The following is a 72089-nucleotide window of genomic DNA, read 5'->3' as shown; positions in this document are numbered from 1 at the left end:
GGATAGGGGGTAGATAGGGAGAAGGGAGTGAGAAGGGGTAGGTAGGACAAAAGGGAGTGAGAAGGGGTAGATAGGGCAATCATACTCCTATCATGCCAAGTCTGCGAGTACATCCTGGAATCTGGGTATGCCTGGGCATGATAGAAATGTGATTGCTGTTAACAATCATATATATATATATATATATATATTAATATTGTTATTTAATTGTTTTGTCCTATTTTGGTGTGTTACTTACTTCAAATAAAAGTGTTAGATTTTTTTTTATGGTGTCGGGGGGCCATATTCGGTTTCGGCCAGGTAAATGCTGCATTTTCGGTTTCAGTCCAGAATTCGTTTTGGTGCATCCCTACTACTAATTAAGTGGTAGGCCTACACCACATCAATGTTTGGCTTAGTATATAGTGATAGGAGTTATGCTGCACTATTGTCAATGTCTGGCTCAATGTATAGTGATAGGGATTACGCTGTACCACCGTCAATGTGTGCCTCAGTATATAGTGATAGGTGTTATGTTGTACCACCGTCATTGTCTGCCTCAGTATATAGTGATAGGTGTTATGTTGTACCACCGTCATTGTCTGCCTCAGTATATAGTGGTAGGTGTTATGCTGTACAACCGTCAATGTCTGCCTCAGTATATAGTGGTAGGTGTTATGCTGTACAACCGTCAATGTCTGCCTCAGTATATAGTGATAGGTGTTATGCTGTACCACCGTCAATGTCTGCCTCAGTATATAATGATAACAGTAAGTGTTATGCTGTACCACCTTCAGTGTCTGCGCCGGTATATAACGGTAGAAGCTATGCAGTTTTAAAGTGTGGGGGGGGCCACATACAGGATCCGCCCCAGGTGCCAAATACTCTAGGTACGCCCCTGCATATACCTTTAGCAAATTATGTTAAGCGTTGTAAACAAATCTGTACATAAGGATTTCAATATGTAGTTACTTTCAATATGTAGTTACTTTCAATATGTAGTTACTCTTTTATGACCAGATGATTTTTAAACCTTCATTTTGATATAATTGGGATCCATATAATTATTTAGATTTTAAGCATGTTTGAGATTGGCCCTCCTCAATTCTTGTTTCTGTAAAATCAAATTGTCATGGCATACATTACTTGTGATGTCCCGATTACTAATTTTTCCGCGCTGCAGAATATGATGGCATTGGGGCTGGGGGTGATAGAGGAAGAGGAACTGAAGAACTTTATTTGGAGTCTTTTGAGATCACAGATTTTGAAGAGAAGTTGCCTACTGCTGCCATATGATTCTAAGGTTGGCGAGTCACGGTCCAACCATAGTTCCCCCTTTGTCTTTACCCGTATTTCATTATTAAATGTATTATTCTTTCTATGTCATGTTCTGTGTTTGTTGAGTTATGCTTTGTATTTGACAAATTAAGAATAAATATGCCCAGAAATTTAATACACCTTCATTTGCTATCCTTGAACCAGAAATGTATGTTTGTGTCTTGCAGTGTACAGACGGGGGTTGTTGTCTTATACTGTGTTAACATACCTTTTCTGTGCATCATTTAGATTACAGACATTTTTGCTTGTAAAACATTTTATGAGATTTTTAGCTATCAAAGTAGACAACAAATGTGTTTCCCTTAAACACAGAGCCCCCCTAATTGCCACAAAAGACAATACAATAAGAAGCAGTGGAAACAAAATCAATCACTGTCATGCCCTGCCGATAAGTGAAGAGGAAGTATAATACCAAGTTATCAACCAGGAGAATGTGAATATCGAGACCTCCTTGTGATAACTGCAAGTTTAAGGTCACATGTATACTGCAAACAAGCAAGCGTTATACAAATTGTTAATCACAATACTAGTAAGATTATTTCGGTTTATCTTTTATCTATTTTCGTGCCAATATTGGACTAACCTGTGTAGTCATGAATTGGGGTCACAGCAGTGGTGATTGATGGCTTACTAATGACTTCAGCAACGAACACATATAATCAGGAGTTCTTTGATACTATTTTACCCATCAGCCAAGTCAATCACATCTACAGGCATCACCACCCTTGATCATTTTCCCACAATGTAAATCTGCCTTCTTAACATAATGAAGAAAATGTGGGTGTTAAATATAAGGAGGGAGCTTTTATAACTCAAAGGATCTTAAATCATATTTGATATTTAACGGAGCAGGAGGAATGGGGTTGAAAAATGAACCTGGGGTAAAGAAATTATTTTACTTTCCCCCACCCTAGAAATATTCTGAGGATGCCCATAATCCTATCGTCACAAAACACAAATGAGAAGATACCAAAGATGTTTTTGCAACTACTTGAGATCTTCTACCATATGGCCAAAAATATGTTTTTTGCTTTCCATCTCTGTATCCAAGGATCAGGGAGACACTTATCATCACTCGTTGAGAGGCATATCATAAAATAAAATCCATAAAGAAATTATATTAGTAAAGGGCTGCACAAAGATGGCCCTCAATGGTCGCAATCAGGCCAGAAATTCTGTGGTATCCTTGCCTGAACATGAGTATTTTAATACAATTTTAATTATGATGGCTACCTCATTTGGGATATCCAAAAAATGTGGCCTGCAAAAACCTCAACAGTGCCTATTTTGTGTGAAACATCCAATTATCCATTAAAGCAAGAGTCCACCGCATGATTGGAGACTTACTGGAAATCATCACAACAGATACTGTTTATCTATATATTTTTTTATTTTTGTTTTAATACATATGTGCAGTTTGTTTTCTTTCAGATCCATATTATTGCCTCTTGTTTACTGTGTGGTGGATCGTCTTCAGCTGCAAACAAACGCATATAGAGGGCCATGCTTACAAGCAATAGCACACTACAATAGCTACCAGGCTTCCTACCGAGCGTGGCTTCCAAAAGGATTTGCTTACAACTTGGTAAAACCCATTAGTGTTTATTTTTAGCGAGATTGTTGAGGAAACATTTCAGCATTATATATTTAACATGGTATTTCTTTTTTCAGTACACATATGCAAAAATTAGCATAACTTTAAATTGCTCTTATTTATAGTTCCATTCTATGATGCATATATATATATATATCAATTACTCATAATAAGAATTGTCTATTAATAATACATTGCTTTGGAATTCATTGGATTGTTTATTGAAGATATAATTGAGGTATTGTTTCTGCATAAATCTTTACAACAGGAATTAATATATATTCAAGGAAAGGTAGGGGGATAAATGACGGAGTTAAACCCAAACACAGACAGCTACGATGATGTGTCTAAAATGTTGCAAGATCTGAACAAGGACCTGAAGAATATGCTGGAGGAAGTGGAAAATATATCAGCTCAAGCAACTTGGATGGCTTTTGATATGGTAGTGATACGCACCAATCCCACCCTGGCTGAATCCATGAAAAGACTAGAAGATGCTTTCATAAAATGCAAGGAAGAGGTGGAGAAAAAATGGCGAGAGATGCTAGATAAACCCAAGAATAACACATAATAGGAATATTACATAATATAGATGTAACCCAGATTCGTGAGATTAGAGAACAGAATTCAAATGCTTATTAAGAATATTATTGAAAAATAACTGAAAAAGAACACAGCCTGTATTGGTGCGTATCCAAACCCAACACCTATTACTTTCATAACTTAAACTAAATAGAAGATTCAACTTCTTTGATGTAATGCCGACATAGAGTACACAATGGTTATAAACCTGAAAAAGAGAGCACATGAGCTAGACACAGAGTGTATACCAATAAGGTAGAAATATGAACAGCTGGCACTTTAATGTTAACCCTTGTTTATTAAAATACTATCCACAAATGTGAACATCTATGGAATAATTAGTCTATATTTAGACCTTAGTTACCAAGTAGCTTTTTTTAAAAAAATCATATGCAGGGCCCAAGTGAAATTGAATGTAACTCCCTGCTTGGTACCTACATTTCTTTTTAAGAAGCCTGTGAAAATGTTGAGCTATATCAATAAACGAATAACAGCATTCATTTCCATAACTCATGTTGCATTTCTGTTCATATAGAGGCACCTAGCGAGAGCTATTCACTTCTGTGGTGCTGAGCTGACTACTTAAAACCCCTAGCAAGATGCATTAAAGTAAAGTGCGCTGAACAGGCTTTGGGAGAATCTTAACAGACATTTACCATTTTCATCCAGAATAGCTGGGATGTATCAGGAGGGATATTATTGATCGTTCAAATATTATTTCATTTCCTAAATAGTTAAGCAGCTTTCAATATGAAACAAGTAGCAGTCTTTCTAATTGTGTTCTATCTAAGAGCTAATAGATGCTTAGGTTTGTTAGGTGAATACAAAACAGGTTGTTGTGTTTAGTTATTTTGTAGGTTTCAAGAATCCTTTATCGATATAATGAAAAGAGTAATTCATGTCTCAGGCATCAGAAGAGTAACTTGGGCATACATACTTGGTTCTGCAAGCAGAGTCAGTAGTGACACCTCCTAGGTGTTCTACTTAGTGGGGAAGGTGGCATAGTCAACGTCACAATACAATGCAGGCAAGGCAATAGAGAGTCAGGCTACCTAGGGGCAGAATGCTAGAAGAGCAGCACAGGTAGGACACAATACTTTGTCAGACATACTGAGAGTCAAAAACAAAGCACAAAGCGCAAACATAGACAGTTGACCATCGTACGTTATGACTGCCTGATATCTACTAGTATACTTACCATATTATAAAGGAAAGTGTGAGTACACTAAATCTTAATAGATAATTATATATTGCATTAATCTGGACTCCTGAACTCCATCTTTGGGCGCTCTGGGTCATTACAGTCGTCTGTATGGACCCAGTTCCTGACACTGCCATATGTTCACCCAGTAGCATAAGCCTTTGGGTAAGAAGCGATCCAAGACTAGTTTGCACAGGTGTTGAACTCTGGTCTTAACCACCTCCTGGCCAGATAAATCAAATCAAACATTTGTCACCTTGGTGCTTTCTGTTCCTGACGTTTCCATTTGTAGAGTCTTTGTGCTTGGATTACTGGTATCACGCCAGTCTGCTTTAGGAAGTTTGCCACAGTCTCTTTCTTTAGATCAAAATAGGCTTTTTGAGCCCACCAAGCAGGAAGAGTGCCGCTTAGCCACCCCATAAAGCTTAAGGCCATTGCGGCCTGGTTGCGGTCCTCTCAAAAGCTATGAGTAAAAGCTTGAGGCATCATCTTTTGCAGATATTGGTTTGCATGGATTAGTTTTCAACCACTGTTCTGTTTATAAGTGACAGCTTTTGAGGGATACTATGCGACCTCCTTCAGGACTATCATGCTCTGTGGCTGTGCCTTCAACACAGCCTCCATTGGACCAGTTAACAGCTGATTGGTGCCCTGTTGTGCCATAGGAACATGCAGGAGGGCCTTTAAAGCATCGATACATGGTTTCAAGGAAATTCAAATCCCATTTTGACCACCAATTGTAGCAAAATGGCCAGAGTTTTCAACAACAAAACATGAAAACACCAGAGAGGATGCAATTTTATGGTGATTTATTGATGATACTGAGTTTTAATAATCTTAAAAACCAACGAAAGCAAAATAAATCCAGTTATAACAATTCCACAGGTTCCACCGACATACTTTGTACACGGTACCTTTTCCATGGTCAGTGGTTGAGGCTTTCTGCCTTGCAATGTTGTTTAATTACACTCACCTTAATGAAACCGTATACAATTTATTAAAACTGTGATAGCGGTAATAAAGAGCACTTCAACATGCCACTCATGTAAAATGCATCTTTACTTGTGCCGTAATATATATATACCGGTACTTGTAAAAAAACCAAAACATGGATATGTAGTTACTAGCACTGAGGTAATTTCCTATAAATTATAAGGTTTTCAGGAACTAAGATATCAATGAGTAAAATATGTTAAAAAACATTGCTATATAGCTAATAGCACTGATATCATTTTGTTGAAATCAAATACGTTTTCCAGGAACTAAAATGTCAAATAGTAAAATCTAACAATAGTAACAGTAATATGTAAAAATCAACAAATAGAGATGTACCTTGAGATTAGAAAGACAAAGGGAGTGTTCAGCATAAGATTACTTTATGATCCGGGGTACACAGCAAAAGCACTTGATGGAAGATGAGTTCAGTGACTGGAGTGACAGAGGTTTCCATTTGATTCCACGTTTACTCGATAAAAGATAGTAAAGTAGAGGTGTGCATTTTATTTTCATTAAGAGTGAACCTGTTGAAATACTTGTCAAAGTTATTGTCTGATCAACGGTAATGAGTAATATGATAGTGTTTTATTAAAAGCAGAATGGTTGTAGCAGCTTTAGCCCAAGAGAACATTATTTTTGTTTTTAGTTGTAGTTGATGCCTTTATTAAGCCAATGGAAAACAATGCAAAGTTAACCTAGACTTTCAGGAAGTCACAGATCTCTTCCTTAAATTCCATCTGAGGTTCCGAAAATGTATGTAACTTCTCATCTTTTTCTCTCTTAGCCCACAGAGGTGTGAACGTCGACTAAAGGTTCATTCAAAGCTGCAAACTAAGACAAATAAGAGAATAGTTTGAAAGGAGCAAGAGTATTGTGTGTTTTAAACAGAGGTCTGCTCAGTAACAAATCTGGGTTTTAAACCTGTAACTTGCCAGCCCTCAGCTAAACATAGCTTTTGGTACAGCTAGTCTTGAGTTGAGTCCTCATTGAGTTCATTAAAGTCTTTAATCAAAGGTAATGCCTTTAAATGTGCCAACATAAAAATTGTGAGTAAATGGCTCTAAGAAGAGAGCTTTTCCCAATAAAATGTATCAACTTCAACTAAAGAATCCATCTTCTCACAGAGCAGTACATTTATGTCACTTTTATTTGTATCAATCTAATCCTCTTCTAAGACCCAAAAGTTATTATGTAACCTTTATCCTGCTTAATTGCTTGGTGTTTTTGTTCTAGACAATTAATTTTATTTTAATTGTGTTTAGGGAAATCCTCAAAAGTAAGTTTCTGAATGCTGTGTGACCTTCCACACTAAAAGATTAAACAACATTACAGTAGATGGGTACATTTTAATATTGCCTCTTTAAATATTACACTGAATACTAGAGACTGAGGTATGCGAGCAATGTCCCCAGAGTCTACCAAACAGATACATTTATAGGTTCACAAAATATTGAAGTGGATCTAATGAAAGCATTTGTAAACTACCTGACAGCGGCAGTTTTGAAGATGTGTTAATATATGAACTTCTTTTCTTTTACACCTGTCACTTTTTTAACGCCTGTTTGATTTCATAGTAGTGACTTTGACATTTACAGGTCTAAGCTGAACAAAAACATTCTTGTGTCTATACATTTTCCTGAATCATCACATGCAAACCCTACCATTCAGGGGCCAGAATTAATAACCCCCCACCTCTAAAAAAAATATCCTATCTGCAATTACTGTATATTTATCCTAAAATACCAGGAGTAATATCCAGAAGTGTGTGATGTAACATTATCCTGTGTGTGATGAAGTGAAGGATAATGTACCACGCTAAGGGCTCTCCTGTAACAATGTCAAAGTTTATAGATGGACCCTTGGCCTGAGCTTGTTCAGATCTGCAGCCTATAGCAGTCACGTGCGCATTCATGACCGCCAGGACTTCTGCACCCTAAAATCCCAGAGCTACAGGAAACCCTTCTCACAAACAGAATTGTAGACGATATTAAGCATCAAGGCAGATTGAAGGGAAGGCCAAGGTCTAGAATACTGATAAAATGGTGATCAAAAGCCACACAGAAAAGATCGACACCTGGGTGGTGATACGTATTTTCAATTTTTTATATAGTGCTTTGGGAACCCAACTGCACACATTAAGAACATCAGGAACTTTAGTAGAATGATGCATCAAAGTGCAATAAGAGGCGCCCAATTCATTCAATTCAATGTAATAGATGCAAAGACACACCTAGGGAGATGTTACTAGACCTTCAAGGTGTTTGGCCCTTTTCTCCAGTCAGTGAGGGGCATGCTGTTCAATTCCATGTCACTGAAAAGACACTTTAATGGGGTCAACAATCATTAGTAGTTACAACGAACCTTGGTTTGAATTCACTAAAGTCTAAAATGTTTTAAAACATTTCTTCTTGCTACAGTAACTAAACTGAAATAGTTATTGGACTAGTTATTGAAGAGAAGTATAAAGAAGGACAACCCCAATGAGGATCTGCAAAAAAGAAAATTGAGTTGGCCTTTTCTAAAGCTTTCTTAAACTCTCCGATTTATCCATTCATTACCCAAGGCAAGCAAAATTTTTTTTTCCAAGAAAAATACACTCTGCTCTGCCCTTCTTAATGTATAGTGGTATCAGGAATCTGAAATGTTAAACTCATCCGCAAACTCTCTTTTGAATGAATTGACCTAATATAGGGAATATTTGATTCATCAATGTTTTGGCACTTTTATTTCCGACTGTATGTTACCTCTCTCACACCCAGAGGTGTTTCTGCTTTTGTTTATAACAATCAGCCCTGCTCTTGGCAGTAAGAGCACCACAGCAAACAAAGTCTCTGAAAAAGGAATACAGAAACACACTTCGGCTTTTCTAATGTGTCATTAAAAGCAAATAAAATCTCTTAGATACATAATAAGCAAGTCATCGTGTATTTTCTGGTGTTACAGTAAAAAAAATGCAGTAAAAAAAATTCTTTGTTTGTTCGTAATGTTGATGAACGCATCACCTGCACGTGGCCACTGAAATTTGTGTAACATTTCATAATTACCTTTCTGACAGAATTTTTACGTTTTCCTTCATAGCATGTTACGTTATTATTCAAAAACAGTTTTGACCGGTTCTGATGTCTTTAGTGCTTAGTTGAGTATTATAAAGCAAATATTGAAAATAAATAGTCATTAGCTATTGAAGTTTGAACAGGTGCTTATTACAGGGAAGGTTCTGCGGTGCTTTCTGGTACACCTATGAAAGAGTTAAACCAAAGCAAACGGCTACCTTCTTCAAACTTACTTTTGCTTTTTGTAAGGATTATAAATTGCAAAATGCAAATACCAGCCACTGACCAGGAGTAAGTCAATGTTTGAAGGACATGAAAGGCACTTTTGAAAACTGTCACATAAAATGACACTTGATGTATGTACATTTTATTTTCAAAGGCAGCTATGCTCAGAAACATGAGCTTTTTGACTGCAACAAGTAAGTACAATAATAAATAATTGTTATGAACATATTCTGGTCCACATTAGCCTATAACTATAAGTGAAGCACTAAAGATTCTTTAAGTGAAACACTATAGATTGTCTTTGTGCCACTCAGTCTGATGGACTATAGCAAGCCAGTGGGCCAGTTGGGTGCTGGTTGAAAGACATTCTGGGCATTGTGGGAAGCAGAATTCAGATTTTTTTCTCCAGATAATCATTATTAATTAATTAATTAATATGCAGCTGGGAGCGTCAGTATCCAATTACTTTAATCTAGAGACACTTGCTGCAAAATTCAAATCCAATACTTGTAATTTTGTATTTTGTACATTTTAAAATGTATATATTGGCGGGATTGGAATTTTTTGCGTTGCTTTTGATTTTATGAGAAACATTTTGGGGAGTGAAGGCTACTTTTTCAGAACATGAACAATGTTTAAAGGGGCTTCATGTGTTGAAAAATTCAGATTTTCTCCTAAAACGTTTCCTTATTCTCTATCTAAGATAACACACATGTGTTAAACCACTAATGTCCCAGATGCTCCATAGCCTTACGGAGATGTGTGGTCATCCTATGTATTTTCACAATCACTGTGATGTGTTTATTAAGAGCAGTTTTGTTGGGTCAATTTAAATATCAAATCAAAGTAAAGACCCAAATTATATATACCACAACAATGTGACTGACAACTAAACCGTACTGAAGAAAACAACACTGGGTAATTAATAATAACTAATTAATTATTGTTGATTCATCATTACCCTCATACCACATTCAAGGAAGAAAAAATTGATCCACAGAGTCCTAAGTACTAGAAAATCTATTATATAAACACAGTTCATATGGCTTCAGTTATTAAATATTAATTTCCTTGCACTACAATAAAATCCCCAGCCAACATGAGACCTGAAGGATTCTGGCTTAATAAAGAGTCAAGAAAACTGTACAACCAGAGGAGGATTTAACTTGACTTGCTTACTTGTCCTAATGCAAAGAGTTTTCATACACCCAAACTTTGTATACCAGTACACACCAGTACACACCAGTACAAAGTCCTGCAAAAGAGCAGAATAAAAGACATGTACAGATCTTAGTGTGCCTTTCCAGTATACTGGGCACTGCAGATCCCCCCTTTGGGACGGTGTGGGGGATCAGTGGGTTCTTGAGAAATAATCAAGACCAGAGACATTCGACTTGGTTGCACAGCTGTTTAGAGGATATAGAAGATACTATTTTACTAGCCTCTATTGATGTTTTGCTCGTAAAAATAAAGTCAGATGGTGTCGATGTATGAATTCGTTTTCTCAAAGTGACCCTTTATGACCTTTATGACCCTTTATGCTTTGGAAACTATGGGTCATCAGAATTCTTATGGTCTATGACCAAGATAAGGAAATAACTAGACTTCCCTCTGAGCTATGTTGATTCTTTTATTTATAACTGCTTGAAGATTGTAATTCAAATATTTCCTGACACCAGCACTCTGCTCAGTCTGGTGTTTCTGTTTTACTAGCGTGCGTTCGTAAATCTTACCTTTTGTGTTGTTTGCTTGAAAAAGATTGTTGTCACATATTCGTGCCTTACAGATCCTCCACCCACTTGTTCAGTACGTACGCAGTTTCTAAGAAGGACAAAAAAATTGGATGAGGCAAGTAAATGACCCTGAGCATACATGGAGTGTTTCAGCCGAGACTCTGATATAGAACCATAAATCAATTACCAGTACAATGGTCATTTGATTCACAAAACTCTGAGTTAGTATAGGTTGCTCCTCTTATGAAAAGTTCAAAAGTGAGGCAAGCTTAACTGAAAGAAAAGCAGTAACTATTCGCAGTTTAAGTTGACGCCTTAATTGGGGCAGCATAGAAACATTTGTAAAGTTACTGTTGATGGTGATATTTCTTGGGCAAATATGGATATTCACAGAAACCCAGCCAAAAAAACGGAGGACGTTCACTTCTGAATGCCACCCATTAATAATAATTGGTTTTACTTCAAGTTACGGAGTACCCCCCCTTTACATATGTTCATAACAATTCTAGAGTTACCACTGAGAAAATACAGAGCTGTATACAGCTTTTATCTCATTTTGTTCCAGTAAACTTCCTTTATCTGCAGACCTAGAGGCTGCCATTATTATCAATCATGATATTTTGGTGACTTTCTATGCTCAAACACCACACTAAGCTGAGTCTTAATGGCAATGCACATCTGGGTGTTTAAGACTGAGACATTCTACTGTAGACCACAAGGCAGTTTAACCGGTTAGTGACCTTAGTACATACAATTACGTCCTATAAAACAGAAAAAGAGGAAAAACTAAGTTCTACGGTTTTTGCACAGGTGGGGACATTTTCCCACCAGTACACAGGAGATTAGTGTGTCTCCTGTGTCAGCAGGATCTAGGATCTTCAAAAAAAAATAAAATATATATATATATATAAAAAAAATAACAATTAAATAAAATGTAAAAATATTAAATAATTAAATGGGCCACAGTGATGTCACTATGAGAGGGATACCGGGGGTGTTTTAAACACCTTCAGAGGAATCACCAGGTAAAAAAAGTCTAAAAATAATAATAAAAAAATATTTAAAAAAATAGGTGCCACTTAAATCTTCCACTAAATATATACATTAAAAAAGTTCAAAATTAATGTAGGATATGAGGCAGTATATTTTCATTAAAAACCTATTCATGTGAGATATTATTCTAGTCATGGGATGTTGCTGGACATAAACTCCAGCAACATCCCTAAACAAAATTGAATTTTTTCTTATTTTTTCGACGTATTCAAAACAGACTATTAAAAAAGAGGTACAAAGAGAAGGTTCTACCTGCCCATGAAAAAAACACAATATAAAATTTTAGAAGGAAAATAATGCAGGTCACTTAGGGGGGCAAACCCATGTGTTGCATGTATCTAGATTTGCTTTATGTGGGTCTTAAATGACAGCCAGAAATGTATAAATTTCACACGTGTTAGCTTTGAGATATTGGAATAAGATAAGAATGTCGCATTGGTTTCTGTGGGCATATATCACAATCGTATCACACATCGGTACTGGCGGTAATACCAGTATGGCAAACTTTGCATCCATCATCATTTTTTGGCGATGATTGCAACAGAATTAGAACCGCAGTGAGCAGAAAAGTACCAAAGAGCATCTATTAGAAAAGAAGTGTTTGCCTTCACCCGACTGCTGTAATGGTGTGTTCTACGGCGTTGTTGATTTTGAGTAGGTGAGTTTCGTACACCTGCGGCTTAGAGCGGCAGATCCTGAGTAAATAGAGAAGTAACAGCGCATTCCTTTAAGGTCTGCTTCATCAGCCCTGTGATCTGCCCATACTGTTATCTCTCCTACTGAAAACATGTCATATCTATCCCAATCCATCAGTTATATCAGTGCCGCCACGGGGTGTGATTTGATTTCACAGCCGAATTTTTATAAATTACAGAATGATTTGAAAATGCAGCTGCAGTGTATTCAGAGAATATGTTGCCCCCATTTCCAGAACAAACGCTGTGACCTCTGTGTAAAACATCTGAAGGAGCAGGACCATGAATGATTGATGAACTTACTCCTTTCAGATTTCTAGACTAATCATATGACAATTAATTGAATGTTTAACGCACAAAAACAGAATGAACAGGTATTATGATCAATAAAGCGTAATTCTATATGCTGTTCTTCCAAAGTGATTCAATACATTATTTTTTTTCATAGGATTCAACCCACCTGCCATGGTCCTCATTATTCTATAGACATAATTCCAGCCTTATTTTATCTCCAGCTCTCTGGACCAATTTTAAAGTCATAAAGTTAAAATTATTTAAGAATACATCAATTAAGCAGTCAGAGTAGAATACATAGCAAATTCTTAGCACCAGAAAAGAAAACACAACTGGGTTATATAAAGACTAATTCGGGGGCAAGCTGTTAGGAGTGGTGCAGTTGCCATAGCAACCAATGAACCTTCCTGCCCCACTTTTCCCATCAGAATTCCTCACTGTCCTCATCCAGCCAGTTTTGAAAATACGCTAAACTCTGCTGGATGGTTACAACAAATCAAATATAACATATGATCTAATATTTAATGTTCTGATTATTTATGAGAACAGCTATGTTGTTTTTTGTTTCCTTATTTTTGTATTTCACTTTTGAGATACTTAAGTAGATTCATTTCAATGTATACATTGCATGCAGAAAAGCTAACCATTGCTTTGATATACAGTGAATTACGCAATTACTAATAGCTCACCATATAAAAATATTTAAAAAATGAATTAAAATAGATTTTAATATTATTTACTTTTTAAACCCTTTATAAGCAGGGTGATGCGCTTTTTTATAGATAGGATAGACTCATACATAATAAATAAAATAAATCACAGTTGTGTGTATAAATTATTTTACTTAAAAAATATTCATTTGGTAAAAGATTTTACAATATCTGTTTTAACATAAGCTGCTGGAGTTACAAAATTGTTATAAAACATAGATCATTTGCAATAAAAATGAGTAAAAAAGAAACTGTTCCATTTAAATTACACAAACGTTTTATATTAGTGTTTAAAAACATTCTAAATACTATGACTGAACAAAATATATTTACAAATGGTATTTACAAACGAACATATAACCCTCAAATCACAATGATATTATTTTAAGCAGCAGTTGACTATTTAATGTACAATTGCTGTGTACATTAGTTCTACTGAGAAACATGGCTTAGTATTTTGAGTGTCCACAGGGTTGGCATCCATTTGGCACTGAGACAATTAAAACAGAAATTGGCAAGTTACAAGTCAGTGCAAAAATGTAATTCTTCCTAAATTCAAATTTGTTCCTTAATGCAGCTGTAGCAAGGGGTACTAAATATAATGGGTGTTATGGATTAATGGACTTCCAGCATTAAAGGAATCCAACACATTATTAAATAATTAAAAGCTCCATAATATAAATACGTTTCTAACACCTTAATATTAGCACTTTAAAACGAAAAATAGTGGTTATGACCTCGTTGGAATAATCTTAGATTTTTTTTAATTAAGACGTTAACTTAACACTGGCGCAGACAGATCCCACTGAGTTTCAGCAGGAGAAAAACTATCTCCTGAAAGTAAGGCTAATTGTAAAAGTGCAACCCCACGGGTGAAATTTATTCTGTGGCTGTGAATACCATATAATCAATTAAAATAATAGAAAAACGGAGTATTGTTTTACTGATACTCCTTATATAAACATGTTTAGAACTTCAAATCACCAAAATAGATTTCCTTCATTTGATTGTTAAAATGCAATGACAATATACTCATCAATAAACACTTTTACTATATAGGAATGTACACCTGGCAGTCGTAGGGTTACTGCAGTCTTACTAGACCCTGAGAGCTGTTTTAGATCCAGTACTACCAGCGGACACGGATACAATGTTATGTAATGGGCAATTCCCAAAGCCCTGTACGGTGTATTAGCAGGAGGTTTTGGCGTCGCACGCCCTCTAGTGGCGAACCGGATAACCGTCATTACGGCAAGAAAGCACCATCATGAGAAAATAATTGGCGATTCCACGAGACTTTGGAAGTGTAGTTAGCTGATTGTGGCTATCCTCAATTGGGAACCCATCTGAACTTGTACCCTCCTCCACTTGTGCGGATTGTGAAGGCATTTCCCTGGGGATAAGCCAGAGTCCGGATGGTGCAGTGATCCTTTATGGAGGTCCTGAAGGAGATATCTTCTTCAATGTCAGTGTGCACCAGATCCACTGAGTTGTGTCCTGTGACTGTCTTTATTCCTTGGAATGCCCCGCACATTTTGATGTTTTGCGTGGGGTTGTCTCCTGATCGATCCATAGGTTCCTCGGATTGAAGTTTGGGACGTTTGGCTTCTGGGTAGCCGCTGCCCATAAGAGCAGCATTGCATTTCTTTGAGATCTCCCTCAAAATCTCATCCACTTGGGTGCAGGCTTGCTCGTTGCTCTGAGGGTAGTATTCCTCTAAGTTTCTCTTCACTGATTGTCTTGTTGTCAGTGTGTCAGATGAAAGCTTCTCATTCCCTCTGGATTTGTGGTACATCAGCTTCTACAAAGAGATCAAAGTAGCAAGATTTTAGAGAACACCTTTCGTGGCCAAAACAGTCTCAAGCATTTAACTAATGCACACTGTAACTAGTTGCTACATTTCTGATTACATAACATCATATAGCATGTCCTGTCTAAAAACACCCTGCATTATATATGATATCATTACAAAAGCAAAGTTATCCAGAAATGGTGGCTCTGGGACACCTAAGAAATCAACTAGCTGAAGGACCAATACTTGCAGGTTTCTCCAACAATTAAGGCCCTGTATATATATATATTGGGAGAGGGGACTTTGGCGCAATATCTCTCATGTAACAATACATAATATAGAGCCGGACAAGGTCTTTCTGCAGCAGGAACTCACTGGTGCTTGAACATCATAATGTGACGTCGTCAAGGAGCCTAAACAAACTAGAACTATCCTGCACGCTTTTCTGCTAACTCCCCCTTTAGTGAATAAACCCCTTTGTCGGTTTCACCCAAGCAGTAAACAGAGTCCATAAAATGCCAGAATTAACTTGATTCTGGGTGTGAATTTTATCTACTGCACTTTCCAAACAATGTCCTGCACCATGCCACCATGTAAACCTCACACGATTGTGCCGAGCCCAAAGCTTAGGGTTATACGTAACTGTGCGCCTCCTATGGGTGTTTTGTAAATCTGCAGCCCTTACAATCCCTCTATTGGTTGCGTACTTACATCAAGCACTGAGGCCAGATGCTTTGCCTGGTTAGCCAGTTCCTTGAGCTGGACGTTTTTTTCCTTCAGGGACTCGATCTCTTCCTGCTTCTCACTCAGGGTTACGTGCAGCTGTGTGGGAAGAGAGGATCCTGGTCAGATTACCAGATCAGATCCCTGCACCTCTAGAACCAGTGTGTACAACAGTCTAGCAAATAATCATGTAATGCTGTGAATCCAAGCTAACAGAATAACACCGTGTGTGTGCCGGATAAAATCCTGATGCAATATGTGTGTAAAGGACACACATTAACTCTTTAATGCCCTTATTGTTCTAGTGTGAAGTATTTAGAACTGTCTTCATTACCTGGTTATTTTCCACCAAGGCATTCCCCAGGGCTTTCTGGTTGTGATCAGCCACGTCTCTCCAGTACTGCTCAGTCGTAGGGATAGGCTGGACGTTGATGGGCAGGAGATGGGCCGGCTGGGGTGCGGGCATGCAAGGGTCAAACACGGACACATCACAAGGTGGAAGCTGGAAGTCTGCAGAGCCCATAGCAGTCTGCATGAGGGAGGACTGGTCTGGGGAGGAAAAATGGCATCAAAATCAACTCCACACCCAAAATCCACCCCACATGCTGCAATTACTAAGCAATTCGCAACAGTATCTGAAACTGTATCGATGCCAAGCAGATCACTGGCCCCCCCCATACAGATACTGTAATCTATACATTGTCTTAAATATAACCATGAAAATGGACACTCCAGCTAACACATGAACTTTAATTCATTATGGTTACTGTAAATTGCTTATTTCTAGGAGAGATACACTAAGATACTACGGTATAATATGGGTTAATCGACAGTTTGTTTTTTCAAAATATCTGGTATTTCAGTGTTCCAAGTTGTTACATTCACTCTTCTTGAAAAAAATGTTTAACAGATTTTTATTAAAAAAACATAAAAATCCTCATAATTATCTCAAGTCATCAATGCACGCATAATCATATATATACATACATACACATATACACATATATAGTACACTCACCGGTGATAAAGTTATCCACAGCATCTCTGAAATCCTGCAGATCGAACTGAGACGCGTCTTGCAGACAATGTCCCTGAAACACACACGTGAGACATATGGATTTAGCTATATGCGACCCCAATGAGACAAACCCCCTCAGAGCATCGCGATGGCATAGATCACATACCTGGAAATCATCGTATCCATAGGTTGTGAAGTGGAGCTGACATGTCTGCACTGCCATGTCCCAGGCGCTCAATACAATCCCAAGGAACGGATCGCGAAGTATTAATGTTAAATAACTAAGAGCTGCTCCTGCCCACGGTGCGACTAACTGATAAGGGCTCTGTGCAACCTGTCAGCCAGGGCTGCCCCTATACATCCTATGCCTACTCCTGATTGGATGACGGTCAGCCAGTCAGCTCTCTCTCACAGCCTTGGGTGACAGATTAACCTGGGCTGCCTTCCCCTGAGTGCCGAGTTTCACCTGAGGGCACCGGGCGGATAACCCGCAGTTTATCACAATGCAAGATAAAGGAGCCCCCCGCTAGCAGTCTGGCGCAAGTCAAATACAATACTTAGGGCACTGAACATGGCTAATTACCCCCACGCTCTACATCACCGTGGGCTGCTGCTTTGTTTTGTTAGGTTGCCAAAGCCCCCAGGCAGCCCCTGCTCCTAGCCCTGATACACACAGCCCGACAAATAACCCGGGCATCTTCAGCCCCACAATACCCGCCATGACCGTTATATACGCCCGACGCCTGGATAATTCCAGAGGCTGCATAATTAGAATGTGCCATAAACTGCCAGTCTTATAGTTTATTAACCAGTAGAATGCCAGAAGCACAGCCAGTTAACTTAAGACTGGCACCCTTCTCTATGGGACAGAGCTGTTTATTTTGTTGTCACTGTGTAATAATTGTATAATATATTTAATGTAAAATATACATATAATGTATTGTGTATAATGTATAGTGTATAATAGTGCAATATATATTTTTAATATATAGTGCAATAAAGCGGCGGATTCGGCTGTTGCGGTGATTGTTTCGTGTCCCCTCCCCGTTCCTTTCTTCTCCGCTTTCTATATATAGTCGTTGGCTCGTAGCCCCGCGGTTGCGGAAGGACGGGCACTTGGGCTGTTTGAAGAAGGCTTATGTTTGGGATTGTTTCTGCCAGAAACACTACAGATAAACTGTCCATCTGACGCAGGCGGAATACAACTCCCATCACTCCCAGCCAGCTTTGCAACACTCTATATTTTGGCATTTAAACGTCCTTAACGTGTTATGGGAAAGTGATGTTTGTCGCTATATATGATCCAAGTGAAATAATATATATGGGGGGGTTCTTATATTTGACTTTCTCCGTTACTTTGTAAATGTATTCATTCTCTATATGTCATTAGGGTACTCTGTACATTTATAATCCATAAGGGCACATATGGGGTGTACCCTTACTGTCAAACTGTCAGGGCGTATTTTAAATAAAGGGGCGATGTTAGACTGCTCCTTGTTTGTAGCCCCAAGAGCTTACACTCTGAACTCAGACTGCCAGGACGGTATAAAGCAGCACCGGCTAAATCTGGACGTCTCTACCCCAACTGATTGGGCAGTTTCTGTAGTAACCCCGGAGCCGTTACCACAACACAGAGCTGAGGCTGAATGCAGCCGGTGCACCTGCCGACGATTTACCACCTGGGTGCATGTACATAGCCTGATGCAGCAGCACACAGGCTGTACACACGGGCTGCCCCCCCCCCCCTAATAAAGCTCTAGCAGGCTTATATTTTAACCCAAATGCACAAGTTGTCACACCTGGCCATATAGTACATACCACTGCACACAGATACATGCAAGCAATGAGCACCCCTCCGTTACACGTATACTACATCCTAGTAGCGGAATCCTCATTAATCGCCAGTGTATTTATGTCTGTAATAATCTGTTCCCCCCATCCTGGATCGGTGATAACATTTCGCAATTTAGTGCATAATGTCCAATCGCAATATAATAATCTTGAGACAAAGAGATGCTCCTGCCTTTTAACCATTTGCATGCTGTTAGGAATGTCAGACTGGGTGCTAGGAATGCAGGAGCGGGGCGTGCTGTTACTTAATGCATATTGTTACATGCCGCTCGCAGCTAGGGGTCGGACTACAAGTAACCGATCAAAGGCTTTGGAGTGTGTCTGGGTTTGCTATTACCTGCTGGGTGAGAGCGCCCCCCGCGGCGTCCTGCTGTATGACAGCGTCACAGTCAGCCAGGTCCTGCCAGTCAATTGTGGAAAGCGCTGCTGGCAGAAAATACTAGCTGTTAACTTTTCTCCATATGATCTACCGCTGTCAGCACAAGCATCAATACACAATTAAGAGATACATAATGGATATATAGATAATAGATAGATAGATAGATAGATAGATAGATAGATAGATAGATAGATAGATAGATAGATAGATAATGGAGATGTAGAGAGATAGAGATAGAGATAGAGAGATAGATAGATAGATAGATAGATAGATAGATAGATAGATAGATAGATAGATAGATAGATAATGGATATGTAGAGAGATATAGATAGATAGATAGATAGATAGATAGATAGATAGATAGATAGATAGATAGATAGACATTGCATAGCAGATCTTACCTGTGTTCTCTGTATTAGGATCTGGATCCACATAGATAGACACTGATCCACTGGCACCTGCATAAAACCCTTTTGACACCTGCTTAAAAAAAACAAGAGCAGCATTTCAGTGATTGCACTTCTTGGCTGCATTGAGTTTCTCTGCAGATTTGTAGAAATGAGTCTACGCGGCATAATGATAAATACCTTTTTCTCGACCTTCACTGGCTTTTTGTTCTGTCTGTTTTGTAGATCCACAATCCTATTTGGACATAGCCTATCAAAGGCTTTCCTCCTGTTCTGCATCCTTACAAGGATATTAACTTTATCACGAATGCTAACGTGAAGTTGACGCAGCACTGCTCCAAAGTTGTCTTTTCGTTGCCAGAAACCGCAATGTGTGGGAAATGAGTCCCGGTACCCCTTCCTGCCAGCTGTCAGATGTAATTTATAAATCGGGGGCCCTGTTGGAAATGAGCGCGATCATCCAATCAGAGGCTCGGATTCCTGCTGTATCTCCAAGGCTTAGCGTCCCTGGTAGCAGGAGTCGCGCCTGCGCAGTAACTGCGGCTGTGCTCTATAGAACCCGCCAGCTCCCGGGCTGCGCGGCTGTAACAGGGTAGAAAAAGGTGTGTGAGTTAACCCTATTGGCACCAGAGGGATGAGTTTTTTCTCCCTCTTTTAATGCCCAGGTAGTTCAAAAGAAGATACATGGGGATCACATATAACAGCAATAGGATGATTGTGTGTCAAAGTGTGACACCTGGTTAATTTCACTTGGTGTTGCCATGGAAACACACTGATCAGTGTCAGGATGCTGCGATTGTTGCTGTGTTTGTAGTGTTGCAGGGTACACCTACACAAGAGCGCTATACAACCCACCTGACACAATGCCATGTATATTACCGTGGATTCTGTATCGCTCTGAGTCAGTTCTATATCCCTGACACTCTTATGTTCACCGATCACCATAATAATGCCCGGTGCCCTGTACACCAGTGTGGCCCGAGAGATGCACCAGCATGGGCCCCATCACCTCTAACGTGTTGATGAAATGCACCGCACCCCGCGAGCTGCGCCCATCCCAGGGACCTGACCTCCCGTTACACAATCTCTGCTCGGAACCCACAACGTATTTGCTTTGTGTTTGACTCTTGGCTAACGGCTCGTTCGTTATGCGCCAAGAGGTTTCATTCCAGTCCGTGTGTCAATCAGTTCTAGATAAATACCCCTGGAGTAGGCTATTTGTAGATCGCAAACGGCTGCTGGTTTCAGTCCATCGGCCGGTCCCATGTAAATGGTGGGGATAGAAGTATTTATATCAACCGATGATATCTGCCATACTTACATCTCATATGTTATCCCATGTGATTGTGCAGCGTGTATCTCACACCCCCCGGTGATACAGAAGCCAATTTTACAGCCTTCACACTGGTGGTTATTAATATAATAAACTGCATTCCAGATGGATTTGTGAGCCTGGGTTGCCTAAAATGGTTCTGGCTAATCCAAAAATACAGGACTCTGTAATCTCACTTTATTTGGGTGTTCTAAAACTTCCACATCTAAATCAGCAGCAATATATATATATATATATATATATATATATATATATATATATATATATATATATATATATATATTAACTTAACCCATAACTGTATTGGTAATTACCCATATAATATGCTTTTTATTTGCCTGTGTAATTGGTTCTTATACCAAAGGATAACAAAAGTGGGAAAAATGACTTAAGGAGAAGGGGTAATCTTTCAAATCCCCTGTAGTATACACACATAAAATGGGTTTCTAATACATGTATATTGGCTGATTGATTTAGACAGTGGGTTCTCAGAAGGCTCTAAAGCAGAGTTGGACCCCAGGAACCACCATCCTTCTCTATGACATTTGTCTTTGAAGCTACCATTATGCGTTATATTTTTGGCAGTTTTATACAAAAACAACCTGGCTAAGAAACCGGTCGCTCTTGTTTCCAACTTCTATCCTGCGGACATACATACATACACATCCACACATACACATACATACATACATCCACACATTCTCTACTGACAAATACCCCTTTATCACACTCCTTGTGTCTTCCTAAGCATACCATATTCATAACACAGCTGGCAGAGAACACAAGGCAAAGCTCTATGTGAAGCAAAGAACAGTCACTAAATAGTCAAGCGGCTTATTTGGTTGCATGGAAAGTTTTAAATAAAAACATCACCATCAACAAAATCTTTAAAAGAAATTTATCAAAGTACACTTACTATAGAAATGTATCTGAAAGAGCCCCGAAATGCATTAAAAAGTGCAGTCAGTGTTCTGGTTGCACGGAAGCCTTGTTGCGGCATGGAGGGTGGACTTGGCCGGACCAGTAGCCCATTAATAGGACCTAATGGAGTTTTTATTGAACCTTTCCTATATGTTAAAGAACTATTTATTCTGAATGGTTAAAATTTATTTTGCACACACAGACACAAGTACACACAAACACACACCACACACACAGACACACACACAAACACAGCTTTTCATTATTAATGTTATTTTGTTGTGATGCACCATGTGCGTGATTAGTGCAGTCTAGAAACACTTTTTGGGATAACATTACACGTAATCCATCAATCCTGTCGCTTTATTCTAACTATGTCAAAAACTATTTGGAGGAAAAATACACTCAAAGCACTGGACACAGGATTTCTAGGGTAGGTGAATGCCCAAACCTCCTTTACAAAGGTTTCAGTCACTTAAGATGTGCCCTCCTTCACACTTCTGATATACTCGTTTACCTGACGACAAAAAAACAGGTACTGTCTGTTGCCATAGAAAGGAAAAAAAACAACAAAATTTCTGTACTTTTTGTTATGAAGCCTTCAGAGAAAGAATAAAATGACAGATGTGCGCATTTAATGCATCCGGCACTCAGCCTAATAAACAGAGAAAACAGTCACAATGTGCACTAAATAACTGGATGGAGTCACAAGGTTTTGGGACCTCAAAGGTCTCTTCATCAGGTGGAAGGAGATGCCTCTGGGATTATTTTCTGTTGGCCCAGTAAACAGTGTCACCTTCTAAAGAAACACTAACTAAACACACATCTTTTCCAGGAGCAATATGACCATGGCCTCTGTCTGTACCGTATAACCATCAATCGGTAGAAACCAAACAATGTGAAATTCGGGTGTATATTGTGTTACTTTATAGTGTGTTTGGAATGTATTTATAGTGATGGCTGCGGGAAAATAGAAGGATCTGTGTTGGTGTCTAGAAAACTGCAGCAGGAGAGGATCTTCCAACCAAACCTTTTATCTAAATTATCCCTGTGATATGTTTCAAATATATGTGTGTATGTGTTTGTATATGTATATATATATACTGTACATACGTGCGTGTGTGTACATATGTTTGTGAGTGTGTATATATATGTGTGTATATCTGTGAGTGTATATATATGTGTGTATATGTCTTTTTGTAGGTATAGGTTATAAATACAAACATGAACTAGCACTTCGTTTTAAGGCCAAGTTTATGAATATTGATTCATAAAAATGTATTATTTTTCTGATATATGGACCAATTCCACGAAAAAAGAGTGGGAAATGCCACAATACTCATCTTTTTTAATATTGTATATGTATATATATGCGCACTAGACAGGTACGTGCTAATTTCGCAGGTGGACAGGTGGGGGCTTGGGGTTAATAACACTGTATGACTCAAGGGTTAATGTCACAGCATGTAAGTCTTCTGTGTGGACAGGCAGAGATTAATATTCAGTCTCCTTTTCTCGCCACGGGCAGGTAAGGGTTAATCTCCAGCATGCCCGTCACTGGCCAGTCGTTAGGATGGCGCCTGACGGTTGCTGCTGGTGACAGCGGAGCCGCGATGTGTTAATGCAGGACAATAGTCGCGGGTGAAGGGCGCAGGCGGTTGGTCAGTGAGCGCCAGAGGTGGCGCGCTTCTCCGGTCAGTGTGCGCAGACTGCCCCACGCCCCTCCCTCGGGACACCGCGCTCCCCCTCCTCAATGCGCTCATCCTCGCACAGATTGGCGCCTCGGTACCGCTCGGAGCCGCTGCTCGTTGCCATCTGTCCGGGATTAGCAGAGATTGTGTACACAGAAACCAACGTGTTTCCCCTGCCACCGAACCATAGAAAATATCTGCTTTCTACGGACAAGTGTCTCAATATACAGTCCCAGCATCTGTTATGACTGACCCTGTTTGTTTAAATAAAGCTATAACACAAACTGTCAATCCAGCTCCAGGCCCTGCACCAGAGTCCGTTTAATAGTGGGGTGTGAGCGTAATCTACCCCCTCACACTCAGTGTCTTCATTAGTGGGGTATGAGCCTAACCTGCCCCCCTCACACTCAGTGTCTTCATTAGTGGGGTATGAGTCTAACCTGCCCCCTCACACTCAGTGTCTTCATTAGTGGGGTATGAGTCTAATCTGCCCCATCTAACTCAGTGTCTTCATTAGTGTGGTATGAGTCTGATCTGCCCCCATCAGACTCAGCGTCTTCATTAGTGAGGTATGAGTCTAATCTGCCCCCTCACACTCAGTGTCTTCATTAGTGGGGTATGAGTCTAATCTGCCCCCTCACACTCAGTGTCTTCATTAGTGGGGTGTGAGTCTAATCTGCCCCCTCACACTCAGTGTCTTCATTAGTGGGGTGTGAGTCTAATCTGCCCCCTCACACTCAGTGTCTTCATTAGTGGGGTGTGAGTCTAATCTGCCCTCTGCATATCCTCTCCGCTCTTGTTTTTTGTAGCATTTTTGTGAAATACTTGGTGCTTTCCAGGCCAACGGGGATTAGCAGACGTGATACCACTATGACAATTATTTAAGCGCCCTCTACACTTTTTTTCTGAAAATGTCATATTCCTTTTAAATGATATGATGTTTCCCGGGGGAAAGAGGCCACTGCCTCCTCGGGAACCGCCACTCATACTTCGCCACCTTGGAAGTCTTTCGCAATCAAGCAGGACTTCCTTTTTTTGGAATGCATGCCTCGCATTTCTCAATTAACGCAATGCGCCATCCTTATATATAAACGTATAGAGTGTTACCGTGTTAGCCATAAAAAGAGAGAGAGAAAGCAAATTTGGTAATGATGATATCTTTTTGGACTAACTACAAGCTGTGTAGGTCTCTTCTTCAGGCATATTATATCATATAATATACCTAGATAGTCCCGAAAGCTTGCAATCCATCATACGTTAGTAAATCAATAAAGGTATCATCTTTACCAAAGTTGTTCTTCCTGCAAAAGATGCTTATTGAAGATGGTCCTTCCAGAGCTGGCCTTAGGCGTTGTGGCGCCCTGTGCGGACTACTCCTCTGGCGCCCCCCCTTCACTACCCCCCCTCTCTTCCCCTTCAAACTACCCCCCCTCTGCCCCTTCAAACTACCCCCCTCAAATTACACCCCCCCGCCCCTTCAAACTACACCCCCCCTCTGCCCCTTCAAACTACACCCCCTCCTCTGCCCCTTCAAACTACACCCCCCCCCCCTCTTCCCCTTCAAATTACACCCCCTCTCACTTACCTTGTTGCCGGAGTCCTGCGGTGAGAGCGGGAGGCATCCGTCTTCTCGCGCTGAGTCACGGAGAGTAAGGGGCGCCGAGCGGTTGCTGAGAACTTCACGAGCAACCGCTTGGCGCCCCTGCCCGGGACTGCCCAGGATTAAAGCATCATTTTTTTTTTAAACTTTATTTAACATGAATAAAATAAAGTTAAAAAAAAACGATTTTTTAATTTAAGTCCCGGGCAGGCGCCCCTGCTACCATGGCGCCCTGTGCGGCCGCACAGGTCGCACACCCCTAAGGAAGTCCCCTATGAAGTCAAGCAATTAAAACTTTAACTCTCCTAGAAACTCCAGATAACTCAGTTTAATGAATGAACCCCTTTGTGCATCTCATGGAAGGGAGAAGTTTTGCTTCATCGAGCGGCCCGAGAGGGGAATTCACTTTTATCACAGGCGCTGCTACAGCAGCAACCCTGACGTCCTAAACTCTTTGTTAGCAAAGTCAGCGAGTGATGAAAATCACTTTCTGCTATAGAGGCGCTTGGCAAACCCCCATCCATTGCAAATAAATCCTTTCGTAATAAACTGGCAGCACAGGGAGGATTAGCTTAAAATACAGGGCACCCCTTCCCTGCGGCTTAACTATTTGCAGTGCAGAGGGCAGAGTTCGGAAAAATAAACAGCTACCTGATTGAATACGGATTGGCCGGAGATTGTTAACCATTTCTGTGCCAGTCTTTTAAAAGCCACACAGTGCATTCACACACAGTGCTGGCATGGTCTGGGTTAAACAACATGTTACCTTTTTTGTTGCCAATGTAGCCTATTTATAGCATTTTCCCCTGTTTGTTGAGGGAATAATAGGATAAGAGCACAACTGTTTAAAAACGTTGAAAGGTTCCTCACTACAGCGGCATCTATGGTGTATTGTATGTAACATGTTAAGGAATGTATATGTTAAAGGACAGTCATAAATGAAATGGCAGGTAGTGTTACGCGTCAGCGGGAAAATAGAAGAATGTAATGTAAATGCTAAACACTTCACTAATTTAACATTGAGAGTGGAAATGTGGCTGTGGCGACTCTAGGAACAACAATATGGGGGGGGATGCATAAGATACCACAGTCAAAACTGGGGGGGCACTAATAAGTTCCACCACTAAATAATGCCACTGAGAAAACTAAATATATATATATATATATATATATATATAATGCCAAAATGCCAGAGTATTGCAGTATGCTATGATACATTTTTTTATTGAATTAACAAAAATACTCTCAAAAGCTTTTCTTTATAGTTTATAAATAAGAGCAGAGACAGAGCGACAGGCTCTCTCGCTCCCTGCTTGTTGTGAACAGAACTGTAGCTGGCAATTGTGTCCCCTCAGCTGTGTGTTTACAGAGGTTATTATATTGACACTGCCCTTACACACATATACACTGGTGTAACTACAGGGGTCGCAGTAGTTGCCTGGTGCGACCCCTGCAACCCCTTCTTCTTGTCTCCCCGTGCCAGTTCAAAATAGTTTAGAGAGGGCCCTTCCGACCTGGACCGCACCGATCCCACGGTGAAACCAAGGCTGCCTGCGCAATGTTTGCGAGCAGCCAGAGAGAAAGCTGCAGGAGCGGTGAGAGGTAAGCGGGGGTGGGAGGTGGAATATATATATATATATATATATATATATATATGTGTACCAGTTTTCTTCTCGTCTTTTCATCAATTTTGGAGAACGTTCAGTTCTTGGTAATGTTGTGCCACATTTTCACCACTTGATGAGGACTGTCCTCACTGTGTTCCATGGTATATCTAATGCTTTGGAAATTCTTTTGTACCCTTCTCCTGACTGATATCTTTCATCAATGAGATCCTTCTGATGCTTTGGAAGCTCTCTGAGGACCATGGCTTTTGTTCTGAGATGAAACTAAGCAAATGTCAGGTAAATCCTACTAGAACAGCTGAACTTTATTTGTGATTAATCAGAGTCACTTTAAATGATGGCAGGTGTGTAATGACTTCTATTTAACATGAGTTTGAATGTGATTGGTTAATTCTGAACACAGCCACAGCCCCAGTTATAAGAGGGTGTGCACACTTATGCAACCAGGTTATTGCAAGTTTCCCCTCTAAGATTTCAGTTTGTTTTGCAATTGAATTGTTCACGTTATAGGTCACATTAAAGGTGGAAAAAGTTCTGACATGATTTATCTTTGTCTCATTCACAAGAACCTGGCATTTTAACAGGAGTGTGTAGACTTTTTATATCCACTGTACCTGTCCATAAACACACACCAGCTTATAAACACACAAATACTTACACTGCTCTTACACACACCTGCACATACACTGCCCTTACACACACACACATATATATACTCATATATACATACACTGCCCTTACTCATCTTCCATTATCTTCCATCCAGTTGAGTGCAAGGTCAGTCATTTTAGACCTCTGCTTTAGTGCTCCCTGATCATTGAGCGCTGGATTTTGATGCAGAGCGAGGGGATAAGACATCATATCCTGGCACTCGGCATTAATTGCGTTGCGTAAGGATTAGGGAGCACGTGAAATGACAGGCCTCGTGCTCCCAAATGTTGTATACAAGAGAGTTTTGATATTAAAGAATTATCAACCCACCCACTGTGTCCACAGTACCGCAGGCTTTATTTATTATGGGCCACCACTCCCACCATCCTAGTAATCTACAGTAGCTGGAGTGTCAGAGGAGAATTAAACCTTTTTTTGTAAACCTGTTTCTACACATTTCACAGAGATTATTCTACAAACCTATGTAAAAACACACACACACACAAATTTCTTTATGGCTTAAAAATTTTATTTAGAAATGAACTTCAAAAGTTATATTACTCTTTCAGAAATGTGTATCAATATAAAGTGTGCCTCTATTATTATGTACAAAATATACATATATAAGAACTTACAGTAAAAATCAGTGCAAAAAAACATACTACCCGAGTAGTACAATTCATTCAGTAATCATCACATTCTAGTTTTGAAAATTAGTCCAACGCACAAATATAATATGTTTTAAGTAAATATATATTTTACTATTCAAGTATGCAACCAGATGGCAATACTGCTATATAAAAAGAACACAAATCTCCTCTATAAATACTAGTACTTCATGTCATAGTGTGCGACAAAATCCATGGACCCTTTTGGTGGCAGCAGTGTCTAAATTCAAGCTTTAAAAGTCACTTTTATTCCTGTTAAAACATCTCAATAACAGGAAGAGGCAGACAGTCTTCAGCTATCCACATCCATACTTTTGTCACGGAGGTCGTCTGGCAGAAGGTGGTGTAAGGAATCTTGGTTTAACGTGACGAGTAAATCAATCTTGTCCATGCAATCCTTTAGTAAATCGTAATGGAAGCCCCCAGTCTCTACGTACATGTCTTGGCACAACATGCGATCTGCAACAGCCAAGCAGCAAATGGCCATTAAGGAGGGTGAATACGAATTAAACGCATAGTCCGCTAGGCACAGTTCAGCAATGGCTCTGGCTACAGGTAAAGTTTTCCATCCCTTGGTTAGATCTCCATCGGTTATCCTTTGAAGGGTGAAGTGCTGCAGAAAGAAGTTGATGGTGGGGGCTCCGAGGCTGAAGCGAAGCTTCAGCAGGATGACATACTCCAAATTACACAGCTGTTCATGGGAGAAGGCGCCACCACAAAGGGCAAGCAGATGTTTCACTCGTGGAGGTCGCGTCTCTACCTGGAAGATAAGAGGATGTCTTTTATCAATGGACTGATTTGATTCTTTATACAGTGCGACAGTGAAACACGAAAATGCAAAACTTTCAATGGATGGATCAATGAAAAGGCAATAGCCAATGGATTAAGAGAATAGGATTTCCAATCCAAAGTGATAGGACGAACAAACATTTTTATTATGTAGAGCTAAACGCTGATTAAATGACAGATGAGTACAAGATGATAGAGAAATGGATATACACATATAAAGCAAAGAACCCAATAAGGCGTATAATGAATGATTGCATTTGGAAGCGCGTGTTGCGGACATGCATACCTGTTTGCAAGCGATGAGCAGGGAAGTGACCCCAACTAACTGGAAACAATCAGACGCCACGGGCATGCAGGACAGGAATCGGTCCAGGATATTGACTGCAAGACACAGGGACTCGAAGCCAAGGCCAAAGTGTCTGTGCACAGGGATCAGCCAGCTGATGAGCTTACAGCGGGAGTCTGCCTTCAGCTGTCAACAAAGCACCAAACACACATCAGCAGCGAGTCAAAGGGTAACCACAGCACACAACCAAGCTGAAAGGGTTAATTCTCTAAGCCATGCAATGCAGGAAGCCACATAACGAATAACGCGACGCGTACAAAGTACACTGCGTGTGTATATAGACTGTGCCGTTAGCGCTCACACGGGCGGCTCTGCCGGTTCTCTTACCTGCGGCTGGTTTTCCAAGCAGTCTACCGGGAGAAACTTGGCTTCCAGGCTCTTCTTGAACAGGTAGCAGGTCCGCCCGTACTCCCGGAATGTCTGCAGGCCCAGCCTGTCCGGGGTCCAGGGGCAGGTGTCCAATGGATCGTGTAACCGCCAGGATGCCTCTAACGCTGGGCTGGGGGTATCCTGCAAATCGCACACTCCCGAGTCACAGCTCCGTAGCTCCAGCCTCTGCTTCCTGTGCCTTAGGTACTTGGGCTTCTTGGCCCTCGGGGAGGCTGCGCTGCTGCCTGTGGTCGGACTGCCATCCCCCCATCCTTCTGGGGTAACAGTAACTGCCAGTCGCCTTTTCCTCTTGCTGGTGCTGAACGGGCTGTGAGGAGGCAGGGCCTGCTTGGGTAACATCACGGCACCGATCCCCATACTCCAGTCACCGACCAGACAAATCCTACAATTTATACGCCACAATAGCGACCACGTATTTTATAGCCAGCTGCGCTCTTCGCTGATTGGCTGGAGAGGAAACCTCTGGATCATGACGTCGCAAAGCAAACTTTTTCCCGGCGAAAGAACCGCTCGCTCTCTGCATCCCCTATAGTCTCCCGCTGTTACTGCAGGCACGCGCCTTCCTGTTGCCGTGGTAACGCCATCCCTTTGAATAGCATCCCCTGCCCGGGGCAGTGTGAGGCGACGGCTGGTGAGTTTTACCCCCTGGGGTCTGGCTGCCCGGCTTCACCTCCTGACAGATACCGTGCGCGCATGAAGGGCGGGAGAACTTCTCAAAATACCACGAGCTTCATGAAAGGCCCTCTGTCTGTCCGGGTCCCCTCAGGCGCTGCTCGGCCGCAAGCCGTCACTTTACACATCGGCCTCAACTAAATGCACCCCCCAGGGTAACGGGCACACGCGGGGAATGCCGTGTATACCGCGCACGGGGCTGTGGCAGATAAAGCGCGATCACTGGATTCGTGTCGATAATGAATACATACAGAGTACCTGGCAGCCAGTCATCACTATCTATTATATTTCACAAATCATAAATATATGAAATACGTTATGTGAATATAAATCATTTAATGGAAATCTAAGAATCGGAAACAGACTTTATTTGTCTAAAGCGGCTTCGCTAATGAAATCAAATACAAATTCCATAAAATAAAACAGCAGGATGTGGAAGATGCCCATAACGTGTTTCATTATATTATTTATGGCATGTTGTGCGTATATCGCATCATCTTATGTGCGGACGACGTGGGCTTTTACTCTTAATAATAACTATTTCTAATATTAACATTGATGTAAAACTGTATATGATGGTATTGATGACATCACATGCTGTTTATAAGATGTCAGTAGACTCTGGCGCTTTTACAATAGAGGAGAAGCGAGGACAATAAACCTGACAATGACTTTAACACCTGAGAACGTCCCGGAACACAAGGGAGAGACGGGCTCATCTGTTATGATTTGCTAGAAAATACTTGCTTTTCTGGCAATAACAAAAACCATGCAGTCGATTCACATGCATCGGTGTGTCTGGTTATTTCTGAATTTGTCACATACTATATATATATATATAGATATACGTATATTGGTAAGAAGCGCTGCATAAATTGGTGCAATATAAATAAAAGATAATAAAAATGTTTCTTTCAAATTATATGAAAGTGTATATATACAGTATATATATATATATATATATGTTTTTGGAGGCCTTTACATAGATGTTGTAAATGTTACAGACTGTTATGTATTGTGTATCACACAATATGTGCTATAACAATGCACAGGCAAAATATGATTGTTAAAGACTTTATTTAATCGCTGTAATAGCTGCAGTCCCATTTGGTAGAAGATATATGGTAATTAGTCACCTTAATCCTGGTATTAGATTTGGTTTCCCAATATTGCAAATGGCGGGTGAAAGATGATGAATGATCAGCAGCCCCTGACCACAGTATGGGAAGCATGACATCTATGTGTGATTTAGTAGTTTGTTCTGCTTATTTTCAGGTGAGTTCATTTCGTCCGAATCCTATGCATGGACTCGTTACCACTAAAAGCTGCGAGGGTCTATCTGTAATCCACTAGCCGAGAACATCACGACATGGATTACTCTGATTGTGGAATAAAGACAACAATGGAGTTCTTTGTTCTGTTGAAACATTTCAAATCAAAAGTGAGTGGAGAAAAGGAGCAAATTGAGCTGCCAGCGTCTCTTTCAAATGCAGATGCTTGCTGTGAATACAGACCTGTCAAGGGCAGCGCGTTTACATTAGAAAACCGAGAGCAGCGCTCCCCAGGTGTGTATTTTAACACGTCCAGCAATGGCAGGTGGCTCCAGCAAGAACCTGTGTAATGGATAACTGAATGGCAATCTCAATGATTTAACTTTACATTATGCAGGGCCAACCAAGCTCTTCCTGCAGCACAGTCTAACTGGGGTTGGACCTTCATGATGTATAGTGAAGCCAAGGAGCCAAAACATACATCTCATGAGAACTCCCCCTTTAGTGAATAGACCCATATGGAGCTGACAAAGTTTTTCTTGTTTCCCACGTGGGTGCTTGGAGTTCCTACAGCGACTGATCAAAATATATTATCTTTAGTTAATGCAAATTATATATATATATATAGACATTAGCATCTTCTCTGTATCCCCCCCAATAAAGGAACACCGTGGGTGATTAAGGTGTTTGTATGCTTTGGTTTTGGCCGACTGGGTAGCAGGCTGTGAGCCAAGGGCACTGAGCTGAATCCAATTAACTTGGCCAACATGTGCCGATCACATACTTCACGTCACACGCATTACCCATGTTTAATTCATCCATGTATCACGTTAACCCAGCTTGTGCAGAACAATGCATTATGTCCATTTTTCCAATTGGTTGCAATAAAAATGTGATTAATATGTGTACATAGTCTTAAAGGTGCAGCGTTATCAGGAACAAAACACCTGATTCGCAGAATCATTAGTAGTTGATATCATCTAGTAAGTGAAATATTGTGACTGTCTAAGAAGTGTCTGCATTTTACTTTAAGAAGTTTTTTGAGACATATAACGAATTATCGTTACTGTAAAGCACTTGCATCAAGAGCAGATTAAACCAGACTATATAATCCCCGTCACCTGCATGAGGGAAGATGACGTGTAAACTGGCAACATACACATGCTAGTTAATATGTAACATTAAAAAAAAATAGGATTTAACAGCGGATGAGAATAAATTGGCTCATTTTTTCTGTTGTAAAAGCTTCTAATTTAGACTTTCGTCTATCCATGATATACAATAAAAACTGGAGATCTCCTTTTGGTCATCAGCTATGCCTTTCTTCAAGAACCCCGAGTTTTTACGATCAATAAAAGGCATCTGGTGTAAGAAGAGAGATCCATCATCGTCTGACTAACATCAACTAGAATATGATATGGAATAGGGATATGGAATGGGTTACTGCTCAGGAGGATGCAGAAACAGAAGCATATATTTATTATTATTATTATTTTTATTATCTTATTATTATACTTTCATGTACGCAGCACCAACAGATTATGCAGCGCTTCTTATGAGGCGTATGACAAAACTAGAACTGACTGGCTAAGACACACCAATACATTAGGTATAGAGCGCCCTGATCGCAAGATGACAATCTGGAATAAATATGGCTGTATTTGAGGGTCCGCAGCAGCTTAGCAATCATCAGACCCACATTAATTAATTACTGTTGTAAATAAATCTCCCCAAACCGAGTTATTAATTTACATTCCTGTAGTTATTGAGAGTCAGTGATTGATCACATAGTACATAGCACCCTCTACTGGACAACGCTGAAATAGCACGGTGAGGTCAAAGCACAGTATTTGGCAGAAAGAAATGTTAATAAAAGATTCCTTATCTATGGTTTCACAGCCTACCACAATGTATCTCTTTAATTGAAGTCGATACCTTATTGGTCAACATATAAAAAAAGTGTAATGAAATATATGAATGAATGAATACAATGAAATGAATGTAAATCCCGTTGTAAAAACAGAAGTGTCTATGCTCTGTTCACATAACGCATATATTTTTAGACAATAACAATGAGGCAAACTAGGATGGCACTGTGCTTTTATTGTATATGCAACAATCATTTTTATAGTTTCAGATAAAAAAGTGGGACGATCTCTTCAATGCTGCAACAGCGACAAGGTGAAACCCCACCGAGCGTGCGCAGAGCAGAGCCGTACGCCCACAGTATCTAAATGCTTCACACCTGCGTCCTTGTAGAACAATCCTTTGGATTGGAGCCCTATGTTCCTTACGGTTCGTTTTTTATTAGTTCCTTACTGATAAACTATTTTCTGAGGTTTTTCTTTGGTTTGTTTTATTTTCCATAATGTGAGTCAATGCGATTCAGATATCTTGGAAAGGCTCAACCTGATAGATTATTATTATTATTTATTGTTTTATATAGCCATCAAATTCCGTAGCGCTGTACTTGTCTTTTGTCTCTGACTCTTACTGTGTAATTGCCTCGGAGGAATGTGCATTTGCTATGAAATGCAGCGCTTTTTATTTATATGGTAATGTCAGTCCTCGTATCACATATTTTACACGTTATATGCATGTTACACATTGTTCAGTTTTATTGTATGGAATTTGTATTTGATTTCATTAGTGAAGCTGCTTTAGACAAATAAAGTCTGTTTCCGATTCTTAGATTTCCATTGAATGATTTATTATATACCGTATTTATGATTCATGAAATATAATGGATGGTGATGACTAGGGGCTGATGTGTGTTTGGTGCTTTGTTGACAGCTGAAGGCAGACTCCCGCTGTAAGCTCATCAGCTGGCTGATCCCTGTGCACACTTTGTGCACACTTTGGCCTTGGCTTCGAGTCCCTGTGTCTTGCAGTCAATATCCTGGACCGATTCCTGTCCTGCATGCCCGTGGCGTCTGATTGTTTCCAGTTAGTTGGGGTCACTTCCCTGCTCATCGCTTGCAAACAGGTATGCATGTCCGCAACACGCGCTTCCAAATGCAACCATTCATTATACGCCTTATTGGTTTTTTTGCTCTATATGTGTATAGATGTGTATATCTATTTCTCTATCATTTCCATTTTGTTCAGATAGATTATGACATCATCACTGTAGCGACAGGTTAGTTTCACTAGAGCTTTTGCCCTGTAATTACAGGAGATGAAGGATTAATTAATATATTTGTACACATCTTGCATTTAATCAGCGTTTAGCTCTACATAATAAAAATGTTTGGCCTCTTATCACTTCAAATTGGAGATCCTATTTTGTTAACCCATTGGCTATTGCCTTTTCATTGCCTCTATTGACTTTGTGAGCCCGCCCCCTCCAGCAACGCACCGCCTCTTCAAGGGGGCGGGAGTCTCACTGAAGCAACGCAAGCCGGCTGCTTCTGCAGTTTATGTGCTCCACCGGCCCGACCATGGGATGGCAAAGCGGGACAGCCTCGCAGCCCCCACCATCAACTTCTTTCTGCAGCACTTCACCCTTCAAAGGATATCGGGTGGAGATCTAACCAAGGGATGGAAAACTTTACCTGTAGCCAGGGCCATTGCTCAACTGTGCCTAGCGGACTATGCGTTTGATTCGTATTCACCCTCCTTAATGGCCATTTGCTGCTTGGCTGTTGCAGATCGCATGTTGTGCCAAGACATGTACGTAGAGACTGTAAATAGTTCAGGACTGCATGTGGTTGTGGGCGTTTATAGATAGATACTTATTGGGAATTTCTTTTTTCTTCAAATTAGCTGGTAAGAGAGCAATGTTTAAAGAATTTCTGACAAAGGAAGTGTTAAAAGGTGAGGGCAGCGTTCATCGGGGTTTAGACATCAGGAAGCCAATTTCACTTGAGATCCTGCAGAAGCTGGTTGGGGTATTGAATTAGATTTGTTGGGGTGAATTTAAAGTATGTTTATTCAAAACAGCGTTCATTATTGCATTCTTTGGAGCCTTTTGCATCAGTGAGCTGGTGGCGGCTATCAAAAAAGGGGGGTTGGGCTTGCAGAGGGAAGATGTTATATGTGGCGAGAAGCTAAGAATATTCTTAAGGTCCTCTAAGACCGATAAAAAGGGTAGGGGCTGTTGGTTAGAATTGGGTAAAGTTGTCCGGTTAAGAATGCAGAATTATTTTGTGCCATCAGGCCAGAGGTATTGGGAAATTGGGTAATGCATAGGTCAGGTTTGACTAATTTTCAATTTAGAAGCGTGCGTAAGAAATCCTTTTCAGCGCTAGGTATGGGTAAGTAAAACTTCTCAACGCATTCATTTAGAATCTGTTAGGTCTAAATAAATCAGTTATCAAAAGAATAAGGAGATGGGATTCTAGTCCTTTTTGAGTTAGACCTAATCTTTTATGATTTACTAATAAAAAATCTCTTCTAGGTCAACATCCAGAGCATGTAGGGATTGTTGGACATTCATTTGTTTATTAGGCGGAGAAAAGAGCTACGCAAAGAAGCTATGTATCAGACATTGGATGACATGTTTAATCTTGATTTGCAAAGTAGGGTGGAACAGACCGTGGCTTTTATGGGGTTTGGCCACAAATGGTTGTATTTGTTCATTCGTGGCGGCTTGGGTGAACTGGATATCAGTTGGTGAGCCCTCTGGCTTTAGGGTGGTTGGCTTTGTTTAATATTTTATTTATAAACTCTGGCATTGGGCCAAGAGTTTTTGTTGCAGGTTATTATTATTTGGATAATAATTGTTATGTTTTAAAGCTAAATAAAAGTCGTCGGCCTATTTATTCCGTGTTTCGAGTTTTATTAAGAAAGGTATTTTATTGCAGTTCCGAGTATCTCTTACAACCACATGGGGGCTTCCCTTACGGTTTACTAAGGGAGTGCATGGACAGGATAGACTAACTCGTCACTTGAAACCAAGATTCCTTACGCTGCCTTCTGCCAGGTGACCTCCGTGACAAGAGTATGGATGTGGATAGCTGAAAACTGTCTTATTCCTGTAAAAACTTCCCAATAACAGGAAGAAAGTGACTTTTAGACACTGCTGCAACCAAAAGGGTTCATGTTGTACATGAAGTACTAATATTTATTGGGGAATTTTGCATTCTTGTTAATTTTGCATTGTTTGAATAGTAAAATATAAATTTACTGAAAACATAATATATTTCTGCGTTGGACTAATTTGCGTAACTAGGATGTGATGATTACTGAATGAATTGTACTATTGGGTAGTACGTTTTTTGCACTGATTTTTACTGTCATTTTTATTTATATTTTTATATTTTGTACATAATAATAGAGACACGGTTTATATTGATACAAATTTGGGAAATAGCAATATAACATTCTTAAACCATAAAGAATATGTGGTTTTTTTTTACAGGCAATCACTTTTGTATTGTAAGAGCGAGCCCAGCACTAAAACTCTCCATATAATATAGTTAACACCGATTAATCAATATCACGGCTTTCAAGAAATGATCTACAGTATGCATCATACAAGACCAACTCTACCTAGAAATGTCTCCGCTCACAAAAAGTCATTTGTGTTTATCTCAAAGGTCAGTTCCTTCCTAAATAGCCAGCCAGATCTCCATCCCCTAACTGTAGCTCATGTCCTAATAAAGAGTAAACCAACAGAGGAATGAGGTATTAGATATCCAGGTCTAATGGCAGCAGCTGCAAGAGTTAATGATCTTTAAAATAATTGTTGCATGCTTTGTGATTGCTGATCAATGGTGATCTCTGCGGTGCGGATATGAAGCTGCAATTGAGAAATTGAAGCCGTCACGAAGAGACCGAAGGAGATGATTTGTCCCAGAGATGCACCTACACAGCGTGTATACTGACAGGTTACATCACAAGCTAGCATCAGCGGTTTATGTCAATCAAAGTGCACTAAAAGTCTCGATAAAGTTTCTGTTTTGACTTCTCGAGCACATCGACAGCTTTCAGACTAAACCCGTTCTGTGTTATTCTCAAGCAAAGCATGTAATGGGTGTAACGTGTGGGCTGAATTATAATTATTTAGTAAACCTAAATAAGAGCGTAACTGAGACACATCCTTTGGTGGTGGAGCTTCAACAAGCGCAGATACTTTGTCTTCTGTTCTTATTCCACATTCTAATTTGGGGGCCATAAAGTGTACATTTTTCCAAAATTGCTTTTAGTCCATGCTGTTCAAGACGACTCGGTACCAGTTCCACATTCTCTTCGTGTTCTTCCATGGATCTTCCCGTCATCAGCATGCGTGGAGTTCCTGCCAGCATACTGTCCACCCTTTGTTGCCAAATTGCAGGTGCCATTCTAAAAACCATTCGATTGTAAGTGTTGAAGGTAAGTACATTTTGTGAGTTTGGATGAAGTTCAATCTTCAGATATGCTTGCTTGGGATCGATTTTTGTAAATAACTTCCCACCGTCTAGTGATGCATATATTTCGTCTGTCCTTGGCAACGGATATGTATCCCCCATCAGCTGAGAATTAAGTGTCGTCCTGTAATCTCCATCTTTCACCATTCTTTTTACGAACTGGTACAATCACTGTGATGAACGTGTGTGATGAGACCCATACTCTCCAATTTAGTGAGTTCTTTTTCCACACTCTCCTTTAACGCACACGGCACAGACTGTGGGCAGTGAATAACAGCTTTTTAGACAAACTTCAGGGATCAGCAATCCCATTTCTGCCAAATAGTGGAGGTCCACCTTTCTTCAAGATATCAATCGGGAGTTTCTGAGTTTTATCTCGATATGTAACATGTACACGAGCACGATCTATAATCTGTAGTTTTAGTTTAATATGTAGCTGTCATTTATTCCGTTCTTTAATTGTCATAGTAGATACTGCTGCTCCTGTGTCTGAATCCATCGTCACAGGCTGGCCCTCAGCCTTCACTGAAACAGCCAAAGCTGGCAGTTTGCGCTAACGGCATAAACTGATGAATTGTTACGTTTCTCTTCATCTTCTGAACTTAAACATTCTGTATTCACATAGACCGCTTTGCTCGTGTATTTTTAGTTTCTGTAGCTGGCATGGCACCGCAGGCCCTTTTTACATTTTCCACATCCATAGCATGTATTGTCCTTAAATCTGCAACTTCGTGCATCACGCCCTGGTCCTGCACATCTATAGCGTAGCAGCTGCTGCCTGGACGTGTATTGTACCTGCTGATTTCATTTATTTATTTCATTTATTTGCAGCAATTGCTGTCCTTCACTTCTAGTCCTTGTAGACTGGCATTGTAGTGGCTCTGTGTCTTTTATAGCTAATTCCATTACGGTTGCAATTTCTATCATTCTTTTCAATGTTACGCCATCTTCAGTTAAAAGTTTTTTTTGTAAAACCTCATTCTTAAGGCCAATAACAAACATATCTCTTAATGCAGTGGAGAGATGATCTGCGAATGAGCGTGTGGATGATAAATTCCCGAATGCGATGACCTAAATCTCTCTGCAATTTCTAAAGGTTTAGGTTGACAAAAATTATGAAGAGTTCTCAACAATTCAGCCAAAGTTTTTATCCCCGGTCTATCTGGATAAATCACGCAGAACCTTTATAAGTCTTTGATCCAACAGCAGTAAGAAATGCCGCTACTTGTTTGTCAGATTATACTGGATTTGCACTCAGAAATTGGTCAAACCTTTCTGGCCAAGATGAGCAGTTATCTGTGTCTTCATTAAACTCCAGTAAATTTCCATATAGAGCCATTTCAATCAGTATAATTTAGTTACTATTACAATAATACGTACGGCTCACAGAACCGTCAATTCATTGCTGAACAGTTGGATTAATACATAAACAGACTTTATAATCCCGTCCTCATCGACAGTGTTATAAACTTGCAGAAAATACTTGGAAAATACTTTGCAACTCTTTATTAACAGTTTAAAGGATTTGTAGAGGTAACATAGTAACCGTCATTAAATCATGTTCATGTATTTATTGGCATTGCTGGTTACTTACTGTAACTTGTGATGTTTGTCAATAAGTGATGGGAAGTAGTGATGGGAGTTGTGCAGGTTTAGTGTGTAAAGGTAAAATGTTCTGCACTGCCCTTTGAAGCTGACGATGATTCTGAATGAAGAGGAGGTCGTTCAGCACCATGGACAGCATCAGATGCCAGCACAGGATATTTTCCCATCGGCAACATACTAAACCTGAGCAGCTTATTTAACCAAAGTGGCCCTGTAGTCATTAACTAACCCTCAATCTGAGCTTCATCCTGTTACTTTAGGGCATTTTAGAGGGTCCCTTATCTGGTTGTTATTTAATTTAGGGCTTTGTTGTTTTATTGTGTGTAAAATGCTCAGATTCAGCACAGCAGCGTCACATAAAGCAGTGACAGTGGCATGAACGGATCCCCTGCCTGCTCTGCTCCTATATAGAATATTTTCATTCTATATTGGCCGCCGGCTGGAGCCTCCTCTGATGGTTGATGCCAGAGGAGCTCAGTGCCGGCAACCGGTCATATGGACCATTAACTTCTGACACCGAAACTTGGCCTGGGGAGGCTCCAGGAGTTAATGGTCCGTATGAGCGACTCTACTAGTTGCCAGCATTAACCAAAGAAGGACAGCTGCCCTTCATTGACTGATGCCAGAGGAAGCCCCTGCCAGCGACCAATAGAGTCCCTCTGACGGACCTTCAACTCCTGGTGCGATCCTACAGATTCCCGCTAGCCCCTGCAATGCGATGTAGACAAGGTAGGCTAGAGGCAGTGACTTTTATGGGGGAAGGGACCAGGGAGAGTAGCTAGGAGATATTAACGAAGACAAACACCGAGATTCTTCGTGTTGTGCGTCTTCGTGTTTGTGTACGTATACCCGCCACCATATTAGTTTATTAGGTATTCGGTTTAAACAATGAAAACTCAACATTCGTGTTCGTTTTCACGTTCTCCCGAATACAAATGCACAAGTCTATTAAACAGTACTGACATTTTCAAGGCTTTGTATATCTTTTTATATCCTTTTCCATCTTTATAACGTTCCATTACCTTGTTACGCAGGTCTTTTGACCGTTCTTTTCTGTTCCCCATGGCTCAGTATCTCGCCTGTTCAGAGCATCCACAGAAGAGCTAACAAACCCATTGACTATTATACACAGACACTAATTGCAATTAAAAAAGCCACAGGAGTGGGAAATAAACCTTTAATTGCCAGTTTAACCTGTGTGTGACCTCGTGTGTCTGTAACAGGGCCAAACATTCAAAGGTATGTAAGCTTTTGATCAGGGCCGTTTGGGTGATATCTGTTATCATGAGTTAAAAAGGAAACAAGCAACTATGGGATAATAATCGGCTTCATATGATCACTAGCCTTAAATAAATCATGATCAGTCATATTTTCAAAATCAATGTCAACATTTCACATTATCTGCCAGGGTATGTAAACTTTTGAGCACAACTGTATGTATAGTGGTAGAGTCAGTCTGTGAGTGCGTGTACTGTAGCATCAGTGTGTATGTGTGTGTAGAATGTTACTAGAAAGTTATGTTTTATGTTGTATTGCCCCAATAAGCATTCTTTAACTGCAAACCAGGAGTTAATATATGAAAATAAAAACGTGATGCGGGAAGAAAAAAAAAAAAGTTGGCTCCTAAATTGTTGGCTGGCTCCTAGATCCAAACCAAATTTGTTGACCCCTGGGTATAGAGGGCCCTGATCGCAAGCTGACAATGTAGAATACCTAAGGCTGTATTTGAGGGTCCACAGCAGTTTAGCAATCATCAGACCCACATTAATAAATTACTTTTGTAAATAAATCTCCCCAGACCGAGTTATTAATTTACATTCCTGTAGTTATTGAGAGAGTCAGTGATTGATCACATAGTACATAGCACCCTCTACTGGACAACGCTGAAATAGCACGGTGAGGTCAAAGCACAGTATTTGGCAGAAAGAAATGTTAATAAAAGATTCCTTATCTATGGTTTCACAGCCTATGGCCTGGTGGCAAATGGCAATTATGGTGCCTCTTAGTAGCAAAATTCATCCTTCAAAAAATTATACATAAACTATGTAATGTGGGGGATTACTGTAACCTGGATATGCAGCAACACAAATTAACATTACAGCTCCGTTTGCCAGGGATTGGTTACCAACTGCTTTCATGGTAAGTGTTCAAATGCTCCCAGTGAAATACCTGGGTTGTCTTCTCTCCGAAAATATATGCTTTTTTGGGGTATTTAACAACCCACCAGCTCAAAACAGCCCCAAATGAAACATAGTCGTCACAAAAGAAATTTGTTGTCCCCCCCGAAACTTCCAATTTTTTTTTTAAAAAACAAACAAAAAAAGGTATGCATATTGTTTTTTTTCAAATTCAGAACATTTTCAACCAGGGTCAAAGATGTCTTTGGCTGTGAAATTCAGCCAGTAGCCGTTAGAGATCATAATGCTTCATAAAATACTCACATATGCGTTCACATAACGCATATATTTTTAGACAATAACAACGAGGCAAACTGGGATGGCACTGTGTATTTATTGAATATTCAACAATACTTTTTATAGTTTCAGATAAAAAAAGTTAACAATCTCGTTAATGCTGCAACAGCGACAAGGTGAAACCCCACCAAGCGTGCGCAGAGCAGAGCCGGACCCCCACGGTTTCTAAATGCTTCACACCAGCGTCCTAATAGAACAATCCTTTGGATTGGAGCCCTATGTTCCTTACGGTTCGTTTTTTATTAGTTCTTTAATGATGTTTAAAATCTCATCATCTGTGAAAAAATAAAAAAATACCAATTACAATACAAATTATACTGGGAAATAAAGCAATGGAGATCAAAACCGACATGCCGGGGGGGGGGGGGCTGCTCATTTCCACTAGTTTGGTGTATTTATTGGGGTGGGTTGGTTAGCGGGTTGTATAATATTTATGTATCAGGGCCAGTGATATATTCTGGCCCATTTTCTTGGCTAATCAGGCCCCCCAGCATCACACTGCTCAATGGGCCGGTTACAGCGGAGATATTTGTTTTCTCTTTTTTTAAGTTTTCAAACAAATCTCATAATTTACACAATAAAATCTGAATTTCTGCTGCAAAAAAAACTTACCTTCAAGGGACATTTTGGGATTTTGAAGCTTCTTCTTTAAAACGGAATCAATTAAGACTCGTAACTCTTTAAAAATCACTGCGATCTTTACAGGAGCCTGAAAACACAGCAAGTGCGTATTGTAAATGTTCCACATTATTCACGTTTCCTAACAAATCAATAGTGAAAGGGGGCTGGTGGCATCCCTCATAAAACCCGACTATTGCTCTTTATCTTTCAATGTTCTAATTTGAAACTAGTCAATTATCCACCAAAGGCCCAGTAAAGACATTTCATGGAGAGTTTTTCTTCCATTGCCCATGGATTCTCAGTGAAGACTGTACTGGAATCTTACAATCAGCCCAAGCAGACCCGGACTCTGCCTACAGACCACACGAGGCTCTTCACAGTTCTGCAGTTGTTTACTAAAGTTATTAGCACAGATATCTGGGGGGGAGGAATATATTCATACGTTACTAATGGCTTTTCCCCAGACAGGTATAAAGAGAAAGAAACACTCAAGCATGGCAAGGAGAAACCAAAACATGTGTCTCAATTGATTCTACTTAACATGCACAGGTCAACTGCTAATGTCAACTAAAACGGATTGATTAAGACAGTATCTATGTGGATAACAAGGATAACCCCCGCCCTCAAGGGCCACAAAACAGGCCAAATTTTGTGGCTATTACAGCTTAGACACAGGCATCTCACTAAACAACTTGCTTTTAGCCGAGAATACACATAATCCCTGGCCTGATTCCAGATCTCAAGCATTGGAATTGATAACCCTGTGCTAAGCGATAGACAAGTTGGTAAAGTTTCACCGGTCTCTCGTATTGTTTGATGACCACCATCACGCCTTACCTGGAAATGGACCCAGTCATCCACGGTTAACAGTCTCTCCCGATGCTGGACCTGTATGTCTCCCCCAAACAGAAGAATCGGAAAGGGAGAAACCAATGTAGTTTCCTTCAGGAAAATCTTAGAATACTTAACCTGTGGAATAAAAAAAAAAAGGTTTGCATACAAAATAAGTTTTTCCAAATGGAAAATGCATTTTAAATGAAAAGAGCAAAGCTCTGACCGACTAATGGACAACACAGTTGAATACCCGCTAAGCGTCGGAGACCATAAAAGGGGAAGCCCCTGTTATGGTCTCAGACGCTTAGCGGGTATTCAACTGTGTTGTCCATTAGTCGGTCAGAGCTTTGCTCTGAAGCAGAACACTCGTTTGTACCTTCTCTTGGTAAAGAAGCCAGCCATATGTTTGCAGGTCTCGGTTCACGGAAGATGGATGGACTTGTGCTTTTCCTTGTGCCGTCTCCACCATACACGCAAACCTCTCAGTGATATCCACGGACTTCGTGAACAGGATCTTTCCTATATTGTCATAGAGCCCGGCCGTCAGAACAGCCTTAAGGAGGGAGGTTTCCTGGGCAGATAACGTCTTCTTGGCCCCGAGACAGTAATGCTCCTTTGGGGCTACAGATTTGGGGAGTTCAAACCCTGCTGCTCGTACCAGACGTATCAATTCTTGCTTTACATCCTTAAAAAAACAAAAACACCTGTCCTGAATAAACACTAACAATATTAAAATAATACAATAACGCCAAAAACACAATAATACAATGATAATACAATGCTAAATTATTTAGCCTCATCTTAATTGGAGTCAGATATGCAAATTATGATCGTCTCTCCATGAAGCAAACATGGGCCAACAATGTATTTTGGATTGCAAACATTGTATCTTAGCGGCTTTATCAGGTCGTATTATTGCTGGTATTGATGGGCTTTGCAATTAATGAAAATAACTCAGTAAGTATCATGTAAGTAGCAGAACTGTACATTTCAGTTGATTTCTGGGTTAGATCTAGTTGCCCGTAACTAGATCCTGATAGATTACCTCTATCGTTAATAATGCTTTTCTGTTGAGAAAGTTCTTCCTACAGTAACTTATTTCTGAGTTGTACCCTTCTGTCCGCATCGTCTTCCACCTGGTGAGAAAAGGCAATTATTTAGCGCAGCCGCCACATATCCTGATCCACGAGGCTCCCCAAAAGTGCATTTCTGTAGGATATTCTCGCAGTTTTAAAGGAGCGCTTCAGCTTCCCATCCGAGTATAATGCACAAAAGTAACAGGGATGCCACATGGACTCCACTGTGAATGGGATTAAAGTCAGCGTTAATCTCTGCCTTTCCAATTAGTTGGTTGGGGAGAAGCAGAGAAAGTGCTACAGTATAAAGCGATTTTCATTGAGAAGCATGTCATGATCCACTTCGGCTGATCACGCGGTGTGACCAAGAAAGCAGATCTCCCTGATCTCAGTACGATTCCTGCTTCAGAAGAAGCGGGTAGGAGGAAAATGAGACAAAGGTTTAATTTTATAACTTCAATGAAAAACTCAACACTCGCCAAACTTCATAAAGTAAAATGCATTAAAGTCTGGCGTAGAGTTGTCAGAAAGACCAATAGATTTATTCCCAGAACTAAAAAAAGAGACCTTCCTCCCCTAACTTCTGTTGTCCCCACTTTGCTGGAAGCTGGAATGTCCTCACAGCTTCAGACGGAGGAGCCAGGACGGGGGATGAGTAATTATGAAGGATGTCAGAAAATATCTGAAGCATATATATTGGATACGTTAAGTACTGTTCTTTGACAAGGTTTTCTTACCCTACATAAGCGCTGAAGATGGTCAGATGATCTGAGTTTGCAATGGCCATGGAGGATTTAGCCAAATCCGCCTCATCCTTTCTACCAATTGGCGTAATGAACGGTGATTTTTCAGTCATCGTGGCAGCCAGAATTGCCTATTCGTAGAAATGTAATGATCCGTGTCACATATTAGAATGATTTGTTACTGCTAATAGAAACTTCATTAAAACATCAGAATAGTTATGACTCCGCATGAATGATTGGAGTATTTAAAAACAATCATTCTGAAAATAAAACAATTCGTAATGCCTAAATAGATTTTAAATCTGAAATATAAAAAGTTTCCCTTCTCTAGTCTTGCACATACTTGTCACACACCCTCCCCAATATCAGTGTTTAGATTTTGGTGAATATGTAGAAGGCATGTTTGTTGTATGACAGGGGTGTCCAAGTTTTTTCTGCAGTGGGCCACTTCATCAGAATTGTATACGTGCGAGGGCCGCACTCATTTTTCACTGTGAGAAAATATGGCCTTTAATAAAATACGCAGATTAAAATAAAGTAAATGACACAAAACCTTTACTTTTCCTCTCACTGATTTCTGGGTCTAGAAAGTGTTATGACTACAAATGCAGGATAATTAAAAATGAAATAGTTCTTTTTATTCTAGGGATGCACCAAAATGAAACTTCTGGACCAAAACATTCACTTAGCCAAAACCGAAAATGACCCCGCACCTTTAAAAATAATAATAAAAACTGAAATTTTTTATAAAAGTAGGTAACACACCACAATTGGACAAAAACAATTAGCAATATGACTTGGCATGCCTATCATACCCAGGCAGGCAACCAGTAAATGCTGGTACCTAGGCATGATAGGACTGTGCTTGCTGTGATTGCTGTTAGCAATCATACTCCTATCATGCCAAGTCAGCCAGTACATGCTGGTACAGGGTGGCTGTAAGTGATGTGCAGACCCCATACTGCTGGCAGCTTCAATACACAAGGGGAGCAGCTAGCTAGGCATGTACTGGCTGATTTGGCATGATAGGAGTGTGATTGCTAACAGCAATCACAGTCCCATCATGCCTAGGTTCCAGCACTTCCATGATCCATGATATCACACACACACACACTCATTCATTCATATACTCATTCATTCCCAGATTCATTCCCTCAATCACGCATACTCATTCAAACACCCTCCCCACCCCCTTACCTGCACTGCAGCTCATCAGCGTTTTCTGGTACTGCACAGAGGAAGCAGGACTGGAGCAAAGTCATGTGATGTCACGTGAACTCTGCTGGGTTCCGCTTCCTCTTTGCAGTACAAAAGACCCTCCCACTGGTAAGTAGCAGGGCTCTTGTTGCAGCAGGGCTTGACATACTGTTGTATGATGTTCTGGACAGACAAGATTTCACACTTACTACTGGTTCAAGGCAGCCAAAAATAGCACCAAATATTAGCATTTTGCCAATCTTCACATTGACCGGCAAGGCAGCGAGATGTTGGCCAAGAGGCGTCAGTTTGGGTTGAGTTGGCTCACAAGCGCCGATCTTCCTCAGTACGTTCATAGCATTACTGATAACTTGGAGCTGGGGGGGGTCCAATGCCTTAGCCAAGAAGTCCTCGGGGGATCCAAGGTCACATTTCTAGAAAGAGAATTAGCAGAAATTTATCATTATCATTTCTGTATAAAAAACTTTCACAGTCTGATACATTTGTTGTGTCCTCAAAGTATCAAAATATATAAAAAACAGGAAAAAAACACATACCAGTTGGATAAATGTGTGAAAAAATATCTACATTTATAGTTTTGTATTATTGTATATTGTAGTATTGTTTATAGGTGTTTTAACTAAACCATGCTGTGCAGCGATAGCTTTTATATGTTATAGCAGAGTCGTGTGCTCTCTTTTTTGATTATTTAGGGGTGGAAGGTGTCATTTGCACTACACAGTATCGAGTGGATAGAATACATCACCATGATATGAAGACACAGTTCTTCCAGTGGAACTCTCAGGATTTCAGGGACAGAGTAATCCAAAAAACACTCAAATCTGTAAAGAAAATCCAAAACATAGATATTTCAGATCAGTAAAACTGTTGGATTGAGAACTTTCACTGCATGCTTCTGTCTGTGATTAACTCGACATAAAGACTTGAAGAGCAGGAGCTTGTGGACCGTAGAGCGCGAGGACCGTAGAACGTGATATTTATTATCCACGTCCCGCCTTAATATTACATGCTTTAGTAAATCCTTCTGGACGTCCTACTTTCATATTAAACCTCTGAGCGCTCTTCTGACTTCTTCTACGCGACACACCGCTCAAATGACGTCCCCTTAACCACAGCGAAGCATTAGAGACCCAGGCACTACCTTTCCCTTGTGTAGAGTCGGAAGCAGAACCCATCTCTGACTCGGCCCGCTCTTCCTTGGCGCTGCAGGGCACTTGCTTTGCTTATAAATGTCTCGACCAAGGAGCTCATCTGACTGCTCTCATGATACCTACACGAGATGAGACGCGGAGTCACGAAATGCTACAAAACAGTAGTAACATGGGGGCGATTGGAGCATTAACGTGATCACTTTTATCACAGGGTTATCCTGCAAGGCATCTGAAGGGCCATTATAAACCTTACAGCGGGAACACTGATAGTGTGCGTGGAACTCGCATTGAAATTAACAGGGACTCAACTTGTGACAACCCGATAACCAGGGAGCTAGGAGATGAGGGAATACAGAGACAGACCGAGCATACTATAAATATTACTCCACATGAACCGGTATATCCAGGGTCCTCCCAGATGGTTTTGTACATATCATGTATTCAGTTAATATAATTCCTCATCCTAATAAATGTCGGGCGGCAGGAGAGGAGTTTTTTTGCCTTCTAGCTCAAGAAAAGATGGATTGAGAAAGACTGAGATAATGTATAATGTATAAAAGGTCTTCCATTTGAATGGGGCAAACACATGTATAAGTAGTTTAGCCACGTACCGGTAACCTGGATTAATGTAATAACTTGTTTGATGACCCTTATATTCAACATGTTATTAAAGGATGGTCCATAGTCACCTGTTTTCCTTTGTTCTTCCGGCGTCGATGACAAACACCACGTCTGGGATGGTAATACCAGTTTCAGCAATATTTGTTGCCAATACAATCTAAAAATGCAGAGAAGTGATTTATGGAACAAACACAAGTTTCACCAGCAAATCAAACACGTTCTACGTCAAAGAATTCACTCTTATGGTATGCGATATTTGGCCAAACCATTTACTCAGCTAAATATAGATCACCGACTATATTATATACCGGAATAGATTTCTGTACTAGCATCTATTGGCTTTAGAACTACATCTTATTTTACATTCAGCTGAACACAACTTCTCTACTAGTTGTTCTGTTTCAATTTGACAATCCCTTTTCATCTTCAAATATTATTAACCCCTTCAGGACCGGGACGTACCTGGTACTTCCTGGTCACGTGACATCGGCAGACCGGGACGTTCCAGGTACGTCACTGATGGTGCGCGATCCAGCGTCGCTCTGAACGCTGGGATCGGAAGGGGATGGCTGCTACTGACTGCTGGGTGACCCCATCGACCGTGGCAGCCAATCCCCCTCAGTTCCGTGCACGCGATCGCTTCTGAAGCAAGTCACGGGTACAGAACTAGGAAATTTAAAAGGGTACGCGTACCCAAATGCCGGTCTTGAAGGGGTTAATATATATTGGCACAATACTGGTTTAAATCAAACCTTTGCTATATCTGCTAATATGAAAATCAAGGTGTTATTCCCAATGAAAGTGATCGGGTATGAACAAAACAAAACAAAAAAAAGTGTCTGGGTATTAAATGCTGTTTAGCATACAGAACAATTAATTATGTTACTATCAATGAAGTTTTGTTAAGCCTCGACACCGCACACCTCAAGGCAAAGAGCCGGCTTAACTATGCTTCGGTATCTTTAAAATATCAGCCAAATTATACTAAATTAGGGAAATATTGAGAGTTGGCACCTCTACTAGTCCGCTGTGAAAGGTAAAGATACATTATGCAAGTAAATAGTCAATAAATTAGAGTATTGGAAAAAAAAAATCATACAATAAATTACACTGAGAAGTCTGGTATATGGATCTAAAATGATTATACAATGCTTTAGGGTGTGATTAAAGACAGGCGTGGTGGTCTATCGTCATTACAGTCTCCTGGCTACCTTCCGGGTTCCCGCTGGAGGTAATATGAAAGCTTCCGCCTGATCCTGGCTGGAAAGGATTGAGTGAAGCGCTATTAGCTTATACCTAAAAGGAGGACAAAAAGAAATATCCAGGTGTGAATTAAGCAGAATTAGCAGCTTGTCCTTAAAATGTGGGCAAATATGAGCACCCCGTTATCACAACGCTACACGGGGAAATCCAGCACGCAATATTTATGAATTTCTTGCCCAGGTCGGTGTTTTCTTCCAGTTATATAAGTAAAGGAATGGCACTATTGCTATCAAATTAAAGAGAATTAATTGGACTTAATATGACCGAGAAGCCGACAAATCATACAAACACGTGTGTCATGTGGATTCCCAACATGTGATGTACTGCATTCCACCATCTACACTGACTCTTTCTTGCCAGCTGTACAGAACGGAGCAGTTTGGGGTTAAAATGTAATCTCATTGAGCCCCAGAATGTGGATTTTCAGAGTAATTACCTCCTTCTGTCATTGAACCTTTTATCACCAGACAACAGGTCGTACAGCTGCTGTATGTCGGCCAGGCCAGGCAAGAAGATCAGAACAGCTCCTTCGATGTTTCTGTATTGGGGGCCTTTATCTGAATTACAGAGAGTAAAACGATGGCTTCCGGATCACTAAGGAACGTCTTCTGGACCACAGACAGCAACTTGTTTTTCATCCCAAGCTGCGGTCTGGTGGCTTTTTCTTTTACAAAACAAAATAAGCACAATTTATGCAATCGTGAACCTGTCTTTACAGAACACCCAACGTACCCAAGAAAACCAGAAGTTCTAGGATCAGGTCCAGGTTAATTTTGTTTGGGTTCATGTAGAGAACGGCATGACGCGTCCGAGAGCTGAACCTCTGGTAATACGGGCTCAGATCCGACCCGGCAGCCGACTGACCCGGGAGGAACTCCTGGAAAATAATTCAAATTTAAACAAAAACCTGATTAAAAGTTTATTTAACAGAAATATACCTGCCGTATCCGAGCGAAAGCATAGACTAAGATGGCGATAAAGTGTTAGCTGCCACAACATTACGTATTGGGGTGCGCTGCTCTGAAATGACACGGGGTCTGCTTAGGATAAACCTCAAACCAGGCCCTCCGAACCGCTTACCCTTTTCCAGCAGAATTTGGGAGTTAAAAATACCATTGATTTTCCAACAAAACTGGAGGGGAGCCAAACTAAAGACAGATTGTGGGAATACCGACACATTCCGCAGGAGTATTAAGAAACCGATCATTTATGGGCTTCATAGCTCTACAAAGACACAGTCATGTGAACAAAGGTCCACTTAATGTCCAAAAATGACCCTACATACTGCAAGAAGGGCCGAGTTGCCCCCCATAAAGCATAGATGACTTATAGAAATCCCACATGATGTATCCTGCAGTCCCATCTCTGACGTTCTTGCTGTACCAGATCTTCATTACCTAACATACAGTGTATGAGCTCATTGGAACAGTTCTGCATTAAGTGAATACACCCCAATAAACCTTAAGGCTCCACGGTTCACCGATAAGAACAGTCGTTCTGTTACTTCTACCGCCTAACGCAGAGATTATGCAGAGAATACAAAGAGTATGCGCAGAAGGCGCACCTGGTATTTTTTCGTAGCCCCCCCTTTGCTGGTAATGCTGAGTGTGATCTCTTCATCGTCCTCCAGGAATTTCTGACAGTATTCAGAGTCTTGTTCCAGAATGAAACCGGTTTCCTCAACTATTTCTTCTAAGTGGAAAACCTGTGAATGTATACAGAAATCTCTTAATAAAGCGCAATAGAACACTTAGAAAACATACAGTTCGGTAATTATGTAAAAGTGGGAAATCGGGTACTTTGTACAACGCCTGATGTTACTCCAGAACTTCCACACAATCAAAAAACACAGAAATGCTTCTATTTGTCATGAAAAAAACCATAAAATAATCCAAACAAAAAAAAACAAACTATTTAACTTTTTTGCTTGAAAACAAAATAGCATAAAATGCATTATTCTGTTATATTTGGTGCTGTATGAATGTTTAAGGCTTTTCGGATTTTACACACTGTTCGTAACACAATATAATTCTACAATATGAAACACGGCCCTTCTCCCTGTCTACATCGCTTCGCAGCGGCTTTCGCTTCTTCTTCGCAGTAACTCTAATTAATCAAAAACTGCTTGCTTTAGGAATTACTTAAAAACTCATTGACAGGAATATAAATTAGCGTCCGTGATCCCCCCAACAGCCCTGCGATACACACCTCGACGGGATAAGTCCTTCCGGAAATTCTTATAACGGGACAGTGAGTGAAATATTTGGAGAATTTCTCGGAGTCCACCGTCGCGCTCATCAGCACCAGGTACAGATCGGAGCGCTTCCGCAGGATCTCGCGCAGGATGATGAGAAGGAAATCCGATTGGACTGTTCTTTCGTGGACCTGTATTAAAACAAACCGAACCGATCACCAGTAATAAACTCGTGGCTTGCCCTTATTGGCTGCTCTTACATACGCTTGGGTTAATTCAAATTAGACTGGGCAGTGTCTTTGGGTACTTTAACCCCTTAAGAGCCAGTAAGGTTGAGCAAACCGTTCTAGACCCCCCTGCCGACTCACCTCATCCACAATGACGTGCGTTATGTTTCTCAAAAGGCTGTCCTCCTGCAGCTTCCGCAGTAGGATCCCCGTGGTGCAGTACAAGAGCCGGGTGAACTCTCCCGTTCTCGATTCCATCCGGATCTGATAGCCACACAGAGAGTTCTGGAAACAAGCCAGGTTACAGAAAACATTATTAAGCGTATGAATTTATCTGTATGCAGACAATGCTCTCAAAAGCTATCCTGGACAGGGGGCACCGTGCTAGACTTGTAGTATATTCCCCAGTCCTGTGTTTGGTTTCAGGCCATTCCGTTACAAGGAGCAGAGCGGTAAATAAAGAAGAATCCCAAACACACAGAAGCCGCATAGACAATCAGACATCATACAAGTTCAGGTGATATATTCCATTACATTGGGAGGCTTTATAACGTTACATGAGAGGGTAAGCAAGATAAGGAAAGGGGTAGATGTATGATATTACGCATGGGGAGTGTGTTATAAGGAGGATGACAGGTTAGGAGAGCGGATGGATAAGGGGAGAATGGCGTTATATTCTAGGTCATTAGATCTCTCTCCAGCCTCTTACAAAGAACCCTTTCACTGTTGCACACACCATGATGTTAAAAGGGTTAATGAATGTTATAATGTATGGTTCGAGTCTCATTGCAGCTTAACATGAAGGAACAAATCCAGATACTTGGCACATTGAGTCTGAGCCGAGAAGCCACTGATCAGGTAACGGTTAAAATAGCGACTGGCTTCTAGGTGTCCTCACCCTTCCTCCTGGGCCAGAATCGCAGCCGAGCTCCTCGCAGACCCGGGTGGCGAGACTCATGGCCGAGATCCTCCGTGGCTGGGTGCAAACAATGTTACATTTCCCAGAGCTCCACTGGTTCAGAAGCAAATCCTCCAGCAGGAATTGGGGGACCTGGGTACTTTTCCCACTGCCCGTTTCGCCGGCCACCACAATCACCCGGTGCCTGTTTAACGTTTCCAGGATCAGGTCACGGTGCGCAAACACGGGAAGCTGCTGCCTTTCGCTCAGGAGTCTCTGATACTTCCCTGATTCCCGAGACTTAAGGAACAGGCTTCTGACGGGCGCCAGATTCTCGGCCCCCAAACAATCTGCGGCCGTCTGGTTTACATCGTCCTCGGAGGCCAGGTTTTCCCAGGAGTCCTCTGGATCCTCGAACGCTTTGGTTTCCCTGCGGGGCTTTTGCTGCTGCTGCTGCAGTTTTAGCTTATTCAGCAGTTTGCAAATAAACTGGTCCCTGGGTTTGTTGCTCTCCATTTTGTTTTGCTCAACTTTGCTTTTTTCTTCATCGCTCCACTCCAACCAAACTTCTCTGTATGTGGGGGGCAGCAGCATGTGAACGGACTACGATAAAGCACAGAACGTGTTACTACACAACATTCGGACCACTCAACGGCCTTAGAAACGAAAGATAAACGTGATCAAACCAAGCAACGCAGAGTCATAAACGATACAATAACGTCTTCTCAATAGTTGTAGTCCCGACAGTTCCACCTGGTCTTGGATGTATGTTTACTTTAAACACCTCTGACATCTTTCTGTATGAGTTTGAAGCTATTTTTGGTGCTAGAGCCCATGATTAAGCCTTCTCCGAGCATCATACGCGCTGCAATACATACGACAGCCGAGTGACCCACGTTGCAAATGCATGAAGAGACCCTGCAGAAGCCCCCCATTCGCCCCTCCAATCCCAACTCATTGACTCTGCTGCATAGGAAACTGGAGTGTCCCTTAACCCATTAATGACAATGCATTGTGAGCTGGTAAATGGATGAGCTTTGTTGTGAAGGGTTAATGATCCCCCCCCCCAGCAGTATATTTAATTTAATGCTCCCTGTATCGAGACTGAATATTTTACAAAAGTAAAAATTACATTTAGCAATAAAATGGCCCTGAATATAGCAGCCATTAAACTATCTACATGTATATTACTACACAATTTGGTGCAGTTTACCGGAGGGTTTGCCCTGATACGTGTCCGTGTCGGCCCTTCACAATGAGCAGCGAAGTGAGGGAGTCGAAGCCACAACACTCCTGCAAACTCGCCCTTTAGTCAATAAACCCCAATGATGTTCTACAAAGCCCAGTAAAAAATCTATATGATAACCACATCAACAGAGCAAATGATATTAGACTTTGCAATAACTGAGAAATTCACCAAAGGTTATACATATCCCCCCGGAATAATTTGATGTGATTGACAAAGGCTGCTTGGTAAATAACATAAATAGCGATCTATGTAATATAATCTAACCTGTCCTTTGGTGAGTTGGTACAGCGCTTGAGTGGCAGCCAAATGTTGTGCCTGCATACTATCCTCTGTCACGATGGTGGGACACACGGACATGACATCATCACTTGATTTCATAATCTTAACCCTAAAACGATCAAGGAAAAAAAAAAATAATTAGATGCAATCTAATTCCCAATAATTCACTTAATAATATGTCAGATGTATTTCCTATTTAAAGCTTTTATCCTTAGGAAGTTGTACCTGCTCCTCCAGTACTTGCCCACAGACACTTTCTCGAAGGACGGGTTTGGGCTCTTGGGGTAGTGCTTACGGCACCAATCAATCAGAAACTGTTTTGGGGATTTCCCCGTCCAGCTGCGAGACGTGTAGTCAAAGTTCCGGATATCAAGAGGTGGCTTCTTTTTAGCTGAAGCATAAAAAAATATTATAGATATAAAATATTAATTTAGGTATAATGAAAATTTGGGGAAAATGTGGTAGAAAAGTGGACTTCCATATTGCTCTAAATGCCATGTAAGAGTCTAACAACTCTAACAATTAGAGGCTTAAAATGTGATCATCTTTTTACGCTAATATAGGTACTTTAAGTATTAAGATTCTCTCTTTTCTACTTTCTCTTTCTATAGTTTTACTCTTAATAACACCCCGAAGAGCCTGTGGCACTCATGATCTGTAATGTCCTTCTTCATCTATCAGTCTATGACACGTAACGAGGGAGACGTGACTTCAAATGCTCTTTGTACCCGAAGATCCCACGTACCCCATGTGTTCAGAAGTTACATTCGCTCAATTAGCAACGGATCTCAGAAGGATGAAGGGCTACGTTGACCCCGAGGTTTGAACAGGTTCTGCAGTCAGGGTATTTACCAACTACACACTATCTCAGTGCTATGACTAAAAGGGGCAAGATGGAAGGGTAATTCAAACATAAAAGGAAAAAAATAATGGTAACAATCAAACTAATAATGACCCATTAACTGGCCCTGGAATTCCAGAAGCAAAGACCTGATGTGAGCCGCTTGGTGTTATTATGAGGTTTTGTATGAATGAGACACAAAGTGATCACTTCTCCGTCTCCTCTGATATCCGTCCTCAGTACCTTTAGCTTCCGGAGCTGAAGCATCCCCAGAGGTCTCAAAAAGGTTGAAGTTTAAATGCTCATCGTCGGTACGAGGCGCAGGAGCCTTTTTACTTTCAGATGTCACTTCTGTCACTTTCACTGCAGGATTAAACATTGGGTGCTCCTCCAAACTCTTCATTTCTGCGCAAGAAAATGATTGCACAATGAGAAATAATTTAGGAAACAAAGGGAAGCATATACTTAGAAACGGTCCAGAAACATAGTCGTTCTCTTAAAAGATTAAGCGAATTGTTCTTTAGTGCGGGGCTGGTCTCCAACACTATGAGAAGGCTGTGTCCATATTGCGCTGTTGGATCCTGTTTTATGGACAAAGACAGATACTATGGAGACCAACGCCGTAAGGAAGCCCCATGGTAAAAAAACAAACAAACAAACAAACAAAACATTTTCACCTAAAGCACGAAACACAATGCTGTATACAGTAAAGTATTATCGGTGTCATTGAATTCGGCTCCAATGAGCCTCCTTTCTCTGCAGACCCGAGGCTGCCATTGCTGTCCTGTGATATTCAGGATGACTCTCCCTGCGCTGATTCATTATGGCAACACCAATCAAATCCTGCTTGTACAATGAAACCTTTACCCATGAAACCCTTACCCCCATAGACTTTCACTAGTCAGTGTGTTGATTAAGACCGGGCCATTCTATTGCTTATCACAAGGCAGTATGGGAAGGGTCAGGGTGTTTGTTTACTAGATTCAGCCAAGATAACAGAGCTGGAACATACAAATGGCTAATATGCAACCGTCTGAAAACATTATATTATGCACACAAAAAAACCTTTGAAAACGTTTTTTTAATATGATACTGGTAATAAAAAAGGTTGGAGTTTCCCTTTAAGAACAAGAAGAAGGTCCACAGGAAAAGGGGCTTTACTCACTTCATCTCTTATACAAAGAGAAGAATTATGCTAATCTTAATATAAGGTTTGCTAATCATTTTAATTGGGGGAAAACTTTACTAATAATATGTTTTATTTTGTCATTATCAGCAGTAACAGGCGTCTATGGGTAAAAATGGTCTTAATTAAGGACTGGAAGATGTTGAGGTTTGTTTTCGGTCTACTATTTTTGGTTTAAGATTGTACTTCCAACCACCAGTGGGTCCCCACCTTGTTGATAACTCCTTATCTTCTCCTGAGCCTCTCTCTGTCCCAGCTTGTTCTTCTCCTGTTTGGTGGTGGCCGCCACGGCTCTGACATCAAGCAACTTGGCCGTCAGTTCCAGGTACCTCTCATTCTACTCAAAAAGTATTTTATCACACAGGGACCAGCTTATTTTATTCATCAACGAGAAGCAGCAAAGCATTTGAGATAAAGACTGACCAACATTCCTCTGGGCAAACAAAAGCGCATCAGATCTCTTCCCGAATAAAGGGGAAACTTCTAAAGCTCTTAGCAAAACTAAACTTATTTATCAAAACTATCTGTAGCTCGGGCCTTTGCTTTTCAGTGTAATTGTTTTGGAGATATTTATGATAGCAAGATGATGTTTTAATTAACTATGAATTAATTCATAATTATAATTAACTATTTATAGTATTCAAATGACATAAGTGAAGTTCTTATTGGTGTCACGTTCTTATTCGAGATACACCTTTCTAGTCTAAAAAAAAATGTGATGTCTGAACACCGAAGATTAATTTCAAAATACTAACAAAGATATCAGTGCAGAGGTTATTAACAATACCAGCAGAGCGGCATATTACTCTCTGAACATATTATTTATTCCATTCTAAAAACATAATAGCTTTTAACCCAAGCCTTGTATATCTACCACCTCCATCACCTTCAGGCAACCATACCGCTGGTTCGAAAGCCAGGGTGCCAGAGGCTGTCTGGGTGACTCGCTGCCTCTGTTCACCGGCATCAAACTCCTGTCTTATAATTTGAGTTACTCACAGGATCAAATTTGTCTGCTTCAGCATCTTCCTCGGTCGCACCTTCCTCCTCTTCATCATCGCTCCCTTGCTCTGCGTAGCGCAGAATCCACTCTTTCATGCTCAGCTCTGTCTTATTATTGTTCTTGCAAGGCAAAAAAAAACAAACCGTACCCTTAAATGTAAGTTAAATGACAATAAGCATTACCAGATCAGGACCCCTTTAGATGCATACATAGGAGGTGCATAGAGACAAAAAGGGTCACTCTAAGGGGTATAAGAGGCACGATGCTAACCTAACGCCGTATTACCCACCGTATCTCATTCATGGAGGCATGGCCACTAAATGCCAAGGTTCTTATCTCCTGTCACATTCTACTCTGTGAGTTGGAGAAAAATTCAATAACCTGCTCACAAAAAATCTATCTTGCACACAGGAGTAAAAAAAACTTTAAATGTGAGTTGGAACTTGAGTCCCCCCTTTCCATAGTAAAGATCATTAAAATACTGATCTCATTCTAGGTTCTAACTTGTAATAAAGTTTGTCCAGCACTAACTTAGTAAACATCGTATTAGTGGGACTCTATAAATTAATAATCATGATATGATGAAGTCACCTTTACTGTAGGTTCTTCATCAGGTTTGCCATTGTTGGATATTTTGGATTCCGGCCTCTGAGGTGGAGGCTGATACTTTGCTCGGGTTCTCTTCTCTTCCTCCTCAAACTGCTGGCTGAACCCTTCTGGTAAAGCATCTGTTGGGAAAAGGTCTGGTTACCTGCCAGAAGAGTTGACATCCATAAAGCAGCACATTTTAGGAACACCAGCGAAAGCCCAGAATATAATGCAAAATAAGAGCTATGTAGAAAGAGTTAAATAAGTAATCACTAAAAAAAAAATATGGATACATGAAAGGTGGAATTCATAAACCCTGTCTTATAAACATACCCTTGTGAAGAAATATGTTGGACGGATGTCTCTAAGAGAACATGACTTTTGCCAATATACAAAAATGGAATTTGCAGAATGAGAAATACACTGCATGGCAACCTAAACCCGGCAGCCCTTTCAGCAGCACGCTAGCCATACTGGTCACAGCGCTCATGGCAGTTACCGGCCGTGCAACCTCAAATAACTCATTTGTCATTGAAAAGGCTAATTTATTTAAAATTAAAATCTATGATATATGAGCGATTAAGTGGCTGCGTCGTTACCATCGGGCAGGTTCAGGCAGAGCCAATCGAGCGCCGAATGCAGATCCCCTCCATACAGGACCGTGTTTGCCATCGCTTCTTCTATGTGCTCGGACTTAAAACTCAACTCCTGCAAAGCCACGTACAGATCCTAGACGGGATCACAACACAGAGACGGAACAAGCAGTCACTTAATACGATCTTCATGGAGAAATAACGCAGCAACATCAAAGGATGAAGTAAAATCCCACAGTAAATTCTGTGTAACCCGACGCCCGATCTTCATGTTTGATCGTGGTGTTTGGTGGCACGGCTGCCACGATCTACTGGATTTCCCGCACGCTGCCGCTGCTGCTTCTGCTTGTGTGTCTCTCTGTCTCATGTGTTAGGAAGCATTTGCAGTATAAAGCTAAATTAATTGATCAAAATAAACATATTTTACATTTTCAAATTCTGTTCTTCATATATAGAGCTCTCTCTTTATAAAGTAAATCATTATATACACTTAAAGGACATAAAAAAGCAAAAGATACATAAAAACTGCTTTTTATTCAGCTGTGATGACTAAAAAAGTGATATTCTAACACCAAACCTGTAACTTCTTGGAAGTCAGTCTCCCAGACACTGTTCCTTGGTCACAGTTTAGCCTCTTGTGCTCGTTAATGAGAGAAATGATTCTTTTCTCCAGTTTGTTCTCAATAACCACCTGTAAAGAGAATATGGAAGTGGATAAATACAAGGAGCCCACGGCATGGGTTACTGCAACGTATTATTCTCCGCGGGCAATATAGTCTTTATTGGGTATGGAGCCATGTAAGATATTGCTTTAATTCCTCCCGTAGCTGTGGGAATGGACACATTGGAATGAGATATTAGAACGCTGCTTTCACCGCATCCGATCACAATGGGCTATAAATCGAGGTCATGTCTGTTAACATTTCATCTAAATCAGGGGTTCTCAAACTGCGGCCCTCCAGCTGCTGCAGGACTACATCTCCCATACTCCTCAGCCAGCCCCTTAGCTGAAGGAGCATTATGGGAGATGTAGTCCTGCAGCAGCTGGAGGGCCGCAGTTTGAGAACCCCTGATCTAAATTCTCAGTCTCTAGGACAGATCGCGAAGCCCTCCTGTGTCCTTCAGTCTTAGTAAACTCTCTAGACTAAGAGTCAAGCTTCTGTCTTCTCTCTATATAAAATATGAAACCCATAAGAAGGATAGAAGTAAGAAGGGCATCCAGGAAAACAGCAAACCCCATTTCACCGACCAGTATGTATAGAAGTGGCTTCCAACTCTGGATCTCAAAAGTCCTCAATGACTCCGGTTTTCAGTAACTAGAGAGGTTTAATCAGTATCTCTATAAAAATGACATATTCTAATTCAAAAGAAACTGCACCGTTTGTCTGGGTTTCCTACAAACCCGAGTTGTTTAATTACCAGGAACCTAACCGAGGCATATGTAATAAATCCAGCAGCATGTAATCACTCCAACACTGCGATCAACGACACAGGGCAGCACAAACCTTCAACACGGACTTGTCATGATTTATCGAAGAGTCGGCTGAAGTACCAAAAGTATACGTTTTAGGCCCTAAAAAACAAATGACAAAAAGTGTCACAAAATAAAGAAAAACACAGAGAGATCGTCATCCACCGCGAGCTCAGGATTGATGGGACAACAAACCCCAGACGGACTGCGCAGAGCAGTGTTATTTACGATGAGTACCTTGCTTGCTCCGGGGTTCCCTGCCAGCCGCAGCCACGTTTGCAGGTTTTGCACCCTGCTTCTTTGCCGTGTCTTCCCCCGCAGCCTTGGACTTGTTGGCCGAAGCGATCACACCCTGGACAGCCGCAGCGTTGCTGGGACGATTTTTCTTATTTTTTCCACCCATGTTTGTAGATCCTTAGCTTGCACTATTTATGCCTGTACTGCCTGAAATTAAATACACGCGTTACTGAATAAACAGAGGACCCGAGGGCAGGCGAGGACCCGAGGGGCAGGCGAGGACCCCAGGGGCAGGCGAGGACCCGAGGGGCAGGCGAGGACCCTTTGGACCATCTAGTCTGCCCATTTTTCCTGCTGCCAAGACCTTAATCAGATCTTGGTCTGCCCCATGTATGTTTAAATGTCCTCACTGTATTAGCCTACCACTTCTCCTGAAAGACTGTTTCACGTACCCACCACGCTCTAAGTAAAGTAAAACTCCCTTATATTCCATCTAAGCCTCTGACCCTCTAGTTTTAGATTATGACCTCTCGTTCTAACATCTCTCCTCCTTCGAAATAAACGTCCCTCCTGTACTTTGTTAAATCCCTTTATGTATTTAAATGTTACCATCACATCTACCCCTCTCTTCACTCCTCCAAGCCGTACATATCGAGATCCCTTAGTCTTTCCTGATATTTAGTACATCATAACCCCAAAATAACGTACAGGATGAAAAATAACCATTTGCTAGGCGTGTGGAGATAAATGCAATGGACGTAGGGAGTCCAAAACTTTACGTAGCACAAACGTCCGTGTCTCTCTGAAAACTATTTGCTTCCAGAACGAGCTCTCTAAACTATTATCCATCCTACGATTCCACTCATTCCGTCATCATCCACGTTAGCCGCAGCGAAACACACAAGCATGTCACACCGCTGGGTCTCTGGGCATCGCACAACGCATTCAATATATATATAAATCCATACATTGTTTATCATCAGTGATAGATCTCAGGCAAATGCTTATTCTCCGCAGTTCTGAAGAACATGTAATAAAACATGTAATAATTATTGCCCATTCCAGGGCATTCCCTTTAGAATTCTTGGTTTTTAAAACTTCTAATGCCAAACATACAAATGTATAACTACTAAACTCACGTCGTAGGGATGCCCCCGAATTATTCTACCCCACCAAAGCGCCACCCAGGACGCCGTAGCATTAATCCCCGAGGACTTTATCCAACATCATGTCATTGCTATTAGCGGTATACGGCAGCACCAACGCTCACTGGGTATTATTAGTTATACTCCAGGCGCGGCAGTACGTTAAGCAAAGAGCCAAGTCGCGTTTGCCGTGAGAGGGTTGCGTTGTTAAGGGGTTAACTCTGCAACCTGTAAAACACTACTTTGGAATTCATATTAAAGGGCAGATTTAGGGGGCAGTTCCTCCAATGTACGAGCTCCCCGCTAAACTCAGTAAAAGCTATATATAAATATATATTATATACACCTCATGAAGCAGCCCGGCTTACTGTGCCGAGTTCCCCAGCGGTTATTTGCCCCGGTGACCGATCCGAGGTATGGATCCAGGGTCCCCAAAGCTTTCACTCGCATCCATGCTGTGGAGGATGAAAGTTTTGCTTTTTCTGCACATATGGGCTATTTTTAGGAGCCCCCCGCATGCCCTGTGAGGTCAGGTCTGGAAGCAGTCAGCCCCTGCCCCTTACACACAGCTCGGCTCTCACCAGTCACAGATGGCTCCCCTGCTTCCCATCACACCGGCTCCATGCAGCTGACGTCACCAGCTACACAGCCCCGGCATAGATGACCTCACGAAAAAAACAGCCCTACAGCTACGAAGTTCTAGTCAAGAGAGTCATGACATACCCCCAGAGCAATGTCGCAAGTAAACCCCAGCCATTTTGTTGGAGCCAATTTCACAGCCGCTGGGCCTCTGGATGGAACAGCTGAGACGGCATTTACAAATACGGTTACATAAAATAATTGTTTCTGCATTTATGAATAATTATCACAATCAAGACTCCTTTTCATAGAGGACGAGATTAAATGTACGATCTTCTATTTCAGGAGATAACTAAAAGAGCCAATTGTGATATTAGGTGTATGCATATTGCCACTTAGCTGTGCGGAGACACTTCAGACCTTAGCGAGATTTTCAGTTCTCTATTGTTTAGCACTCTGGTGTCTGCATCATCAGAGAGCAGCCCTCGTCACGGTCGCGCGACTCTGTCATCATCAGTGGGCGCCTATCTGTGCGCGTGCTCACGCTAGCTTTTGAGGCACCCTTCCCCCACCGTGCCGTTCAGGTGGAAGAGGCGGGTTTGTCAGGTGTTACCGGCCAGAACCTCCGGTGGAGCGGCTGAGAAAGTGACCGTCTCACGCGCTCCCTGACTTACGCACTTCCTGTTAACTTGCTGACTGAGGACGAAGATGGCGGACGCCTTCGGGGACGAGCTGTTTAGTGTGTTCGAGGAAGAGACACCGGCGGCCAGCAAGAATGGGAAACCCGGGCCTGCGCCCACCAGCGGGTGAGGAGAGCGAGATCGTGGGCTACAGCTACTGCCAGTAACAGCAGGGGCGGTAGAAACATCCACTTCTTCCCATGGTGTCTGAGAAGCCGCTGTCACCCGTTATATGATTGTGTTAATGGCCCATAACTGCTCTCCGTGTTCGGTTAACTTTTTATTTGAAATGGGGTTTATTCTCTTCTAAATATGTAGTTACTAGAAGAGTGCCGTGGAGCGTACGGTGATGACGCGCATGTCTGACCACCTTCCCGATCCTAATTTCCGCCTGCATGTAATTTGATGCATCTATTTTGAGGATTGAACGAAACACATTTAGCGATAAAACCGTATGTTCTGGAGAAATGTATCGGAATCGATATTAAGGATTATTAACGATGTTTGATGCCCTATTGGTTGGTGTAAAGTGTTGGTTCTTTATTGGTTAAACCTGTGCTGTGCTGGCAGATGCGTTAACGTTCTTCCGGTTTGTGTGCACGTTAACGTTCATTGATGCAAGAAGTGATGCCGTTATATTGGACGTCATGCTTGTTGTTTATACACTGACATAAACATCAAATCTTCTCTCTCACCCACTTACAATCCTTATCTCTCCCTGCATTAATGTCATTCCCTACCATGCAGTCCTCCTGTTTTCATCTTTGTACAGCGCTGCTGAATCTGTCGGCGTTTTATAAATAAAGTATAATAATAATAGGGCATGAGAAGAGTACTGCTACTGCAAACTGGCATGGGCTGCATGCGTTTCAAATAGATCTGATGTGACAGATCGTCACCATGTGCTCCGGGTTAAACGTAATCCTTTTTGTTTTCTAGAAACCCTTATATGATCTGTTGTTATACCGTAGCAACATCTAATATATATAATTAGATGTTGCTATGGTGTAACATTATATATATATATATATATATATGTATGTATATATATATGTATGTATAATTATGCACACCTGAATGATGCTCTAGACAAAAGTGTTGCTTAACGTTCTAGAAGAGCATTTTCCCCCCGTGTGACAGTCGGCTTCCCGGTACCCTTATTAATGTGAAATCAGACAAAGCATTAGATTCAATGTTTCTGTGGGATGGTTAATTTATATACATATTAAGGGTTAACACAGTAGCTGGAACAGCACGTTTTAGTCTATAAGGGTGTAAGAAAACCAGTTTCTGACAGCGTGTACTTGTTTTTGATTCAAGTGTCATAATAACCAGTCATGCACTAATATATCCGGAAAGAAACTGGTGCACGTGTATACAGGGTTTTTCTTTTATAGTTTGCTTTGTCTGGCAGCATAAACTGCAATGTCTTTTAATTCTACTTTTCAGAAAGCGGAACGCTGCGCCTCAGGCTGCGCTCTCGTGTCCGTCCGCAAAAAACAAGAGAGACGCTGCCAGTATTGAAGGTCCCGAGGAGAATATTTTTGGGAAGAAGCTAAAACTTGAATCCTCTAGCGATGAGTTAAAGTAAGATTCCATGAGATCTAAGCTCAAAGCTGGCCCCCTTGCTTATATGGGTTATTCCTCAAACTACTTTGTGTGATGGGGGTAGCCATGCTAGGGGTCTCATACCTGTTAAAGGGACATTGGCTAATCTTCCATTTTACAAGGGCAGTCATTCCCATTTTATTTCCATTCATGGATGAGCGAGTTTGCCCAAATGTCTGAATCCCGGCAGTGCCCCTGTCCAGGGGTCTGGTGCGTGGGTATTAAGTCTGTTGGACTGCACCAGATCTGCCTCAAAATGTTAGTTGCATTAGTCTGCAAAGCAGACCCAACTGCAAGGAACTTTTATAGATACTATAAATTATTAGAAAAGAATTACTGGGGAATCAGAAATCCAACTTTATTATAACACCATCCCTCCCCTCTTATAAGATCTCCTGTAAGCCATGTTAGCCACTCTGCACTTTCGGTGCGTGATATATCTACATATTAAATCTGCGCATCCACAACGGGTTACACCATTATAAAACGTCATTTCCATTACTTAAACCAGTCAAGGCTGATGATGTGTTGAGGAATTCCCACCCATCTCTAGTAAAAAAAAAAATAAAAAAAAAAAATTACCTTTTTATTTAGAAAAATCTGCACCCTGATGGATTTATGAGATATACTTGTAGAATTTGATCTGTAATTTGTCGTTAATTCTTGTTGTTCTACTAAGTATAAAACATGACATTATTTATTGCAGCCTGGCAGATTTAATGCCAAGAATAAACGTTCAGGCAGTTGAAACCGTAGAGGGCTGCACACACGAGGTAAGCAGATCTCAAACCCGGGCTTAGTTGCCCATAGCTGTGGTTGATCTAGAACTCCTCTTGAAGTGGCTTTGGAGTTTATTAAAGTAGATAATTCCCTGAGATGATTGGGCATCCCTCTTGGTCTTTTGGCAGTACTTTGTTTAATATAAATGCCTATTTTTCTAACCCTTTAGGTTGCTCTGCCCGCAGATGATGAATACGTGCCCCTTAAACCCAGAGTTGGAAAAGCGGCAAAGGTGAGTTAACTGTGTGTCAAGGAAACAGACTTTCTAAATGTAGTTATGTTTTGTAGTTGGTTCAGCTACTTTGTCTTGTCTGCTCAGTCAGCCGACTCCACCGGTCTTTGGGTTCCAGGCTTCTGTAATAGAAAAAACTAGTTTTGGACATTTACCTTACCGTTTTACAGGGAGGGGTGACCCACCTAAAGCTGAGGAGGAGCAGTTCTTACCCCTTCTCCTCTAGATTAAAACCTTGTATACGCCCCGCTTATTTCCATCTATCGGTTTGGTTCTTTTCAACCAAATATATGTTCTATAGAAAGGTAAACTATTACACATTAAAAATCAAACAAAAGGGAATAGCTGAGCCAGAAGAGAGAGGCGAAAATTTCAAGATGAACTCGCTTGATACATATATAGATTATGCAGATGATCAGAGCATTTAAGGGATTTCAAGAACCAGAGTAAATTAGCCAGCTGTGTGCCAGAAGAGTGGGGCGTCCGGAGTATGAAAGGAGATTTCTTTTTATGTATTGAACTTACTGTATTGAACAGCTTTCTTTTGAACGTTGAGCATGCCTTAGCAGATCTGCCCTTGTTTATTCCGTGGGGTTTAATCATAACAAAGAAACTTAAGCATTTTCCATTTCTATGACATCAACCTTTCACTTGTCCAATGACCATTGAGAATGCCCTAAAAAAAAATATATGAAACTATACATAATTATTTTTAAAATGGCTTTGGACATCCAGCTGTGCCAGGGATGGGGATTCTTCACTTCGTTCTAAATGTGTTAGGCACTATAAATAGTTCTTAAGGTTCCCCTTGTCTAATTTGTATTTCTATTTTCTTATTTACAGGAATATCCTTTCATATTAGATGCCTTTCAAAGAGAAGCCATTCTTTGCATAGATAACAACCAGTCTGTTTTGGTGTCTGCTCATACATCTGCTGGGAAAACTGTCTGTGCAGAGTAAGTAACCTGCATCTTATTAACGTGTTTGCGGAACCTAACTATACAGCTTTCTTCTTATAGAGAAAGCAATATTTGGAACAACTATTATATTATTGACGCGCTTCCACCCTGGTACCTATGAGTAAAATATCAGTCTCTATATTGAATGGCACTTATTTGTTACAATTGTATCGATTAAATGGAAATTTGTTTTCCCCATTGTGATTTGTGTGTCTTTTAAACAGATATGCCATCGCACTTGCCCTGCGTGAGAAGCAACGTGTTATCTTTACCAGCCCTATTAAAGCTCTAAGTAACCAGAAATACAGAGAGATGTATGAAGAATTTCAGGATGTTGGGCTTATGACCGGGGATGTCACCATCAATCCAACGGCCTCCTGTCTTGTCATGACAACTGAGGTAACTATGGATATTTTTTTCCTGATAAAGAAAATTGAGTTTATATTGAATATTAAAATAATGGAACATTCAGGGCCGCACAGGGAAGGTCTGTTTTTATGACTGTTCTATCTTGTAACTGTTGGCTCTATCATGTGTTGCAGATTTTGAGAAGTATGTTGTACCGAGGCTCTGAAGTTATGCGAGAAGTTGCTTGGGTTATATTTGATGAGATTCACTACATGAGAGATGCAGGTATTCACTTTTACAAATCGATCTGTGTTTACAAAGAGGCCAAAATATTTCTCTCTTTCTCTCTGGTCAATATCGCCCATCGCGCTAGGGTTTGTTTCCCTACATAGAATTTAATGTCAGGCATTGATGCTTTTGTCCTTCTTCTCTGCTTTTCTATGCTTTTCTTGCCCATTTCTTTTGTCCAGCATAGCCTTGTGCTTAAATTCCTATACTGTAATAACCTCTTGTAAATACAATTCCACTCATCCACCGCTCTGTCAGTCAGGAAGTCATTTCTAATGTTACATCTGGCACAAGTTTTCCTGGATCCTTTGCCCTTTGATGTGCTGCACGTTTGCTTATTAAATCTGGGAACTCATTCAGTCCCTTGCTGGATTATGGTTTAGCTCTGCATATGCATTGTGATGTTTTTGCCAGAAATATAAAACGCCTTTCTGATGATGATATCTTCTTTGACAGAGAGAGGAGTAGTATGGGAGGAAACCATCATTCTTCTGCCAGATAACGTGCATTATGTTTTTCTCTCGGCCACCATCCCAAATGCGCGCCAGTTTGCAGAGTGGATCTGCCACCTCCACAAGCAGGTAGAACGTGTTCTCTTAATTTCATGTTTAAAATCCCACTTTTTTTTTTCTTCAATTCACATACCAAAATAAGGCTCTGGCAAGTGACATAATTCTCTTGTATCGGGCTACTTTGTTATACTTAATTAGAAGCACGTCCTAAGAAAAAAACATACCCTTCAAAAGCTCAATAGTATTTCTTCTTAATGTTAATATGATATCTGTTTAAGGTTTCCATGCCAATGTTGTACGCCATGCCTTAAAATAGAATAGCAAGTTTGAGCAGTTGTCCTTTTCTGTATGATGATTGCTAAGGTGCCTCTCTTCATGAAGAGCCGCTTTGATATTTCAATATATAAATGTTTAAAGCTAATCTATATTTTTTGTTTACCAGCCTTGCCATGTCATCTACACGGACTACCGACCCACTCCTTTGCAGCATTACATCTTTCCAGCAGGGGGCGATGGACTCCACCTCGTTGTCGATGAAAATGTGAGTATGCGTGCTCTATCCCATCCTGTTTTGGATTACACTAAAAGTGACCAGTGAGTATTAGAAGTAGTAATAGCAGCAGTATCTGTATGTAACATAGAATTTGATGCCAGATAAGAGCCACTCAGCCCATCTAGTCTGCCCGTTTTTTCCTGATGTAAGCAGTTCAACTCCATATCGGTCCTTGGTCTGGTCCCATGGTGAGAACCGAAGCGCATTATGTCTATCCCATGCGTGTTTAAATTCCCTCATTTTATTAGCCTCCTGCGGGGAGACTGTCCCATTTATCTACTACCCTCTCAGTAAAGTCAAACTTCTTTATATTCTAATCCTCTGGCCCTCTAGTTTTAGACTGACCTCTTGTTTAAACATTGCTCCACCTTTAAAATAAACTTCCCTTCTGTTAAATCCTTTTAAGTATCCTACACTCGTGACTATTCTAATTTACTTAAGTCATTTGACTTGTTCCACCAGGAATGCCTACCCCGTTGCAGACCTTTGTACCATCTGCACAAAGTTATACCTTGCCACTCAAAATTGTAAGCTTGCAAGCAGGACTCTCTCCACCTAATGTATCGGTTTGTCTTAGTCAGTCAATGCTAGCCTTGTCATACCCCTTGAATATCTGTATTGTGGTAAGTGCTGCGTAAATTGTTGTTGCTATATAAATAAAAGATAATAATAATAATGACCTTTTGTAATATATCTAATAAAATTATCAAAAAGTACAGATCCCTATACACCTCACTAGTAAAAAGTCCTTCCTCTGAACCATTACCTAAACCTTCTCTCCTGTCGTCACTCAGCCATTGCCTTATCCGTTCAACTATTCTGGCATCCAAACCCAAGACTGCAAATGATTATACATTTTCTATAGGGGACGGTGTTGAATGCCTTGCCGTAAATGTGGACTGATCTCCCCGGCAGCCTTGCATAAGCTGGCAAAAAGGTTGAGCGACTCCAGAGCTAGCCTTCCTTAAACCTATTACCCCTTCTTCCCATTTTGCCGAGTACCCAACTCTGTGCTTTAGACACGTCCTCCACCCCATCTGTACCCTCGCCAGCCCCGGCTCAGTAAGGAGTAAGTTTTCTCCATGTTGTCAGTGTCCTTCAGTGTTGCTAGGAGCTACATCATTTAGCTCAGTAGGTTTAAATCATGTCATCCTGGATCAGCCTGCTTTATAACATTCTTCATCCAACGTACTGCTATATCTTTGACTTAAGTAAATACTTTGCAGACAGTAATAGCCTAATATTTTTCTCATACAGTTTCTCAGCTATTTATAAAACTTGTTGTTTTAGGGTGACTTCCGAGAAGACAACTTTAATACAGCAATGCAAGTTCTAAGAGATGCCGGTGACCTAGCGAAAGGAGACCAGAAAGGCCGTAGAGGTGGAACAAAAGGTGTGTTCTCTAGTTGTAAGGTTGTAGAGTGCAACTACGAGGCTTTCTGCTGCAAACTACTTCACACCTGTGTGTACCCCTCATAAAAGAATACTATAGACTAGGAGCCTCGATATACCAAAAACTAACGATTTCCCAGGAGACCTGCTTGTGGTTTCATGATCTTATGTTATTACGAGCTTTCCTGTGTGCTGTAGATCCTTTTCACATTCTCCTTCATTCTCCTTTATAGGTCCTTCGAATGTTTTTAAGATTGTGAAGATGATCATGGAGAGGAACTTCCAACCGGTCATTATTTTTAGTTTCAGTAAGAAGGATTGTGAGGCCTACGCACTACAGATGTCTAAACTGGATTTCAACACAGGTTTGTAGTAGGGTTCAAGCTGTATGGGCTCTTTATGCAGATGAGTAATGTGGATGTTTGATACATTACTGTGAAACCATATTTTCGGCAGATGAAGAGAAAAAGATGGTTGAAGAGGTCTTCAACAATGCAATACACTGTCTTTCAGATGAGGATAAGAAGCTCCCACAGGTCAGTCCATCTAGCGCTGTACCATGTACCCCAGCATCCTTTTCTATTGTGTGGCTCATGAAAGACTTATTAATGTCTACTAAACTATCCCTACACTGAGCTAGTGGCCCACAATGGCATCTCAGATCTTCATAAAAGGTAGAACACACGTTTATTGCAGAATAGTGAGCCAATTTCAAACATGTAATTTAGTATTGGTGTCAGAGAATGCTCTGTAAGAATGCTCACGGCTTATGTTTTGTATTCCCAGGTTGAACATGTGCTGCCTCTTCTTAAGAGGGGCATAGGAATACATCATGGTGGGTTGCTTCCCATATTAAAGGAGACTATAGAGATCCTGTTCTCAGAAGGTTTGCTCAAGGTATATTGTTAGGACCGCTTTTTATGTACACTCATATTATAGCATGCTTTATATGATTGTATTTTAACCAAAAAGCTAAAAATGTCATATTATAAATATAATCCCACTCGTGGCAAAGAACAATATAGAAATATTTCTTACATATGTATCAGAAGTACTGTCAGTGGGGGAAAAAGTATCAGAACAATCACTGTAATGAAAAAGTGTTTTGCCATAAGCAGTAAGTCTTTTAAACAGTCCATCCACATAATAAAAACTTGTGTATTTGCATGTAATTGCATTATTTATATAGTGCCTAGTGGTTCCGTAGCGCTGTTACAATAATAAGACAATTTAATGAACGTTAACAAACATTGGAAATACTGGTACAGGAGAAGAGGGCTGCTCTCTTGCAAGCTTACAAACTATTTTGGTGTTAAGGAGGATTACTTGAGTGAGGATGAAAGGGCGATATGGAGAACGGTGTTGATCTTTCAGATGGTCGTTGCTGATGACGCCCAGATCTCCCTGTCCTCTCCCTCTTGCATCTGTCTCTAACTAGATGTCTGCACATTTCCTAAAACTCAATCTCTCCAAAACCGAGCGTCTCATCTTCCCTCCTCTAATGCTAACACTCCTCATCCGTTTCCAGTAACGTTAATGGTGCTATCATCTCCTTGTCTCCTCATGCTTGGTGTCACCCTTGACCTCTCGTTCACCCTCCACGTTGTTGGTCTCCAAAAACTGCTGTCTCCATCTTACAAATATTAACTGCATTCATCCTTTCCTAACACAAGATATCACTAAGGCTCTGGTTCATGCCCTCATTCTCTCCCGTGTTGACTATTATAACCCTGTCTTAGCTGGTCTTACTCTAATTCCTCTTTCCCCACTACAATCCACCATGAATGCTGCTGCCAGACTTATCTTCCTCTCCCAACCGTTCACCAACGCCTCTCCCCTCTGTCAGTCTCTTCACAAAATCCTCATTCTTACTTTCAAAGCCCTTCACAGTCTGTCTATCTAGTTCTCATGCGCGCTTGCAAGATTTCTCAAGAGCTGCCCCTATGCTCTGTAATACCCTTTCCTGGCCTATCCCTGCCTGTGGTCCTTCAAAATAAATCCCTCAAGACCCACTTTAAGGATGCCTATAACCTTACACATTGATGTCCTTCCTCCCGTATTCCTTTAGTCCTGCCTCTGCAATACTTAACACTAGTGTGACTGGTCCATCCCTAACGGTGGTAGTCCTCGTGTAATACAGCCGAACTATAGATTGTAAGCTATAAGTCAAATTGTTATGTTATATACTACTTGCTATGTCCTGTCCACCCGTTGTGCAGCGCCACGGAATATGACGCTATATAAAACAATAAATGCATTGGTCCTATAAGGGTACTATTTCCTTCAGTTCACTAGCATTTTGTAAATATATGTATATAATATTTATTTATATTTGTTGACAGAATCTTTTTCTTTTTACAGGCTTTGTTTGCTACGGAGACATTTGCGATGGGAATTAACATGCCCGCCAGGACAGTCTTGTTCACAAATGCCCGCAAATTTGATGGAAAAGACTTCCGTTGGGTTGAGTTTTTTTAGATTTTTTTTTTTCTTCTCGAACATGAAAAATGGAAAGGAAATGTTTTATTTTTTATCTTTCTGTGGCAATTTAGTGCATCTTTCATTAGTTGCTTTTGATAAAAAAAAAACTATTATGTAAAGGTTGGTATAGCCGCGCTCTGCTAGTGTCTCACAAACAAGTTGTTTAATGATTGACTGAAGTGTCTGGCCATTGATTGTCGATCACAAAAGGTGACATTTCATACTTTGTT

The 72089-nt window shown here is 40.8% G+C and overlaps 4 protein-coding genes across 4 annotated transcripts; 1 reads left to right on the top strand and 3 right to left on the bottom strand.

The window, feature by feature from the left end:
* Window positions 1-14783: 14783 nt before the first annotated feature.
* Window positions 14784-19902, bottom strand: LOC149278785 (multicilin-like). Its single transcript, XM_089501729.1, has 7 exons — window positions 19804-19902; window positions 19618-19696; window positions 19175-19263; window positions 16987-17059; window positions 16303-16517; window positions 15957-16067; window positions 14784-15254 (listed from the first exon to the last, which is right to left on the bottom strand). The coding sequence occupies exons 1-7, from the start codon at window positions 19900-19902 to the stop codon at window positions 14784-14786; spliced, it is 1137 nt and encodes a 378-aa protein (XP_089357855.1).
* Window positions 19903-28404: 8502 nt separating this feature from the next.
* On the bottom strand, window positions 28405-29976 carry LOC149278784 (cyclin-O protein B-like). Its single transcript, XM_089501718.1, has 3 exons — window positions 29575-29976; window positions 29188-29373; window positions 28405-28872 (listed from the first exon to the last, which is right to left on the bottom strand). The coding sequence occupies exons 1-3, from the start codon at window positions 29974-29976 to the stop codon at window positions 28405-28407; spliced, it is 1056 nt and encodes a 351-aa protein (XP_089357844.1).
* Window positions 29977-42234: 12258 nt separating this feature from the next.
* Window positions 42235-60468, bottom strand: LOC149278783 (ATP-dependent RNA helicase dhx29-like). Its single transcript, XM_089501716.1, has 27 exons — window positions 60303-60468; window positions 60100-60167; window positions 59172-59285; window positions 58601-58730; window positions 58005-58141; window positions 57410-57532; window positions 56621-56747; window positions 55468-55629; window positions 54609-54774; window positions 54369-54492; window positions 52856-53458; window positions 52099-52242; window positions 51745-51921; window positions 51101-51241; window positions 50269-50413; window positions 49973-50093; window positions 49485-49569; window positions 48342-48430; window positions 47643-47771; window positions 47247-47322; window positions 46690-46914; window positions 45278-45414; window positions 44510-44600; window positions 43841-44149; window positions 43468-43599; window positions 42622-42718; window positions 42235-42284 (listed from the first exon to the last, which is right to left on the bottom strand). Exons 1-27 carry the CDS (start codon window positions 60466-60468, stop codon window positions 42235-42237), a joined length of 4068 nt encoding a protein of 1355 aa, XP_089357842.1.
* Window positions 60469-62734: 2266 nt separating this feature from the next.
* On the top strand, window positions 62735-71841 carry LOC149278782 (exosome RNA helicase MTR4-like; the record flags this gene model as incomplete). Its single annotated transcript, XM_089501735.1, has 14 exons — window positions 62735-62832; window positions 64156-64293; window positions 65021-65087; window positions 65264-65326; window positions 66170-66282; window positions 66510-66684; window positions 66828-66918; window positions 67378-67502; window positions 67876-67974; window positions 69277-69379; window positions 69612-69743; window positions 69835-69914; window positions 70165-70275; window positions 71740-71841. Coding segments are annotated over exons 1-14 (1497 nt in total), but the record flags the coding sequence as incomplete, so codon positions are not given.
* Between the last annotated feature and the right edge of the window lie 248 nt (window positions 71842-72089).

This window comes from Sceloporus occidentalis, unplaced genomic scaffold (assembly GCF_023333645.1).
Source record: "Sceloporus occidentalis isolate IW3139 unplaced genomic scaffold, rSceOcc1.0.p SCAF_180, whole genome shotgun sequence".
Lineage (NCBI taxonomy): Eukaryota > Metazoa > Chordata > Lepidosauria > Squamata > Phrynosomatidae > Sceloporus > Sceloporus occidentalis.
The sequence above is the reverse complement of the archived record's forward strand: the minus strand, read 5'-3'. Positions and strand labels throughout refer to the sequence as shown.

Excerpts from the sequence above, each read along its gene's own strand:
- LOC149278785 (XM_089501729.1), bottom strand. The coding sequence starts at position 19,902 with ATGCAGAACAGGAGGAAAGCCTTTGATAGGCTATGTCCAAATAGGATT. Across the intron at positions 19,697-19,803 it reads CAGTGAAGGTCGAGAAAAAG|GTGTCAAAAGGGTTTTATGC; the intron begins GTATTTATCATT and ends TTTTTTAAGCAG. Across the intron at positions 16,068-16,302 it reads CCTTGGTGGAAAATAACCAG|CTGCACGTAACCCTGAGTGA; the intron begins GTAATGAAGACA and ends CTTCCCACACAG.
- LOC149278784 (XM_089501718.1), bottom strand. The coding sequence starts at position 29,976 with ATGTTACCCAAGCAGGCCCTGCCTCCTCACAGCCCGTTCAGCACCAGC. Across the intron at positions 29,374-29,574 it reads GCTTGGAAAACCAGCCGCAG|CTGAAGGCAGACTCCCGCTG; the intron begins GTAAGAGAACCG and ends CTTTGTTGACAG. Across the intron at positions 28,873-29,187 it reads TGCTCATCGCTTGCAAACAG|GTAGAGACGCGACCTCCACG; the intron begins GTATGCATGTCC and ends CTTATCTTCCAG.
- LOC149278783 (XM_089501716.1), bottom strand. The coding sequence starts at position 60,468 with ATGGGTGGAAAAAATAAGAAAAATCGTCCCAGCAACGCTGCGGCTGTC. Across the intron at positions 58,142-58,600 it reads CTGCCTGAACCTGCCCGATG|ATGCTTTACCAGAAGGGTTC; the intron begins GTAACGACGCAG and ends TTTTCCCAACAG. Across the intron at positions 54,493-54,608 it reads GGCAAGTACTGGAGGAGCAG|GGTTAAGATTATGAAATCAA; the intron begins GTACAACTTCCT and ends TGATCGTTTTAG.